At 36.8% G+C, this 72,089-nt stretch overlaps 5 protein-coding genes and 2 pseudogenes across 5 annotated transcripts in view; 1 reads left to right on the top strand and 6 right to left on the bottom strand.

Annotated features, from left to right (window-relative positions):
- LOC131198175 (dual specificity mitogen-activated protein kinase kinase 7-like) overlaps positions 1–1,008 on the bottom strand; it is a 35,644-nt pseudogene extending 34,636 nt beyond the window's left edge.
- A 24,096-nt stretch (positions 1,009–25,104) lies between these two features.
- On the bottom strand, positions 25,105–26,028 carry LOC131198173 (olfactory receptor 14A16-like). The gene has a single exon (XM_058182673.1). The coding sequence runs from the start codon at positions 26,023–26,025 to the stop codon at positions 25,105–25,107; it is 921 nt and encodes a 306-aa protein (XP_058038656.1). The 5' UTR covers positions 26,026–26,028.
- Positions 26,029–36,561: 10,533 nt separating this feature from the next.
- LOC131198172 (olfactory receptor 14A2-like) lies at positions 36,562–37,485 on the bottom strand. Its single transcript, XM_058182672.1, has one exon. It carries the CDS (start codon positions 37,477–37,479, stop codon positions 36,562–36,564), a length of 918 nt encoding a protein of 305 aa, XP_058038655.1. The 5' UTR covers positions 37,480–37,485.
- Positions 37,486–43,334: 5,849 nt separating this feature from the next.
- Positions 43,335–44,728, bottom strand: LOC131198171 (olfactory receptor 14J1-like; annotated as a pseudogene).
- A 9,159-nt stretch (positions 44,729–53,887) lies between these two features.
- On the bottom strand, positions 53,888–54,820 carry LOC131198170 (olfactory receptor 14A16-like). The gene has a single exon (XM_058182671.1). It carries the CDS (start codon positions 54,818–54,820, stop codon positions 53,888–53,890), a length of 933 nt encoding a protein of 310 aa, XP_058038654.1.
- A 10,178-nt stretch (positions 54,821–64,998) lies between these two features.
- On the top strand, positions 64,999–65,916 carry LOC131198169 (olfactory receptor 14C36-like). The gene has a single exon (XM_058182670.1). It carries the CDS (start codon positions 64,999–65,001, stop codon positions 65,914–65,916), a length of 918 nt encoding a protein of 305 aa, XP_058038653.1.
- A 5,949-nt stretch (positions 65,917–71,865) lies between these two features.
- LOC131198168 (olfactory receptor 14A16-like) overlaps positions 71,866–72,089 on the bottom strand; it is a 963-nt gene continuing 739 nt past the window's right edge. Inside the window, exon 1 of the mRNA XM_058182669.1 lies at positions 71,866–72,089. This exon is cut by the window's right edge and continues 739 nt beyond it. Within this exon, the coding sequence (XP_058038652.1) occupies positions 71,866–72,089 (224 nt within the window).

The following is a 72,089-nucleotide window of genomic DNA, read 5'->3' as shown; positions in this document are numbered from 1 at the left end:
GCCATGAACTCCCGAGCCGCTGAAGATGCTGTGCCGGTGGATGGCAAGTTGAAATCCCCCATGACCATCAGTCTGGGGGTCTCAACCACCAACCCGGCAAGCACCTCCAGCAACTTGGGCAGGGCTGTTGTCATGCAGCAAGGAGCCTGCAAAACCCCGGGTGGGAATAAACATTTTCTTCTTTCTTCTTAGTTTTTTTTTTTTTCAGAGTTTTCTGGCTTTTTTGATAATGGTAAATTCTCAAGATCTTTATAACACTGCAGTATCTCTTTTCTTTTCTACTACTTCCTACTGCACATAAAACATAAACTAAACATATCTTCTTTGGTCAGCCCCAGCTTCTAAATCATCTTACTGTATGGAGGGGCTTCCCCAACCTTTAAGTATTTTTCCCTAAAGGACTAGTCAGATCTATTTACAATTTGGTTCTTCTTCATTGTTTTATTGAACTTCTCACTTTTACTCAAAGTTATATCCATTGTTCTATCTCCTCAAGCACTGGATTGTTACTAACTGTCTTTGCCCTGAGGATGTTTTGTTCCTTCTGATTCTAGCGTGAATCTCCCAGCCAGCGCTGGCTTATTTTTAAAGATCCAGACTATGGCTATTCTATTCTATTCTATTCTATTCTATTCTATTCTATTCTATTCTATTCTATTCTATTCTATTCTATTCTATTCTATTAATTGGCATTTCCTTTAATGTGTGTGCCCCCGCACATGCACACACACACCAAGGAATATTTTAAATTCCAAAAGAAAATGCATGGGGATCATTAGGAGGCATAAAACAGTTTTAACAATTTAAAATCTAGAGAGAGATTTGTAAATATTTTTCCCCCAAACCCTTGCACTTATGTTTGCAAGCAACATACATTTTTATGTGGGGTCCACTTTACCAGAGGTTAACAACATTCACTGCCACAGTCATCTTTACCAAGATTCTCTCAGGGATGGGTCCTTGAATGCGTTTCTTCAGTTTCTCTGCACACATGCCCATTAGCTCCATGGCTATAAAACATCAGTCTATGGGGAAAAAAGAGGAGAAATGAAGGGAGATATTGACCAAGTTAATCATATTGCATTTTAAAAATAGAGTAGACAGAAGCACTGGGTTCACTTACCTTTGTGATGAAAGTCACAAAGAATTGAACAATATATCATGACTCCTCAACACCATATCCAGATCCATTAGGATCCTTCTGTTCTCTTCTTTGTTACTAGAACTACACATTTGCTAAGGAGAGGAAAAAAGGATGGGGCATACCTGAGAATGGAGGGTAGATAAAACATTTTTAAAAAAATATGTGCTGTACATGCCTTTCCTCATGGTGAGCACTTCCATTATCTGTCCAATGATCATCACTATTTTCTATCTAAAAAAGACACATTGTAAATCTCTTCAATCTATCTCTCCTGTCTCAAAAATAAGTAAATCATACAAGCTATATTCAAAGTGAGTAAATTCCTGCCATTTCAACCCTGACTTTTTATTCTTTTAAGAGTTTTGTGTTTCAAGAGTTTTGAGTTTCCAAACTCAAGTATATCTACCTCACTTTCACAGCTATGATGTGTCCTGTCTTTTTGAAGTGCATTTTCCAAATTTGTCCACATGTTCCACTACCAATCTCACCAAGGTTTTCTAGGTCATGGATTTCAACTTGATATCTCTGTGGGAAATGAGGATATATAAATTAGACACAAGCAAATATTAATATAATGAAGATTGAAAAAGGAAATACTGTTTTATGGCAACTTTTAGTGCAGTCAACTGTTATGTCGTCAGGCTGCAAAGTATTTTAATCTATTATATCTCTTATCTCTTCCTATAAAATATCCTTTATAAAGCCACATTAACTTGCCAATCTAAAGTGGAAATTCACAGCAGAACTTTGAAATGCCTGTCTGAAAGTTAAATATTAATTTGAAAAATATACTGTATGAAATGCAACAAAAAGAATAAGCTGGACAACCCACAAATCCTATATCCAAGAATGCAGGTTGTGCCACATTAAATCAGACTATGAAGTTCCGTATCACAATTTTCCGGCCTCAAATGTGATTCATTTTTAATCAGATACTGGGCTGGAATACTTTGTCTAGAGCAGGGTAGATGAAATCACCCTACCTGGCCTCCAGTGGTCAAATAACCGGTTTGCTTCATGATCTCCTGCAGTTTTTGATCAATTTCTATGCTAGGAAGGAAAAGAAAGAAAAGCTAAAGAGTTTATGGCAGTTTGTATCCTTGTATCCTTGACAGGGGACTTATCAATATACATTCTCTGTGGGAACATATACTATGAAGAAGAATATAGACAACCCTATTATCAAGCTCCCATGCTCAGCAACAGTACCTGAATAATTATCTAAAGAAGGAAAATTCTACAAAGAATAAGAAGTAGTTCTGCATTCAACCCTCTTGACAAAATCAGCCAGTCCTACAACAAGCCCTCTAAATCTTTCCCAGCTGTAAAGAAGAATTGTCATGAATATTTACTTAACTGGGGAATGCAAAATAAGCAGCGGGCCCAGTTAATAAACCGGCACACCCTTTCATGGACAGATACTTTTAAACTTCTTGGGGCCTAATACAAATATCACACCAAATAAATAAGCTGCATTCCAATACATAGGAAAAATACTACATTTACTGAAAATATCTTAACATGAATTTGAAAGTTCTGCTTTTTACATTCTGCCAAACATAAGTCCTTACAGTACACATTGCCTACTATGATGGCATTCTTACTATAGCAAGAAATCATGTCTTGTAATGACTTGTTTGGTTCTAATCTCATTTATGAGTGGTGAGTATGTAAGACACAGGGATTCAGCAATGACTGCAGCAAATTACTTTCAACCCTAGGAAGAGGACAACAGTAAAACATTTCCCAAAAAAATATTACCAAAGGAACATGGATTTGTCCACATACAGTAGTTACCAGGAGTCAAGAGTGACTCAGAGGCAATCAAATCAAGCAATTAAATAAGCAACAATGCTAAAGTATATAATGAATGGTCAGCCTCCACACCAACATGCTGTCACTGAACATCATAATAGCACATTATTGCAAGTTCTTCTTTTATGGTATAGATTAGACCATATGTATACTGCCATACTTGTTACATATATTTCCATTTCATTAGACATTAAAGCAGTAGTGGGATTTGTAATGTATTTTGAACTTTGAGAGGGAATTTTGGGCGGGAAAATTGCACGTTGCTGATTGGTTGAAGCCTCAACCAAAAGAGTATTTAAAGGGGTTTTTGCCGTTTGTGTTTGCTGGGGTCACAATAAACTAAAGAGCTGTTGTCACTCACTGGTCTCCTGCCTCTTCATTGCCCGAACTTAACATTGGTGACAAGGATGGGATGTTGAGGCAGTGAGATCATGAAAGAGTTGACGGAACCAGGAATTCGCAAACCCAGCCAGTTCTCGAAGGCGGAAAATAGCGATGTCCAGCTACACGCCGCCAGCGCCATTTGACCCAGCAAAGGAGAAATGGGGGTCGTACATGGCTCGTTTCGAGTGTTTCCTCGAAGCAAACGAACTACAGGGAGTCTCGGATAATCGGAAGCGAGCATACTTCCTGAGCCACTGCAGTCCAGAGGTCTTCGATACGGCGGAGTCACTCTCAGAGCCAACGCCGGTACAATCGGTACCGTGGCAGACACTACAAACAACACTTCGAGCGCACTACGCACCGGTACCCTCAAAGTTCGTCCAACGGTTCGAGTTGAGGCAACGGGTACAGCGAGAGGGCGAATCAATAAGTGTGTACATGGCCGCGTTGAGGAAAGCCACAAACCACTGTGAGTACAGAGATTTGGAGGATTCCCTACTCGAACAACTCATTTGTGGGGTCAGGGACATCAGACTACAAAGGCGGCTGCTGTCTAAAAGCAACCTGACTTTAGCGATAGCCCTGGACGAAGCCAGAGCTCATGAGATGTCCACCAAGGCGGCGGAGACCTTGCAAAAGCCAAACGCGCAGGGTGCCAGGACAAAGACTACACTGGTCCACAGCGAGGAAGTCCAGGCTGAATTGGAAGGTGAGGAAGAGGAAGAGGTGTTCCACACCAGGAGGCTGGAGAGAGGTGACCGGGACGAATGTGTGAGTTGTGGGGGGCAGCACCAATGGCAAAACTGCAGATTCAAGGACGCGGTTTGTCGGCGGTGTGAAAAAAAAGGACACATAGCTCGGGCCTGCTGAGCCCCCCAGCCTTCCCACCAAAAATTCAAACCGACCAATCAGAGCGCGGGAGCAGCGAAGCGGCCCGGGATTGGTCCATTTAAAAAGGGCGCGAAGTTAAACCAGACCACTGTGAGATTGGGCCACGCATCGACACGACTAGAGAAGAAAATATTTACCCAAGTCTACATTGAAGGGGTGCAGTGCCCAATGGAAGTAGACACTGGGTCGTCAATCACAATTATGTCCTGAGACACCATCGTGAGAGACTTGCCAGCCATCGCAAAACGTCAGCTACAAACCCAGAAGCTGAGAGTGCAGGACTACCAAGGGAATCGGATCCCTGTTCGAGGAGTCACATCCGTCCAAGTCAAATATGGACAATTCAAAAAGACCCTGCCAATCACCATAGTAAACGGAACTCTACCGAGCTTGCTAGGGTTGGACTGGCTCTGAGCTTTGGGCATGGGAGTGACCGGGGTCCACAGGAGCGACGTCATCCTCAGAGACGAACTACTGAAGGAGTTCGAGGATGTTTTCAAGGATTGCCTGGGCAAGTACGTGGGGACCCCTATTTCGTTCAACCTTGACCCCCAAGTCGCCCCCATCTGGTTAAAGGCTAGGAGGGTTCCATTCACCCTAAAGCCCAAAATTGACTGAGAATTAGACAAGCTAGTAAGCCAGGGAATACTAGTCCCCGTCGATCATGCAAAATGGGAGATACCCATAGTAACCCCAGTCAAACCGGACGGATCGGTCCGGATTTGAGCTGACTACAAAGCAACGCTTAACAAAGCATTGCAGAAAAGTGCATACCCCGTTCCAGTGGTGCAACATTTGCTGCACTCATTAGGGCAAGGGCAGGTCTTCGCCAAACTCAATTTGGCCCAAGCCTACCAGCAGCTACCTGTAGATAGCAGCACAGCAGAGGCGCAGACAATTGTCACGCACCGCGGGGCTTTCAAATGTACGCAACTCCAGTTTGGAGTTAGCGTGGCCCCAGGGCTCTTCCAGAACCTAATGGAGCGATTATTACAGGGCCTACCAGGAGTGGTACCATACTTCGACGATTTATTGGTATCAGCCGAAAACTTAGAGGAACTCGGGGTAAAACTAAGGAAGGTGTTGGGCATTTTTAGGTCTGCTGGGCTTAAAGTTAAGCTCAACAAATGCCACATTGGGGTGAAATCTGTAGAATTCCTAGGATACCGAATAGACAGGGAAGGGATCCACCCCACGGAGAGCAAGGTACGGGCTATTAGAAAGGCCCCAGCCCCCAAAAATAAAACAGAATTACAGGCATTCTTGGGGCTTGTTAATTTCTATGCGGTATTCTTGAAGAATAAAGCAACAGTAGCCGAACCGCTACATAAGTTGCTAGCAAAGAAAGCTGTGTGGTCCTGGGGGAGAGAAGAGGCTAGGGCATTTGAGGGGGTAAAAAACCTTTTGTCCAGCGATAGCCTCCTCATCCAGTACAATGGCACGTTGCCACTAGTGCTAGTTTGCGATGCTTCACCATATGGGGTGGGGGCGGTGCTCAGCCATAGGTTACCGAATGGAACAGAAGCCCCTATAGCGTATTATTCCCAGACGATGTCCTCTGCGGAAAGGAACTACAGCCAGCTAGATAGGGAAGCGTTGGCCATAGTCTCCGGGGTTAAGAAATTCCACGAATACTTGTTTGGGCGAGATTTCGAGATAGTCACGGACCACAGACCCCTTCTAGGACTCTTAGCGGGTGACCGCCCAACACCCGTGGCATTTTCTCCCAGGCTGACCCGATGGACTATTTTCCTAGCGGCATACTCCTACAAATTGCTCCACCGCCCAGGAAAAGATTTAGGGCATGCGGATGCTCTGAGCAGATGCCCTTTACCAGAGACAATTGAAGACCCCACCCCGGGGACTCCCGTCTTGCTAATTGACTCTTTGGACTCTGGCCCAGTCACATCCAAGCAGGTGGCTAGGGCATCTTACAGGGACATTACAATATGGACTGTAATCGGTTGGGTGCAAAGGGGTTGGCCCGCTGCGCCGGGCGAGCATTTCAAAGACTTTGCGAAAAAACGATCAGAACTGTCGGTTCAAGGGGGGTGTCTGTTATGGGGGGATAGGGTAGTTATCCCAGAAAAATTACGCGAAAATGTGTTGGAACTGTTGCATGTGGGCCACTCAGGGATTGTGAGGATGAAGAGTTTAGTGAGGAGTTATGTATGGTGGCCCTTAATGGATAAGGACATCAGCGACAGGGTAGGGAAATGCCAATCCTGCCAAGAGTCAAGGTCGCTACCCCCTACAGCCCCAGTTAGAGAGTGGGAGAAACCCCAGGGGCCATGGTCCAGGATTCACATAGATTTTGCGGGGCTGTTCCATGGGCAGACCTTTTTAATTGTAGTAGATGCCTACTCAAAATGGTTAGAAATCATCCTCATGAAAAGCACAATGGCCGAAGCAGTAATCACAGTCCTAAGGCATCTATTCGTGACACACGGCCTGCCCGACACCCTAGTCTCTGACAATGGCCCGCAATTCACGGCAAACCAGTTTGAGGGGTATTTAGCGGGAGAGGGCATCAGATATGTCCTCTTGGCGCCTTTCCACCCAGTGACGAACGGACTTGCAGAACGTTTCGTTCGGAGCACCAAGGAAGCACTATCTAGGATAAGTCCAGGCGACTGGCAAACGAAAATAGACACTTTCCTGGCCTTCCAACATAGGACCCCTTGTGTAACAACTGGCCGCAGCCCAGCAGAACTTTTAATGGGCAGGAAACTCAGGTGCCCACTAGACCGACTAAACCCAACTTATACCCCAGACGGGTACAAGGGTATTCAAGGAAAAACCAGGGAAATGACAGTGGGTGACCCAGTATGGGCACACAACTATAGCGAGGGCCCAACATGGTTAAAGGGGGAAATTCTGGGCATAACCGGACCCAAATCATACGTAGTAGACATGGAGGACAGCCGGGTATGGAAACGCCACATAGACCAGTTAAGAAAACGTATACCAAACAAACTAGAAACCAAACAACCAGGCCCTGACTACCAATTGTTTGAATCTGCAGCTGACTCAAACCCGAGGCGAGCGGAGGACTTATCTGATTCCGATGAAGTCCAGCGATGCCAACCGGTTCCTCCTGAAGGCAACAGGAACGACTCAGCCAATAATCCAGGGCCGGACGGCCTAGAGGAGGAGCTGGGAGGAACAAACAGTCCCTCCGACCAGCTCGACTCTCTCCCAGAGAATGAACTGCGCAGATCAGAGTTAGGAGACGCCCTGTCTACCTGCGTGACTATGTAGAGAAATAGCATGCAAATATTATGTAAATAGAGGTACAAAGCGTTCTGGGAGGGAAGGAGTGTAATGTATTTTGAACTTTGAGAGGGAATTTTGGGCGGGAAAATTGCACGTTGCTGATTGGTTGAAGCCTCAACCAAAAGAGTATTTAAAGAGGGGTTTTTGCCGTTTGTGTTTGCTGGGGTCACAATAAACTAAAGAGCTGTTGTCACTCACTGGTCTCCTGCCTCTTCATTGCCCGAACTTAACAGGATTCAAATAATTTAACAACCAGTTCTGTGCCTTAATGATTTCTTCCAACAACCAGTTGCTCAGAAAGTTAACAACCGGTTCTCCCGAAGTGGTGCGAACTGGCTGAATCCCACCACTGCATTAAAGCAATTAAAAGCTGTGCTATAAACAGCTTCCCCCCACTTTCTTTTTAAATTGCCCTCCCCTAGTTTGAATATAAGCCTAGAAACTGTAACAAAAGTTCTTAAAAACATGAGAAAAATTAAACAAGCATTCTACTATTATTTGGCTACTTTTCTCCAACTGTGCTTACCTCTCCATGCTCCTGTGCATGAAGAATAATGGCTGAGGAGGAAGGCCCAGGATATTTCGAAGGTGTGTTGGATGTGTGTGATGTTGGGGTGAGTTTTCCAAAGAGGAGGAATGGCTGCAACCATCGTTGGCTAAGGAAAGTTGCAATGCTGAGAAAAAAGAGGAAAGTTAGGCAAAGGGTTAGTAGCTCACTAGGAATTCCTAGGTTGAATCATTTTGCCATGTTAAGATGCAATGGGTGTGAATTCCTTTTCACTTTTCAGATTAACATTGCCCTTTCTAAATGTCAAATACTATTGTTCCTTCTGCACAGTAAATCCCCTATGTACAAGCTGGAGCTTTCTACTACGTCATCGTGAAAATGGCTCTATCTTCGTCAAGAACTAAGGTGTGTTTCTTCTGTGCTGCTGTACGAATCAGGCAGACCAAATATTAATTGCAAAGAATTGTAAACAATTAATGTATTCCCATTTGCTTCCAGATTTTGTTTTTCCTTTGAAGCAAACAGATGATTGTTCAAAATTTAATTCTGAAAACTTCTGTTTAAGTCTTCGCATGTTGGGATATTGTAGTGGTTGGGGGTGTATGGCATTTTCTTTTCTATACTGTATGCTGTACCAAGTCTCACTGGTTGAATTAGGCAGCTTAATAATAATAGATGTGGTAAGTGTTTAATGATATGTTTTTACACACTCATGCACACACATACACACTAACACACAAACTGTATTTGTTTGTGTATAAAGCTGTCAATTCAATATTCTGGGAGGAGAGAAAAAACCAACAACCAATAAATATGTAACCACCAGCCATGGTAAAAAATCATCTGAACCATTCACATAATCATTCAACCGATTCTGTCTCAAATTCTGACTCCATGTGCAGTGACATAATCTAGTTTTCAAAATTGTATGAAAGCCAACCACATTTGGAACTAATCTAATCCACAGGAAATGATGTTCCAAACAATGAGTACAATGACCGAAAAAGGTCTCTTCTGAATTCCACCAAATGACATTCTTTAATAATGTCTTGCTGGATCTGATGGGATGGATAGAAACAATCAGGGAGAGAAAAATCCCTTAAATTACCCAAACTCATCACATTCAGGGCTTTATAAGTAACTACAACCACTCAAAATGAACTCAGAAGCACACTTGTAACAAATGCATTGAGTAGAGATGAAATAAACATCAATCAAGAAGCTGACAAAATGAGCTCACATGACCTGCCTTGTGGAAAGATGGACAAACAAATGTAATAAATAAATAACTGCCAAGACCAGGGGTATCAAACTGGTGGCCCGAGGTCCAGATATGTCCCGCACAGCTACCCCAGCTCCACGAAGGGAAGAAATATTGTGAAACATCATGTGACAGCAACGTGACACTGCAAGTTTGACACCCATGGCCCAGATCCGTGATGGCGAACCTGTGGCACATGTGCCAGAAGTGGCATGCAGAGCAGGGGTGAAATGTAAAATTTATCACTACTGGTTCTGTCGGCGTGGCTTGGTGGTGATGGGTAATGTGACTGGGTGGGCGTGGTCAACTTTTTTTTTTAACTTTTAAAAGCATTTTTTCTACAACCTCTTCGGCTGAAAAAATGCTTTCAAAAGCCTCTGATGATCAGGCAACTCAAATGGGATCACCAGAGGAACCTTTTAAAAGCATTTTTTTACAGCTTCTTCGATGAAGAGGTTGTAGAAAAAATGCTTTTATAGTGTTCTGACAATCCCAGCTGAGTTGCCTGATTGCCAGAACCCTTTAAAAGCATTTTTTGTGTAACCTCTTCGGCTGAAGAGGCTGTAAAAAAATGCTTTTAAAAGGTTCAGACGATCCCAGTTGAGCTGCCGAATCATGAGAGGCTTTTTTTTTTGACTTTTAAAAGCATTTTTTTGGCCAAAGAAAAAATGCTTTTAAAAGTAAAAAAAAAAAACAATCTCTGATGATCGTGTGGCTCAGCTGGGTATTGGAGGGGGGCAGGGATTTTTGCTACTGGTTCTCTGAACCACCCGCCGCCATTGCTACCGGATCGGGCAATTTGGTTCAAACTGGGAGCATTTCAACCCTGATGCATTGCTATCTCCCCGGGCATGCCAGCCGTCATCTGTTGCTCTTTCAGTTTTCAGTGTGCACATACACACCAGCCAGCTGCTCTTCGTGCGCACATATGTACCAGAAACCAGAAGACCAGGTGACCGGCTTGAATGTGCATGCCAGAAACAGGAAGCTCAGCTTCCTGGCGTGCGTGTGTGTGCTGGGGAGCTACTCTTCCAGTTTCTGGCGCTCCCCTGTGTGTTCATGCGCACTCCCATTTCGGCACTTGGTGCTGAAAAGGTTCGCCAACACTGGCCTAGCCTATTGTACCTTGCACCTGCTTCAGCTTCCAGATGCTTTTCAAGGACAGGACAGGACTATGAAAAGCACCTTGCAGTATTCATTCAGAAGGTGATTAGGACATAAGTGTGAATAGAGTCTTTTGGCTCAGAACAGTATAATTAGCACATACAGCAACTATAAAATCTCTCCTGGCCATGGCTCCAAACTGCTCCTTAAACAAGAGCTCAACAACAAAAGCGAAGGCAAATAAATGGCTTTCAAACAAGAATATAACTATTAAAAAGAACAAGTTTGATCAGCAGCATTAATCAATGCCATTTATTTTCTTTTTAATAAAATCTCTGTTTGATAAAAACATTCTATTAACCAACTGAAGGTTATAGTTTTTATAAGTACACTAGGCCTCTAGTAAAAAGGACGTGTATTACTAAAATATTTCCAGATATATTATGTCCTTAAACTTTACACCGTTCTGTAAAGTATTATCCCTATATTACAGATTAAGAAATAAATTCTGAGGCTGAGATATCTTCATATTCAGATTAATGCTGCCCAGTCACTGCTGAATGGGGTAGTCTCAGAAATCTAAATTATAAATAATTTTTCATTATAACATGAATTGACCCACAAAATACATGGAGTAAATCTGAAAAGAAAATTGGAATGAATGTAACAGAGACCTAATTTAAGAGTACCTAATTTTCAAATGCTCAGGGAAGCCATCTATTTCATGACTTTAAAAAAACAAAACAGTAAATGTGAAATAGATGGCTGTGGCTATTATGCAAGAAGTTGTTGCGTAAGTGTTTTAAAAAGCTAATAAATTAGGACAAAATAACTGATGAATTAACATTCAATTTAAATTAACTCCAGAAAGAAGTCTTCTCTGGCTAAAATAGCTAAAACATTTAGAGCAGGGCTGTCAAACTCCAGGTCCACGGGCTGGATGCGTCTTGCTCTGGCCATGCCCATGCCCGGTTTAGTGAAGTGGAAAAAAGTCCCGCTACATCACGTGATGCCACTCTGACGATATGAGTTTGACACCCCTAATTTAGAGAGAGTTCCTTATATCTGGAAAACAAATAAATACATCTACTCTCAATATCACAGCCAGTTTGATATACAAATTAAGACGTTGTCCTAGATACCAGAAGACTGTGACTTATAGTCCTGACTTAGTCACAAGGCTAGTTGGGAGGTCAGTCACTCCCTCTCAGCCCTAGGAAGAAAGCAATCTTGTCAAGAAAACTGCAGGAACTTGTCCATTGATTCAATATATTTATTTTATTTATTTATTTATTTATTTTATTTGTCATAACAATATAACAATATATATATACAAGGATAAATAAAGGGTTTTATAATATATGAACGTATATATGAGGAGAAACGAGGTACTAAAAACATATATATACATAGGGGAGAAACAGTAGGACAGGAACAGTAGGCACGTTTGTGCTCTTATGCATGCCCCTTAGAGTCCTCTTAGGAAAGTGGTGAGGTCAACCGTGGACAGTTTTTGAGTAAAGCCTTTGGGGTTATGAGAAGAAACCACAGAGTCAGGTAATGCATTCCAAGTATATACAATTCTGTTACAGAAATCGTGTTTTCTGCAATCTAAACTTATATGTTTTTATACATATAAAAACTCTTAACAGACCTAAATGTATACCTATCAATGAAGAAGAGGAACTGATACAATCTGACGTCTAAAAAGCCAGTATAAAGGAAATAAATGAATGGAACAGAATGCTACTAAGATTAAAGACACAGCTTTTTATTTTATTTAACAGTACTTATAGCCTCTATATTACTGAACTATAAACCACAGCATACTGTATAAAATTTTACAGAGATTATTTTTGTTTTCTTTTTTGCAATCTATATTTTGTGAGGTTTATTGAAATAAATTGAAAAATCCTGTTGAAAACCTAAAAAAAATGTGGTGGAGACAATATTCCCCACTCTGCCCACTCAAAAAGATCAATGCTTTGGAAAGTCATCTTTTCCTTGATTCTCTTTCACATACTTTCAATAACTTCAGGAATTGGTAACTTGGCTGGTACCTATAATTAAGAAGCAACAATTTGCTTCTTAAGCAATTATTTGTTGTCTATGAATGTCTAACATGGTGGTAAAAACCACTGACCAATTAGATGGTGTAACTACACTAAAAATGATATTACTGTAGAAATGTAACTGACCTTCACTATTTCTATCTTTTTAACATGAAAAAATGTTTAACAGAGCCAAGATTGGACTTTGAGATGGAAAAGAATATACTATAAGTAGCAATTTGTAATTTAGCCTTTCCATTTAAAAGACAATTACCGGTAAATGTTTCTACAAGTTCAGGATATATTTATTTATTTATTTATTTATTTATTTAATCAAATTTTTATACCGCCCTATCTCCCGAAGGACTCAGGGTGGTTTACAGCCAGATAAAATACAGAAATCATACACAATAAAAACTAATTAAAAAACTTATTTAAATAGGCCAGAATTTAAAATTACAGTTAAAATGATAAAACCCCATTACCTAAAAATTAATAATTAACCCCAGTTAAAATTAAGTAAAACTTTTAATCCAGTCCCGCTTGGATAAATAAATGCGTTTTCAGCTCACGGCGAAAAGTCCGAAGATCAGGCACTTGGTGTAAACCAGGGGGAAGTTCGTTCCAAAGCGTAGGAGCTCCCACAGAGAAGGCCCTACCCCTGGGGGCCGCCAGCTGACATTGTTTGGCAGACGGCACCCTGAGAAGACCCTCTCTGTGTGAGCGTACGGGTCGGTGGTAGGCATGAGGTAACAGTAGGCGGTCCCGTAAGTACCCGGGCCCTAAGCCATGGAGCGCTTTAAAGGTGGTAACCAAAATCTTAAAGCGCACCCAAAAGACCACAGGAAGCCAGTGCAGACTGCGTAGTAGTGGTGTTACATGGGAGCAACGAGTGGCTCCCGTTACTACTCGCGCAGCTGCATTCTGGACTAGCTGCAGCCTCCGGGTGCACTTCAAGGGCAGCCCCATGTAGAGAGCATTGCAATAGTCCAAACAAGATGTAACCAGAGCGTGAGTGACCGTGCATAAGGCATCCCGGTCAAGGAAGGGGCGCAACTGGCGGACCAAGCGTACTTGATAAAAGGCCCACCTGGAGACGGCCGCCAGATGATCATCGAACGACAGCCGCCCATCCAGGAGGACATCCAAGTTGCGCACCCTTTCCATTGGGGCCAATAACTCGCCCCCAACAGTCAGCTGCGGTTGCAGCTGACTGTACCGGGGTGCCGGCATCTACAGCCACTCTGTCTTGGAGGGATTGAGCTTGAGTTTGTTTCTCCCCATCCAGACCCGTACGGCTTCCAAGCACCGGGACAGCACTTCGACAGCTTTGTTGGGGTGGTCCGGGGTGGAGAAGTACAGCTGAGTGTCATCAGCGTACAGATGGTAACTCACCCCGAATCCACTGATGACCTCACCCAGCGGCTTCATATAGATGTTGAACAGGAGAGGTGAGAGAATCGACCCCTGAGGCACCCCACACGTAAGGCACCTCGCGGACGATCTCTGCCCCCCTGTCAACACCGTCTGCGACCGGTCGTAGAGATAGGAGGAGAACCACCAATAAACGGTGCCTCCCACTCCCAACCCCTCCAACCGGTGCAGCAAGATACCATGGTCGATGGTATCGAAAGCCGCTGAGAGATCTAATAGGACCAGGGCAGAGGAACAACCCCTATCCCTGGCCCTCCAGAGGTCATCCACCAACGCAACCAAAGCTGTCTCCATACTGTGACCGGACCAGAAGCCGGATTGGAATGGGTCTAGATAGACAGCTTCATCCAGGTACCGGGGAAGCTGCCATGCAACCACACTCTCTACAACCTTCGCCAGAAAGCGAAGGTTGGAGACTGGACGATAATTTCCCAAAATAGCTGGGTCTAGGGAAGGCTTCTTGAGGAGGGGTCTCACCACCGCCTCTTTCAAGGCGGCGGGGAAAACCCCTTCCAACAATGAAGCATTTATAATTCCCTGGAGCCAGCCTCGTGTCACTTCCTGAGTAGCCAGCACCAGCCAGGAAGGACACGGGTCCAGTAAACATGTGGTCGCATGTAGCCTCCCCAGTAACCTGTCCACATCCTCGAGAGCCACAGTCTCAAACTCATCCCAAATAACCTCAACAAGACATCCTACTTGGATCATCGCAATTTTGGTCTAAACTGTCCCGAAGCTGAACGATTTTATCGTATAGATAACGGTTAAACTCCTCGGCACGTCCCTGTAGGGGGTCATCCCGCCCCCCCTGTTGAAGGAGGGAGCGAGTCACCCGAAACAGGGCGGCCGGGCGGTTATCTGCCGATGCAATGAGGGTGGAAACGTAGGAACGTTTCGCCTCCCTCATTGCCAGTAGGTAGGTCTTAGTAAAAGAACTCACTAGTGTCCGATCAACCTCGGAACGGCTAGACCTCCAGGTACTCTCTAGGCGTCTTCTCCGGCGTTTCATCTCCCTCAGCTCCTCAGAGAACCAGGGAGCCAAGTGAGATCTACGCCGGGTCAGAGGCTGCAAAGGCACGACGCGGTCCAAAGCCCCAGCCGCGGCCTGCTCCCAGGCCGCAACTAGTTCTTCAGTCGTGCCGTGGGCAAGATCCTCAGGAAACGGCCCAAGCTCTGTCCGGAACCTCTCAGGGTCCATCAGGCGCCTGGGACAGAACCAATGCATTGGCTCCGTCTCCCTGCGGTGGTGAGCGGCGGTCTGAAAGTCCAGGCGAAGGAGAAAATGATCCGACCATGACACCGGTTCCGTCACTAAATCTCCTAATACCAGATCATTAATCCACTGTCCAGAGATAAAAATCAGATCTAGTGTGCCTCCCCCATGTGTGTAGGGCCATCAATTACTTGAATCAGGTCCATGGCCGTCATGGAAGCCTGGAACTCCTGAGCTACCGTCGATGACAAGCCGGCCGATGGCAAGTTGAAATCCCCCATGACCAGAAGTCTGGGAGTCTCAACTGCCACCCCGGCAAGCACCTCCAGCAGCTCAGGCAGGGCTGTAGTCACGCATCAAGGAGCCAGGTACGTGATCAACAGACCCATCTGATTCCTATGACCCCACTTCACAAGGAGGGATTCACAACCAGATATCTGAGGCACAGTGGACTCCCTCGGCTCTAGACTTTCTTTAATCACAACTGCCACCCCCCCCACCCCTACCTGGGCCCTCGGCTGATGAAATGCGCGAAAACCCGGAGGGCACAGTTCAACCAGGGGAACTCCCCCTCTGTGCCCAACCAGGTCTCTGTAATGCCCGTATTACAGAATGCCTGTAATTTTGGCTCTTATAGTTTCATTATCATTCAAATACGGGGCTATTTTTCATATTGCACCTTTATTCAGATGCTACTTCATTTTTGTCTGCTTAGAGAGACATTTAGATCATGACACTAATAGTTCAATAATTTAAAATAATCTATAACATTAGAGTCATAAGATGCTTCCAAAATTGCCTTTGAAAAATGTTGTGCTAGCTATTAACATATAATTTCTATATAATTCAGCTCATATAAATCCATACAAAAGTGATAGCAGAGTAAATTCCAAGTTCAACATCATTCTAAGATACTGGATGCTTTCCATTTCTATGTTTGTTTGTTGTTGTTGTTGTTGTTTTTTGTATATTGATTTCTTAAAAATTTTCATATTTTATCAAGATTTTATAGCAGTTGCAATGTCCTGTGATTAGGTGATCACCAGCCTCCAATAAGCAAAGTCATTGGAGAAGCCAGCAGAGAAGGTCACAAACTGTTCGCAAATGTAGGTGGTGTCTCACTTAACAACCATGGTGATTTGCTTAACAACTATGGCAAAAAAGATTGTAAAATTGGATGCAGTCACATGATACTTCACTTAACAACTACACTGTTTAACAACAAATTTACCAATCCCAATTGTGATCATAAATTAAGAACTATTTTTATTTCATCACTAATTTATAACATTGACAGCACCACCAGAACATGGGCAATGCCACCAGAAAAGCTTGGACCCAATATCTTATCTTGGACTGTTAAGAACCAGTATTTAAAAGAATGACTACTGAGAAAAAAATCCTAACATCAACTGATAAGGTGTATCAGAAATAGAGAAACTGCACATTTTTAATCCACAAAAAACGGCTATTCATCACTGTACTTATTGATTCCTTTGGGATTCAAGCAACAATATTCTGCATAAATAAACTTAAAACCTCCTTTGAATCAAACTCAGCTCTTGGTGAGACTACACATTTCTCAATATATAATTTTCTCAGCAATAAAGTGCAGCAGTTAAATCTTGTCCTTTTTCAGCTTTCCAGTCTAGCTTACTGCCATTTCCAAATGATCTTCCATCTGAGTACTAACTAGGTGTAATCCTGTCTAACTTTTTCATAGTTGGCCAGATTTGCCCCAAATGAATTTCTATAAAAGTAGGGATGGAACAGGATAATAAAAGGAGCCAAAGAAATGTTTTCTTGTACCTGTTTCATTAAGATTTATTTATCCAAAGCAGAAGTAATCCAATCAAGCCTCAAAGAGCTAATACCTTTATAAATAAGAAATACAGTTTGCTTCATTGAAGCCTCTATTAAAGAAGGCTAATTTTTAGAACTATGCTATTTCAAGTACGATTTCCTATATATGATAATCCAAGTTCGAATGTAAAAATAATGACTAGCAATATACCTGAGATAAAGTGAATGTGATTCTGCTAGTTCCACCTAGTGGTATAATTAAGATTTCCTTCCCTACCAATCTGCTTGCAAACTAATTCACTGACAATATACTCTTTTGCCTTTACTTTGGGGAAGAGAACAGCATACTACAGTTCCAATGTTTTTCTGCAACTATAAGTTGTTGTTGTTGTTGTTTTTTAAAAAAACTGAAATCTTTCCACCCACCCATCTTCACTCCTCCGAAAACAACAAAATACCTTATACCGACAGACTTGAAATCCTGGGATTAGAAAACTTACAACTCCGTCGACTTCGACATTACCTGTGTTTAACACAAAATCATCTATTGCAATATCCTTCCTGTAAAAGACTACTTCAGCTTCAATCGCAATATTACAAGAGCAAAAAATAGATTCAAGCTAAATGTCAATCGCTTCAAACTTGATTGCAGAAAATATGACTTCTGTAACAGAGTTGTTAATGCTTGGAACTCATTATCTGACTCCATAGTCTCTACTCATAATCCCAAAATCTTCAACCAAAAACTGTCTACTATTGACCTCACCCCATTCCTGAGAGGACTATAAGGGGCGTGCATAAGAGCACAGATGTGCCTGCCGTTCCTGTCTTATTGTTCCCTTCATTATATCCAATTACTATAGTTGATGCATAATTTTAATTATATATATATTATTGCTCCCAGAAGCACAAAGCTGAAGCCTGAAGATGACGAATGAGACTTCATACAAACACCCGTGAAAACCTCAGAAAACATATATATAACCAAGCCCCCACCAACACAGGACACACCCCCAGCCAATCAGAGCACAGAAAAAACCCCATCCAATCAGAGCACAGCCAAGCTTCCACCCAATCAGTTCAAACCCCCACTAGCAGTTAAAAGGAAGAAACAGCTGCGATCACACATTGCTCCCAGAAGCACGAAGCTGAAGCCTGAAGATGACGAATGAGACTTCGAAACGTTGCCAAGACACTTCAATTTTACGGAGAAAACCCGAACAACCAAAGACATATATATATATATATATATATATATATATATATATATATATATATATATATATATATATATATATATATATATATATATATATATATATATATATATATATATTTGTTTTCTGAGGTTTTCAATCAAGGAGTATATGAAATCCCATGCCCCACCTGCCCCACCACATACATCGGACAAACCAACAGAAGAATAAGTGCACGCATTGAAGAACACAAGAACTCAGTCAAAAAAGAAGAACCAACTTCTTCCTGGTCCAACACTTTAAAGTCACAGGACATGATATTGACTTTAAAAGACCAGAACTATCGCCAAAACTGAACACTTTAACAACAGAATAATCAGAGAAGCCATTGAGATAGAAAACGCCCACACAGCATGAACAAACGAGATGATACCTCCCGCCTACCAGCCATTTGGAAACCCGCCCTTATTGACAAACGAGTCCCTAACACGAGGAATGACACCAGACCCACACTCACGAGGTCCACACAGGATGTCACCACTGCACATCCACCCAGAAAGCAGACCCAAACCCACACTGATCATGAAGCATGACCAAGGACCAGATGCCAGACCGCAGCTGCAACATTAGCCATTTCAAACCCCTCCAATCCATACATGCAGCAGACTGACACCCACTATGAAGATGTAGCACCACCACAAAGCCAAACAACAGCTATGCAGCTCACCAGCTCAAATCCCCCTGCAACACAGACTAAATTGAGCACAACCAAGCCCCCACCCAAACAGGACACACCCCCAGCCAATCAGAGCACAAAAAAACCTCCATCCAATCAGAACACAGCCAAGCTCCCACCCAATCAGTTCAAACCCCCACTAGCAGTTAAAAGGAAGAAACAGCTGCCATCACACATTGCTCCCAGAAGCACGAAGCTGAAGCCTGAAGATGACGAATGAGACTTCGTCGAAACGTTGCCAAGACATTTCCAATTTTACACGGGAGAAAACCCGAACAACCAAAGACCTACATATATATATATATATATATTCTTCAAGATATGCTGTTTTATCTATGACATTTGTTTGTTTTGTTGTGACAAAAATAAATTTTAAAAAATGGAAATCAAGTATTTCAATAAATAAAATAAATAAATGATTAAAATAAAAGGAGTTAAAAACCTGAAACTAACAAGGAATTTGGGTTTTATCTCACCTGAGGTGAAGCTTCAAGTTAGAAGAACCTACCTTGCTACAACTACTCAACTAGCACGATTAGGATTAGGGAGAACTTAATCATCCAAGTACATCTATTTTGGATAACTACAATGTCTCTAAGCCAATCAGGTACACATGTAAACTTATATACATATAGAGAGGGTCAAAGGGTGAAAAGTGTTTGGTTCATGAACATACATTCATATCACATTTCTACAGATTTAAAAACACAATTCAACAAAACCATATTTTATGGACAGTGAACTTGTATAGTTAGGAAGAATTTGGATTCAACTAATTGCTGGATGATGATTAAAAGATGCATTTCACACTCACATAGGCTGCTTGGAAAGAAGGTGATTACCTCTAAATTTTAATATTAAAGCATGGAAAAGCATGGGAAATGTGTGTATGCTTGTGTGTGTGTGTGTGTGTGTGTGCGCGTGCGCGTGTGCGCACGCACATGGGCTTACTCTGGATAGCAGTGGGATATCACCTCTCTGACTGATCCCCAGCTGCACCTCTGCCTGTTGCTAGTTCCCCTGAGCAGCGACTGACAGAACTGAGAAAGCAAGGAGGGATCGCCAGATGTGAAGTCTGTTGAAGGAAAGGAGCTGAGTGAGGCACGATTGCAAATACTAAGAAATTGGAAGGAACCCTGTGTCTATCACAAAAAGCAAAGCCCTGAACTCTAGGAAATCTGGAAAAATTAGATTAAATTAAAAGGAGCGCCAGTACTTGCCTGCAAACAGCAGCAAGTCCTCCCGGATTTGAACTCTTCCAAATCCGAAAACCTAGGCCTATGGAAGGAACTCCAGTACTTGTCTGCTGGGGGCAGCAAGTCCTCCTGGACTGTCTTTTTTCCCCAGTCCGAAAATGATGGCCTGAGAGTTCCCCCTGAGAGGAGTGCACATACTTTGTAAGGGAACCAAAGTCTCCCCCAAATACTTTTGAGGATCCTGAATGGAAACACCCTGGGAGAATTGTTAGAGGCTTGGGATGGATGGCAGATACCGGCCGTAGCTGGTATGGAAAAGAAAAAGAGAAAAAAAGAATATGTAAGAAATGGGTTTTGCTGAGAGATGATACAGGAAAACTAATTTGGCTAAATAAAGGTACTTGAAAGAAAAGGGAAAATGTTGGGGTTTTTGTCTGTTTGTCTCTTTCTCTGTCTTCTATGCAACCACATGGTATATTTGTTAAGATTTGTGCCTTCCCTTATTTAACTGAGATTTATGGCAGGAATGACTAGTGTGTGTGTAAACCTCAGTTCTGTTATCCCCTGTGTCCTAGTTTTTGTTTATGTGTATGTCTAAGTCTTTGTGAGCCCTCGAGGTAATTGTAACTGTAAAATGTATCTGATCCTTAGAGAGAAGGATTTTAAATTGTTAAAGAAAAGGGGAAAAAAAGGTTGAAGCAATGAAAAAATGGGAGAGGGGGAGAGAGAGAAAAAAAAAAGAGAGAAGGAGCCTTTACCTTATGTTTGTCTGGACAACAGGAACAGAGTAAAGAGAACTTTTCATTTTATTTCTATTTTTCCCCTCTCCTTCCCGCTCTATATCTTAAAGTAACAACCCAAGTTTATCAGGAAATGTTTTAAATTCACTTACATGGAAAAAAATTCATTCCTGCATTTACTCTATGTTTAAATGATTTTACCTGTTAATCCTCTTCCATGTAAACCAATTTTTCTTTCTCATCAATTGTGTCTCCATTTTGTTGAAACTGCATTATCTGTTCAGTAACTGCAATAATGATATGTTGTTTTTTCAAACTCTGCCTGCAAGATATCTATCCCACCACCATCTCTAATCCTGTTACAATGCCTTTCCTGGGAAGATTACCCACAAAAGGGGGGAGGGGACCCTGTTCTAATGTCTTTCAGCCCTGCAAAGATGACTCTGCAACTGCGGAAGCAGAGCACATGGATCCAGATACTGCCTCCAGAGGAGACCTTCCATCTATTTGAGCCAGGAATTGGGTTTCAATCCAGCCTCCACTGAAAGTCATCGCAGCAACCAGAGTGGAGCAGATGTTTTAAAGCCTGACTGACCAGCCATACCACCAAGCATGCCACCCAGCAGACATGAAAGAAAAGACCCTGAGATATACAAGTAAAGACTAAAAGACTGTTTTCAATCCCCAGAAGACAGCTGGAAAGACTATGGGGGAAGGTGGAAATTCATTGTAAGCTTTTCTTTCTTGTCTCATTTATATTGTAATAAGTCTAAACTACTTGTGTAAGGATTGTAATTGAGAGTGGCTACCACAGCAAGTTCTGAACACCTTAGATTTCTTTCTGCTGGTAGGGAAATTCATCTAGCATGTTTGTATTATTTGTATTGCCTGAATTGTAAAATTAGCTGCGTGCACATGCACACACAGAGAGACACACCATTCACAATTACCTGTAGACTGAAACTTCACTTACCTTCACCCAAAGCTTCTCCTAGGTTGGTTTTTGCTCTGTGGCACATTAAAGCCCAAGCAGTCATATCTCCCTGCTAATTCCATGGGGAGGGGTATTCCCCACAGGCAATTCCCCCACTTGAAAGAGATAGTAGAAAAAGTGATATCCAAAACCCAAGCCCTGACTGTGACTCACAAATGATGCTGCCCAGTTGCCCAGTAAAGCAAGATATGTTGTGCTGGTGGTCTCATGAGTAGAAGTCCCAGGACTCATTGCGTGTAATTTAAAAAAGAAAGAAAGAAAGAAAAAGCCTGGATTGCACACTGATTAACTTCAATTTGGACTCACAAATCTTGGATGGACTAAAGTAAGAGCTAGGGCAGGTTCAAGTAACCATCCCTTGGAAATGGGCAGCCTGTAATTTAAAGGAAAATCATGGCTGTGAAAATTTTTGCGACATGTGCTTGCTTAAAACCTGACTGGAAGGTCACAGAAAGTAATATCTGACATCTGAAATTAATTGGCATAGAAATTGGATACTGTAAATTTCTTTCCAGAATTTTTGCCCTGGCTGCTAGACCTTCGTGGTTGAAAGCTCTCCTTTTGGGACCCACTGAAGGAATCCTGCTGCCTCTATCAATGCCTTCCCTTTGCACCAGAAAAAAATAAAAGCACCCATCAAGACTCCATGATCTGGTCAATTTTAATCTTTTGCCAACAACACGTTTCAAAACTCAAATGTTTTTTGGGGGGAAAAGGAGGGATTGTAGGACTCTACTCTTAGCACTCACCCCTCTCTTAGAAGAATGAAATATTTTGGAGGATATTGAAGAGGACAGAGTATTGCATTTCCCTGGATGAGAAATGGAGAAATCTGTTTTAAAGACAAAGCAGCTTCCTGCCTGCTCACACCTTTGTCAATGGGCCATTAAGGCCTCAGCCAAGCTCACTCATTCCCCCCACCTTTGTTAATGGAACATCATTTGCAACACAATAGGACCCATTTAACAACAGATACTCACCAGATGGCAAGGCTCAAGCAAGCTTGAGAGACAATCTACAAAGTTAGCTAAGACCCCTAGATCACCTAGGAGTTTGACAACCAGTCAGGGTACATTTCTTATACAGGTACAGGAAACACCAAGGTGGGACCCCACAGAGTATAAACTCAGGCACTCAGCATCTTATTTTCCTTCTTCACCTTTCCTCTCTGGTTCTTCATCCAACACTTTGAAGCATGTGATCACCTTTTCTGTTGTTGGAAAAAATATCCATCTGGGTTCAGTTCCAAGTGGGGACAAAGACACTGGAAACATGGAGGCTACTTGGAAAGATGGTTTAATGGTGGTCACATGTTCAAGGCATTGGGTGAAGAACCAGAGAGGAGAGGAGAAGAAGAGAAGAAGAGGGTAGAAGGGTAGAAGGGATGCTGAATGCCTGAGTTTATACTCTCTGTGGGGCCCCACCTTGGTGTTTCCTGTTCCTGTATAAGAAATGTACCCTGATTGGTTGTCAAACTCTCAGGTGGTCTAGGGGTCTTAGCTAACGTTTTAGGTTGTCTCTCAAGCTTGCTTGAGCCTTGCCATGTGGTGAGTTTCTGTTGCTAGATGAGTCCTATTGTGTTGCAAATGATGATCCATTGACAAAGGTGGGGGGATTGAAAAAAAGTAGGAATTGTAGGAATTTAGCACCCACCCCTGCTCCTAGAAGAATGAAATATTTTAGAAAATATTTAAAAAGGCAGAATATATTTCCCTGGATGAGAAATGGAGAAACATGTTTTAAAGACAAAGCAGCTTCCTGACTCCCCCCCCACCTTTGTCAATGGGCCATTAAAGCCTCAGCCAAGCTCACTCACTCCCCCCATCTTTGTCAATGGACCATCATTTGCAACACAATAGGACTCATCTAGCAACAGAAACTCACCACATGGCAAGGCTCAAGCAAGCTTGAGAGACAACCTACAATGTTAGCTAAGACCCCTAGATCACCTGGGAGTTTGACAACCAATCAGGATACTCTTCCTGTGCCCCAGAAAGTTCAAAGCTCAGAAAAAGCATAAAGCTAGGGAGCGCACAGGATCTCATCCCTTTTTTTCTGTTCAGGAACTCAAGCCATGTGATCCTGACCACCATTAAACCATCTTTCCAAGCAGCCTCCATGTTTCCAGTGTCTTTGTCCCCACTTGGAACTGAACCCAGATGGATATTTCTTCCAACACTACTCAGGAATGCAAGCCATGTGCTCCTGTTCAGGAACTCAAGCTATGTGATTCTTGTCCACCATTAAACCATCTTTCCAAGCAGTCTCCATGTTTCCAGTATCTTTTTCCCAGTTGGAACCCAGATTGCCATTTCTTCCAACAGTGGGAAAGAAGCAGGATTAGACACACATTTGGAACAGAAGCAGAAAAGTGGCAATTCTATGTAGTTGAGAGAAGCATTAGATAAATGATGCAAGAAATCCAAGCTGCAATGATAAAAAGTTCTGGTACCTGCACATTGGGATGGAGTAGGAGCAGGGCTTAGAGTGATCATAATAACTGGATTGGGAAAAGAAAGAAAAAAAACACGATAAATCACAACAGAAACAGTCAAATCATCAAAATGAAAATAATTCATGTTCAAATCAATTTCAGGACAAAGAATTCAAGAAATTCAGGTAGCGAGAAATCAACAAAGGGGACGGAAAGATGAAAATGAGATGTATCAAATAGATGAGGAATCTGCGCTACAAGATAACAAATGAAGTAATTGTTTATTATTATATAAACTTAGCACAAAGTGTATTCATGAGACTTTACATATGCAAATGTTTCTATACATCAATTAGCATTTGTATCTCTTCCTCTCTCTTCCTCCCTCCCTCTCACCCTCCGTGTGTGTGTGTGTGTGTGTGTGTGTGTGTGTGTGTTATATAAACATAAATATGTACACCAATATCAAACAATATAAAACTTAGAATTTAATTAAACCACTTAAAATCTGACTACTTTGTTTATAATAATAATAATAAGCTTCATTGCTTGTTTCTTCCTTCCTCCATATTTACTTGTCAACAAATTTAGGAATGCTCAAAGCTTCTCTGCTTAATATTCACTGGACCAGTTATCCAGCACCAGACCCATGTGAAACCAGTTCTCCCATCATCTAGAATCCAAGGCTACATATCATTCTTCTAGCTGTTTTCTGCAGACTCTTCTTTTGCTTCAGTGGCCTTAGGAACATTCATCCTTCTTCTCATGTCCATGGATCTTTTGGATTCTGGAACTCCAGCTATGCTTCCACTGTCTTGGCAATTGCATGTAACAATCTTTCAGTTTCAGGACAATTCAATCCACCCTCAATGAGAAAGTATAAAATAGGCTTCACATTATACCTTATTCTTTATATGTCTTCTCCTAATTCTTGCCAATTGAAATGAAAGTCCTCAGAGCAAAAAGCTTTGAAAGAGCAATTTTGAAGTCTTTGTTTCTCAAGCTGTATATTAATGGATTTAACATAGGTGGGACAATAGAATACATGACAGTAATTGCAAAATCAAAGTGTGATGGGGTATCAGATGGAGTCTTCAGGTAAGCAAATGAAGAAGTAAACAAAAATAAGGAGAAAACTGTGAGATGTGGGAAGCAAGTGGAGAAGACCTTTTTCCTTCCCTGAACAGAAGGAATTTTTGAAACAGCAATAAAGATTTGTATGTAAGAAATAATGAGGAAGGCAAAACAACCAATTGTTAAGATAAAATTAAATATTACAACTCCAGTTTCAATTAAATATAAATCTGAGCAGGCAAGTTTAAGTAACTGTGGGATATCACAGAAAAACTGATTGATCATATTGGAACAGAAATGAGTAGTAAAAGTTCCAATTGTGTTTAATACAGCATTGAGAAAGCTAGCAATCCACACACTGCCAAGCATTTTGATGCAAGCCTTCCTGTTCATTATCATCTCATATCGTAAAGGATTGCAAATGGCAACAAATCTATCATATGCCATGACAGTAAGAAGAGAAATATCACAATTTACAAAGAAGACAAACAAGAAGACTTGAGCAACACATCCAGAATAAGAAATAATGGAACTGATAGCAGATTTAGGGACAATGAGTGAAACAGAACCAATGTCTTGTAGGGCTAAGTTCATCAGAAAGAAGTACATGGGGGTGTGAAGGCGGGAGTCAAAAGCAACTGCAGAGATAATGAGAACATTCCCTATTAGGGTCATTAAATACAGGATCAGAAATATAGCTATGTATATAGCCTGTAGTTCCCGAATTGTTGAGAATTCCAGTAGAAGAAATACAGATGTGTCATTATCCATTGTTTTGTCACAAATATCAGAAACCTAAAGAATGGTAATTAGGTAAAAATGTTTAAAAAGCAAATTCTATGTGTTTATGTGAAGATTAAACTAAAATTGGTATTTCCAAATGCTAATAAACAGTTTCAAATGTAAGTATTGTTTTCTTGTGACTTAATTGTCTGAGATTAATTTACATTAAGAGGTGTTGAGCCAATTGCTTTTATTTAAGAGTAATTATGTCTCATATCAGCATTTACAATTCTCAATTCAAAGACAGTGGAGAATCTCATTTTTAATTCTTTTAAATAGCAAGTAAGATTACTGCAAGCATATCCACCTAAAGCTTGGAAATAAAGGTGAAATTTCAGAGAAGAAACTAAAAATAAGAATCTTGCATCTTTAGCTAATGATAATTTACATTGGAATACTAACTGTGTAATCCTATCTGTGTTACCTGAATGAGGCCCTCTCCTCCACTGTGTCCTTCTCAACAGCCACCTTGAAAAGAGATATAATGTGTTCCCCTTCAGTTCCATTTGGATTATATCTTGAAAAGAATTTGCACCAAAATCTATATTTTTTTTCAGAAATGGAAGAGCAAGAATTGGTGAAAAAATGGAAAGAGAAATTTTCAAATGTATCCCAAATGGAACATTTAGATTTGAAGAAACATGGCTTGAATGTTTATAAATTCTGTCATATTCAGAATTTTATATATATATATATATATATATATATATATATATATATATATATATATATATATATATATATATATATATATATTGTTTTCTTGTGACTTAATTGTCTGAGATTAATTTACATTGGAATACTAACTGTGTAATCCTATCTGTGTTACCTGAATGAGGCCCTCTCCTCCACTGTGTCCTTCTCAACAGCCACCTTGAAAAGAGATATAATGTGTTCTTCAGTTCCATTTGGATTATATCTTGAAAAGAATTTGCACCAAAATCTATATTTTTTTCAGAAATGGAAGAGCAAGAATTGGTGAAAAATGGAAGAGCAAGAATTGGTGAAAAAATGGAAAGAGAAATTTTCAAATGTATCCCAAATGGAACATTTAGATTTGAAGAAACATGGCTTGAATGTTTATAAATTCTGTCATATTCAGAATTTTATATATATATATATATATGTTTTCTGATCAGATATATATATATATAAATAAATATTCTTTCTTTAATAGCTATAGGAACAATTTATTTTCCCCAGGTTGTGGATAACTGCATGAAATTAATTAATCACATCATCTTAATCAATAATTAAACAGATTTATAAAAATCTGTAAAACTCAGGTTTGACATAATCCATACACCACTGGAGTTCCTACTGTAAAGAACAGAAAATAGCTCTAAAGCAGGGGTGAAATCCAGCAGGTTCTGACAGGTTCTGGAGAACCAGTAGTGGAAATTTTGAGTAGTTCAGAGAACCGGAAAATACCTCTGGCTGGTCTCAGAGTGGGGTGGGAATGGAGATTTTGCAATATCCTTCCCCCAGGAGTGAGGAGGGAATGGAGATTTTGCAGTATACTTCTGCTGCCATGCCCACCAAGCCATGCCCACCAAGGCACACCCACAGAACCGGTAATAAAAAAAAAATTGAATTTCACCACTGCTCTAAAGAGAATAAAGATATAAACTTATTTAAATGAATTTGACTTTTCTTCAATTTGAGCACCATAATTCATTTTACAGTTGAAAGAGATGTTGAAATATATTGAAATCGGAATAGGTCCCGATCCCAGCAACTTCCAAATTGGAAGAAAAGTGGAAAGATCTGAACTGAGTGTGGGAAAAGGGGAGCCTTCACAAACCCAAAATATGGAGCTCTCTCATCCCATTCCAAGAGTTTCTTCCAGTTGTCACATCAAAAATTTAAATATGTAGATTTCTTTAGCAGGAGTAAGAGAAAAAATGTGGGGAATTTATAAAGAAAATGCTGAATGAATAGATTTATAGATAGCAGTAGAATATGAATAACTGTAGAATATGAATGTATGAAGATAAAGGAAAGGAGGTAAAAGTAGAAAAGAAATCAGCTTACTTTCCTCTTTTAATCTGATTCTCACATATTAGATATTCATTTTCCTGTTCCTGGAAGATTCCTCCTTTGAAACTGATCATTGTATGTCTACTTTGCATTCTAAATATTGGTTTTAAATAGTTTTCTGCATTAGTATAGTTTTATCAAATCTTTTATTGCCTATTCAGAGACTCATTTAGTTCCCGTGGGTCCTGAACAGTTGATTAGAACAACCTCAAGGGTCATTTTTCCCTCCTTTACATTTCTTTTTGCTTTGCTTTGCCTAATTAACATAATAAGCTCTAGAATCAATGTATTTCAGAAGTTTGTTATTCAAGAAAATAAGCCTAGCATTTAGCCAATAGTTCAGGAGACTACTGTATCTTTTTCTATTTTCTTTCTAGGGAATATATTTCCTGAAGGGCTACTAGATATTGACTAGGACATAGATTTATGTTGAAGATGGAATCAGTCACATTTGAACAGCTCAATCATCAAAAACTATTTCCACCCCCTTCTGTTGGAATCAAACTGGACTTCAATGTATTTATATTGCCTTACATACACCAAAGACAACCACTGTTGGACATAAAGTCACACCTTCGAAGTTCCACTAGATGGCAACAAAAAGAGCTGGAATATACTCACTGTACCTAACACAATGGAATTGAGAGAAAACTTCAAGGAAAGGTAGCCCCTCAGATAGCCTGGCCATTTATTTATTTATTTATTTATTTATTTATTTATTTATTTATTTATTTATTTATTTAATTTAATTTATTTATTTTGTCAAACACAACAATATATATATATATGTATGTATAAGCATGAAATAACCACACAAATTGAATACAACCAAAGGGAACATTAGGACAGGAACAATAAGCACGCTGGTACTCTTATGCATGCCCCTTACAGACCTCTTAGGAATGGGGTGAGGTCAACAGTAGACAGTCTTTGGTTAAAGTTTTGGGGATTTTGGGATGAGACCACGGAGTCAGGTAGTGCATTCCAGGCATTAAAAACTCTGTTACTGAAGTCATATTTTCTACAATCAAGATTGGAGCGGTTCACTTTATGTTTAAATCTATTGTGTGTTCGTGTATTATTGTGGTTGAAGCTGAAGTAGTCTTCGACAGGAAGGACATTGTAGCAGATGATTTTATGAGTTATGCTCAGGTCATGCCGAAGGTGGTATAGTTCTAAATTTTCTAAATCCAGAATTTTAAGTCTGGTGGCATAAGGTATTTTGTTGTGATTAGAGGAGTGGATGACTCTTCTTGTAAAACATTTCTGGACACGCTCAATTGTATTAATGTCCGAAATGAAGTGTGGGTTCCAGACAGGCTAGCTGTAATCAAGAATTGGTCTAGCAAATGTTTTGTATGCTCTGGTTAGTTTAATGACTTTGAAATGACCATCTTTATAAGTAAACCCTGAATTGCACCCAGAAAAAAAGATGGTGCAATTCACACAACAACACTGTAATATTGACAATATTGATCAGAACTGCACACAATACTGCATTCCTGCAGACCAGCTATAATTTCCAGATCTCTTCAAGGGAAGCTCTATGTAGAGCATATTGCAGCAGTCAATGTGGAAGAAAATCACTAAGGCACAATTGAGAGGAAGCAAGTCTTATAGGTCCAGGAATATGAGCAATCTGCAAAAAAATACACACACACACACACATACAAAGATGAATCTGTGAAAAGGCCTTTCTAGCCACAATTGTCTTCCAAGTCCAGGGGAACTCCACATTTTCTGCAACCCAACAAGACAGACACAGACTTCAGAGGATAATTTAAACTGCAGAAAAAACAATTGCTACCAACCTACCTTCCATTGAGAACCTGTATATTGCATGAGTCAAAAAGAGGGCTGTGAAAATATTTACAGACCTCTCACATCCTGGACATAAACTGTTTCAACTCTTACCCTCAAAACGACGCTATAGAGCACTGCACAACAGAACAACTAGACACAAGAACAGATTTTTCCCAAAAGCCATCACTCTGCTAAACAAATAATTCCCTCAACACTGTCAAGCTATTTACTAAGTCTGCACTACTATTAATCTTCCCATCGTTCCCATCACCCATCTCCTTCCACTTATGACTGTATGACTGTAACTTTGTTGCTTGTATCCTTATGATTTATGTTGATATTGATTGTTTCTGATTCCTTATTTGTACCCTATGACTATCAAGTGTTGTACCTTATGATTCTTGATGAAGTTATCTTTTCCTTTATGTACACTGAGAGCATATGCACCAAGACAAATTCCTTATGTGTCCAATCACTCTTGGCCAATAAAAAATTCTATTCTATTCTATTCTATTCTATTCTATTCTATTCTATTCTATTCTATTCTATTCTATTCTATTCTATTCTATTAAGAAAACTAAACACAGTTCTGTAAAGATCCTAGATTAAATGTTAACAAAATGTTAATCAATCATTTTCTCTAGCTCTAAGGTTTGATAAAAATATTATGACAAAGTAAGATCACTTTCAAAACCATTTAATAAAACATCTATATGTTACATATGAAAACTATCACATATTTTAAAATATCCACAAAGCAATTGAAACTCTTTTGTTTCTCGTGCTATCAGTATAGTGATTCAGTACCGGAGGAATAATAATGTATTCTGTGGCCAAGTTACCTATTGAGGAAATATTATTAGAGAGGGTGCAAAGCATTGTGAAGTGGTATAGAAATCTAACTGCTTTGCTATTACATTGACTTGCATAAATAAAAAAATTAACAAACAACAATGAAGAGAGGAAGGCAAGTGGGTAAACTCTTTATGGTTTTTGTTCACCACAAGGTATTTTGAGCAAAGCAGTAAAGGTATTCATACTGTATAAGTTGCAACAGTGAAGATGAAATTTTAAAATATTATTGGACAACTAATGACAGGGAGTAAAACTTGAACAAGGTATAAATCCATGACAAAGAATGTAAATAATGTTGCCAGTTTACAGAACAATTTATTGACTTTATTGGAATAGAAATTCGGGGAGGAGGAGGAGGTGGAAGAGGAGGAGGAGAAGTTGTTTCCCAATGGCCAACATGTGAATACAAAATCCTTTCTTCATAATTCCTTTCTGATGTAAAGTTTACAGTTAGCAAAATGAAAATCATAAAAATTATTGCTAAGAGGAACTACTTAGAGATTTTAGAGAAGAAGAAACCCTTGAGCAACAAATCAGACAAAGAATCTGGATCTTTCATTAAGATAATACCAATGATCCTGAATTTATTACTTGTTTGGCTTTTTGAGTCCCATGCCTCTTAAAATAAGAATTTTGAATACTCTTGGAACTGACTTTGAAAATTGTGTTGTTCCATATTATTAATCTGTAATGAAGGGCAGTTAAACTTCTCTACTTGACAACAACAAAGAAGGAGACTTCTAGAAAAGGGGTCTCCAACCTTGGCAACTTTAAGACTTGTGGACTTCAACTCCCAGAATTCCGCAGCCAGCTTTGGAGACCCCTGTTCAACAATACTCTTTTTTATGGCTATTGTCTTATAGAAGCATTTCTTTCTTTCTTTGTTTATTGTATGCCTTTTAAGGACTATCACAAATATTTGAATTACTTTCCTATGTTCAACAATATCTGACTATGAACTGTATCCGTTCAAAGAAATCTTAGAAAAAGAAGCAAGGTTATCTTCCCTTTTTCTAGTTGTCAAATACATATTGGTTTTGGAACAAAAACAAAAACCACTTTGGCTTTGTGCATTGAATATAGGTTTCTGAAACAGCTGATCCTTGGAATACACATGAGTGTATGAATGAGTGTGTTCTTCAGTAGGTTATTTGTTCCCATCCTCTGAAATCTGTCCCCTGAAGCTCTTTTCAGCTTTCTCAAAAATGAATTTAAATGGCAGACTTTAAAAAATGTGTTATGTAAATAATATCAACATCTGTCTTTATATTCCTCAAATTGCCTCTTCTTAGTATTATGATATATAACAAATATGTTTTAACCTTGATCAAGTAAATTAACTTTATATTTTTTTTCTTTTACTTCTAACAATTTTAACCATTAGTGCATTCAATAAATGTTGTAGAACTTGATTTATTTTCTTTCTTTTTTTGTGTCCACTTTCAGGAGTTTCTTTAAAACAGGCCTTTTTTGTAAATCCAAAATAGGAAAAATATCCATGTCACTCTTTTGGTTTATTGTTCGTATTTTCATTTTAGTTATTATATCAGTCAGTTTCTATAGTATATCTAGTGTGATGTCTTTTTTCCCATTTCATTCTTCTAGTCTACTATTTTTAATCCATTTTCAATCCATTTAATCCATTCTTGTCTGGTAAATCTTTCCTCTTCCACAATCTTTGGTAGACAGTCTTTCTCCAAAGAGGCAGAAGACTGTTGATATTGTTAACGCTAATGTCTGAGCCCATTTTTTTTTTAAAAGGCTTTTAAAATGATCAGTGTCAGAATATTTTGTCCCATTCTGTAAATGTAAATTGAGTTCATGTGTTCTCCTTTAATTGTAACCTTTAGTTTGTCCATTATCCATTTTTTAAAATCTCATTATTATTTTAAAAAAATAAAACTAAATCATTTTTCTGTGGAAAGGATTCTTTAAAATTAATTCAAAAATCTTACTTCAACTTTATCTGTACTCTTAAATCATTTGTAAATTTCTAAAATAAAAGTCTTGATAGCTGTTTATTCAAAAAAAAAAGTTTTTAACCTCTTAAACTTATAGTTGGAACTTTCCTTTGCTAAGTATTCAAGGGAAACTCACCCTATGCTGTCAGTCCAAAGTTGTCTAATAGCTGAAAGCAGTTAATAAGCAATTTTTAAAAGCGATGAGAAGAGGAAGTATGCAAACTTAGTGTCTTCAAAGATACTGACAGTGATTTGAGCAAGATGGATATTTCCTTGTCTCCCAGGGGTTCTAAATCTGCTGGAACCACCGCCTTGCAGACTGTTCATGAGGGACAGCTTGTGGGTAATCTCAAATCTTTTCCTTTTCCACAGAGATTCAAAGAGCTACATACTAGCACTGATGATGTTTCCTAGTTTGGGTAGTTGAACATTTACAACCAAGCTCAGAGAACACCAAAAACTCTTTATTTCAACCCTGAACGACAAATATTCTTTATTATTTCTTCTGTAAATCCATTTATTAGGTTCCTTTTAAAAATTAATGACTCTCATCCCTGCCCTGTACTTATAAATACTGAAACTTTTATGGTAACAGCTATAGTATGTCTTGTAAGTTTCAACTTGTTTCCCCTCACTTCCTTTATCTTGAGGTAAACTAGTGAGGATCTTCTCTGAGATGTTTTCCTGGCCTTGAATTAAACACCATGTATCTGACAGTTCCCTTGACATTCACAGTTCCCGTGACTTTTCATCGTGTTCTTCCAGGCCATTCCCTATGCTCTCTCTCTATACATGGTTTCTACTTCAGTATCAAACATGTTTTTCACAAAGTATAAGTTTGTATATTATTTATTTAAACAAACAAACAGACAGATACTTTTGTTCCATTTTTTTAATTAATAAAGAAAATTCTATTATTTTATAATGACTTGTAAAATATGATCATTTGAACCAAATAAATAACCAAAATTCATTTAGAACAAGTTTCTTTAGTTTATAAACAAAATTAGACTAGATTTAATTCTATCCATTACTTTAACATATAAATGACAATCTTCTTTAGAAAAAAGCAATAGATATGGATTAACTTTGCCAATACATACTGTGCAAGGTTGGAAGATGCAGTATTCAAATGACAGGCATTGTGTATCCCTTTCTCTATATTTATCAAGTTAGTTATCATAAGCCATCATTGAATAACTATCTATTAAAGAAATTATTATATGAGCACTTTTGGAGAAACATTCTTCAAATCCTACAAAACAAATTTTAAATTTAAATTTAAATTTTAAATTTAAATTTAAATTTTAAATTTAAATTTTAAACTACAATTTTAAAAAAGCCAACTATGACCTTATAAACAATGATCTCTCATTTCTTGACTGGCATAATCTATTCTCATCCTGTATCACTACAGAAGACCACTATAAAGTATTCCTACTTGAAATTAATAAAATCATCAAACTATATGTACCACAAATCATCACCAAAATCAATAGGAAAAGCAAATTTCCCATATCAATAAAAAAGCTGCAATCCAAAAAAAAAAATCCCTCTGGAAAAAAAACAAAAAAGGTTATGTAGCAAACTTCAAAAACCGGTACAAAAATATTTGCAACCAAATAAAAATAGAATGAACACTTACCACACTAAACAAGAAGAAAATCTTCTACGCACCAATTCCAGTCGTGCTTTTTATAATTTTGTAAACAGTAAACTAAAAGAAAAAAGAACCATTCCACCACTAAAAGAATCTAACGGTAAAGAATATACTGACAAAACAATTAAAGCAAACCTCTTTAACACATTCTTCGGCTCAGTCTTTGTAAACAGTGATGGCTCATATCCAACATTCCTTAATTGTATCAAAAATGTTAACAACAACTCAACACATATAGACTCCACAGAAGAAAACAACGGCCCAACACACATAGACTTTACAGAAGATAATGTTGAAAAAGCCCTTCGCAACCTGAAACCATCATTATCTATTGGACCAGATGGACTATGTGCATACTTTTTAAAAAAACTTTCAATTAATATAGCTGAACCCCTAAGCATTATCTTTAATAAAGCCTTCAAAACTAGTTCCCTTCCAAAACTCTGGTCTCTAGCCACAGTCATCCCTATCTTCAAAAAAGGAGATCCATGCCTTGTTGAAAATTACAGACCTATCTCTCTATGTTGTGTCTCATGCAAAGTAATGGAATCCATCATAAACCAATCCATTACACTCCATCTCGAAACAAACAACCTTCTCTCTAATAAACAATTTGGTTTCAGAAAAAAAATGTCTTGTAATCTACAACTTCTTCACTGCAAAAACATATGGACTACCAACCTTGACCAAGGAAAAGCAATAGATGCAATCTACATAGACTTCTGCAAAGCTTTTGATTCAGTAGTACATGATAAACTACTCCTCAAACTAAAATCCTACAGCATTTCGGGACCTCTTCACAATTGGATAAATGCCTTCCTGTCAAACAGACAACAAGTGGTCAAAATTGGCAACGCTATATCTAATCCTGTTCCTGTCAAAAGTGGCATTCCCCAAGGTAGTGTTCTTGGACCAACACTCTTCATACTATACATAAATGATCTCTGTGACCTCATCTCAAGTTATTGTGTTCTCTTTGCTGACGATGTCAAACTATTTAATACCACTAATAATACTTCTACCCTTCAAGAAGACCTCGACTTAATTTCCGATTGGTCTAAAACATGGCAACTCCAAATCTCAACCAGCAAATGCTCAGTCTTACATATTGGAAAAAAGAACCCCAACATCAAGTACAAACTTGATGGACATTACCTAACTGATGACCCCCATCCTGTCAAAGATCTTGGAGTTCTTATATCAAATGACCTTAATGCCAAAGCCCACTGCAACTACATAGCAAAAAAGGCTCTAAGAGTTGTAAACCTAATTTTACGCAGCTTCTTTTCCAAAAACTCTACACTACTAACTAGAGCATACAAAACATTTGCCAGACCTATTCTTGAATACAGCTCATCCGTCTGGAACCCATACCACATCTCTGACATAAATACAACAGAAAGAGCCCAGAAATATTTTACTAGAAGAGTTCTTCACTCCTCCGAAAACAACAAAATACCTTATACCAACAGACTTGAAATCCTGGGATTAGAAAACTTACAACTCCGTCAACTTCGACATGACCTGTGTTTAACACACAAAATCATCTATTGCAATATCCTTCCTATAAAAGACTACTTCAGTTTCAATCGCAATATTACAAGAGCAAAAAATAGATTCAAGCTAAATGTCAACCGCTTCAAACTTGATTGCAGAAAATATGACTTCTGCAACAGAGTTGTTAATGCTTGGAACTCATTACCTGACTCCATAGTCTCTACTCAAAATCCCAAAATCTTCAACCAAAAACTGCCTACTATTGACCTCACCCCATTCCTAAGAGGGTTATAAGGGGCATGCATAAGAGCACAAAAGTGCCTACCATTCCTGTCCTATTGTTCCCTTCATCATATCAAATTGATATAGTTGATGCATATTTTTTTACATATATGTATATATTTTCTTCAAAATATATTGCTTTATCTATGACAATTGTTTGTGTATACTGTTGTGACAAAAAGAAATCAAATCAAATCAAATCAAAATTTCTAATATATACTGCATTTTCCATTTTAAACACAAGAAATAAAACTTGCTTGGAAGCTAAACATCTTGAGTCCAGGAGTCAAAATATCTAAAATAAGCCTTTTAATATAAAACAAAAAAGTGTGAAAAAGAGTGTGAAAAGTATGTGATAAAGTATGTGAAAAAGAGGGTAGAAATTTTTGTTAACCATAAAATTTATATTCAATATTTCTAATTACATCATAAATGTCTTTTCACCAGAATTCTTGATAAAGCAATCTTAATATCCTTGTTTCTCATGCTATAGATTACTGGATTCAACATTGGTGGAATAATGCAGTATATTATTGTAATAATGATATCAATGTTCGATGGTTTGTCAGTTTGAGGCCTCAGGTAAGCAAGTGAGGCTGTAAATAAAAATAAAGAAAAAATTGTAAGGTGAGGGAAGCAAGTGGAAAAGGCCTTTTTTCTTCCCTGATCAGAAGGGATTTTTGAAACAGCAGTAAATATCTGTACATAAGTAATAATGATAAAAGCAAAACAACCAAATGTTATTGTAAAAATAAATACTACAATTCCAGTTTCAATTATATATAAATCTGAGCAGGTAAGTTTAAGTAAAGGTGGGATTTCACAGTAAAACTGATTGATAATATTAGAGCAAAACGGAGTTATGAAAGTTCCTATTGTATTTAGTACAGCGTTGAGAAAGCTGACAATCCAGACACTACTAACTATTTTGGTGCAAACCTTCCTATTCATTATCATTTCATATCGTAATGGATTGCAAATGGCAACATACCGATCATATGCCATGACAGTAAGAAGAGAAATATCAGAGTCTACAAAGAATACAAACAAAAACACTTGGGTTATACATTCAGGATAAGAAATACTATTTATGTTCATAACTGAATTGAAAACAGCTTTGGGGACAATGACTGAAACAGAACCAATGTCCTGAAAGGCTAAATTTGTCAGAAAGAAGTACATGGGGATGTGAAGACAGGAGTCCAAAACAACTGCAGAAATAATGAGTAAATTTCCTGCTAATGTAATTAAATATATGAACAAAAGTATCATTGCATACAGAAGCTGTAGTTCCCATATATTTGAAAATTCCAAGAGAAAAAACACTGTAGTATCATTAACCATTTCTGCCCACAGATTTGAGAACCTAGAAGTAAAGGGAGAACTGTTAATATATTTCCTATATATTATATATATTTATATCCATTTCCATTTGAATTGATATAAAAAAACTATGTATAGGATGGATAAATTATGTAATTATGTAATTGATTATGTAATGTATGTAATGTATCAAATATCCGCATCTTTTCTTATACTAGTCAGGCAATCCCATCTAGGGGCATGAACCTAGTATGTGAAACTAGGGATGATAATAATTGTAACCACAACAATATACTTCTGCATTGTTCAGCACTCTTTATTATTATTATTATTATTTATTAGATTTTTATACCGCCCTTCTCCCGAAGGACTCAGGGCGGTGTACAGCCAAGAATAAAACTCAATATATATACAATTAAAACCAGAAGTTAAAACAAAGCAAATTACAGAAAAAAGGCCGACCTTAAAATTTAAAAATTTAAAAACCCTAAAATAGTAAAAACCCAATTAAAAATAGTAAAACTATTATGCCAGTCCTGCTTGAATAAATAAGTGTGTTTTTAGCTCACGGCGAAAGGTCCGAAGATCAGGCACTTGGCGTAAGCCAGGGGGAAGTTCGTTCCAGAGCGTCGGAGCTCCAACAGAGAAGGCCCTGCTCCTGGGGGCCGCCAGCCGACACTGTTTGGCGGACGGCACCCTGAGAAGACCCTCTCTGTGAGAGCGTACGGGTCAGTGGGAGGCATAAGGTAATATCTTATAATATGACAATTTGTATTATATTAGTTACTATGTAAATGAACATTATAATGGGTTAATTTTGGAATTTGACAGATTCGGAGGTAGAATAGGTATTTGGATGAAAAAAAGGCAAAAGGTAAGAGCTAAGATAAGAGCTCAGATTAAGACCAAGAATGATGAAAAGAAAATGATAAACAATAAACTTACTTCCCAATAAATTTCACTCAGCAGCATTTTTAATTTCAGTGTTTCATGAAGAAATTAGCCATTTTGTTCACTAAGCATTAGTATTCTTTTTTTAAAAAAAATCTTGCATGTTATTATATACAACTTTTTCTAATCAATGAGGAATTTAAAGGATTTTCTATATATGAAGCAAATTTCATCAAGTCTGCTTTGGATTCTCGGAGACTTCTTCCATTCCCCAGAGTCCATCATAGCTAATTAGAAATAGATCCTCATTTTATTTTGTTTGGTTTTTTGTTTGATCTATACTTGCTGTGAGAAGATAGTGATAAGAAAGTTGGAACTAAACAATCTTGGTGATTTTTTTTCTTAATCTGTAATTGCTCACATGTTATCAGTGAATTTTGAAAAATAAAAAACACTGAAAAATAGTTTGGAGTAGAATTACATTTATTATTATTTATGAGCAAATCTCCATCCCTCCTTCCCTCCCTCCCTCCCTCCCCCCCCCTCTCTCTCTCTCTCACACACACACACACACACACACACACGAAATGTGTCCCATAGAATTGGTAGGAAGGAAAAAATAGGAAAACATCAATTTCTTACCAGCATAAAATATTTTGAAAGATTAGATTATATATCAAACCCTAATTCATGGTCAAATTATTATTATTATTATATTATAATCCTAGAACATAGAATCCAGAGCTAGCTATAGCAATCTTTAGTTTCAGGTGTTTAGAATATAAGTGTATAATGGTTAATTGAAGCAGCTATCTATCTGAAATGTCAATTCTGGCACTTCTCTGGATTGTGGAAAAAAATGTGGATCCCCTCACAAAAGGAAAGGAGATTCTTTCATTTATATTTATATGAATTTATATTTCCTGTCCCCAGTTCATTTATATGAACTTGGGACAGGAAAACCAAAGAAATGTGAACTATTTAAACTAGTAAAAAAGTACAACTGTAATGTTAAGCATTACTTCTCCAATGATTCACTGCCTTTGTAAACCTTGTAAAGGTAGTCCTTGACTTCCAATGGTTCATTAAGTGACTGTTTGAATTTACAATGGTACTGAAAAAAGTAACTTATGACCATTTTTAACACTTATGACTGTTGCAGCATTCCCATTAAATTCAGATGCTTGACAACTGGCTCACATTTATGATAATTGCAGTGTCCTGGAGTCATGTGATTCCTTGTTGCAATCTTCTGACAAGCAAAGTAAATGGGGAAATCAGATTTGCTTAACAACCATGTTACTAATTTAAGAATTGCAGTGATTCACTTAACAAATGTAGTGAGAAAAGTTGTAAAATGGGGCAAAACTCTCTTAACAAATTTCTCACTTAGCAACGTACATTTTATGCTCAACTGTGTTCATAAATTGAGGACTACCTATATAGCTTGCTATAAAGGATGTTGCTTTATCCTTGCTCTGATCTTAAACACATAAACAAATAAGTCATCTCCCAAAAAAAATAGGAACTAAAGACTGTTATGTCCATAATGGATTGCCCATTACGTTTGTAAGTCATAACAGCCATTATGTCACTAAACTTGCAACCTTTTTACAGTGATATTTAAGCAAGCTGATGGGTTATTATGGGTGCAGTTTTGCTAAAAATTGGGAAAAAATGCCAGTTTGGGGCAAAATTGTCCAAAATATAGTCACTTGATTGCTGGACGCTGTAAATGTCCATTTAGGCAACTGTGTTTCCAATGCCAGAGTACAGTCATGTGATCACAGGGGGTGACCATTAGAACATTGGATCCAGATAATAATTGCCCTTTTTTGCCTCTGGTCATAGGTTGAGGAGTAGTTTATATGCATGGGATTTACTCAAAAATAAAGAGATAGCCTTTTGTCACAAAATTTTGAGGCTGCCACCTTTGTACTCAGGTGACCCCAAAGACATAGATAAACCTCCAAGTAGCCTCAACAACTCTCTAAAAGAATGCAATTGACCAGAAGCCTGCAAGGGATATAAATCCATCCATTCCTCACCATCCAGCCAGAGCTGAAGAAGCTTCTTGGATGAGAACGTTTTTAATGAAAAACAAGAAAATCCAGTTGCCTCTTTGAGACTGCCACCTTGACATTTTGCACACGTAGAAAAGCACACCATGGGTGAGATCCATTTGTTTGAGAATTGATATGTACATGAAATTGACTTTAGAGAAGCAAACAATTCACTGAACAGCTTTAACACAGATGTTTAATTTAGATCAGTGTTGCTCAAGCTTGGCAATTTAAGATTATTATTATTATTATTTATTTGATTTTTATACCGCCCTTCTCCCGAAGGACTCAGGGCGGTGTACAGGCAAGATAAAACCAATATACAGGTTAAAATGCAGTTTAAAAAACTTATTTAAATTAGCCCAAAAATTAAAATTTGCCATAAACTAAAAAACCCCGTTTAAAAATTAATAAAATTTAACATTAAAATTCCAATTTAAGCCAGCCCCACACAGATAAAGAGATGTGTCTTCAGTTCACGACGGAATGTCCGAAGATGCCAGAATTCCTCAGCCATTCAGGAACACTGATTTAGATAATCACATTGACAAGACAGTTCTTCTGCAGTTTAGGGAAATAATGGGAGCATAATCCCTAAAATCCCTAAAACCCCTACAAAATAAACAAATTTATGCAATTGAAAAATACCTTTTCTATCTCCTAAATTAAAAAACCCCCGACTATCTCCTACTTTGATGTTCACTAATATTTCATTAGAATTGTGTGTTATGTTGTAAAAATGATGATTTAAACATTTTTTTTTTAAATGTTATTATCTTTTCTTTTCTTTTTCCATTTCTGTTTCATTAATTAAAAATAAACCTAATTCATTAAAAAAAATAATGGCAATTTTTAAAAAAAGACATATGGATGTAAGACCTGAGATACAGAATTAGGGAAGATCAAAAATTTCAACCTTAATTCTAGGTGGAGGTATATTAAATTTGCTTTTAATTCAGGGAATCAGAAGAAGAAAAAAGTATATAAAAATTGGGCATTTGCCTAGTTCTATATTTTATAGAAGATAAATAAAATTCTAGAATTCTTTCCAATTGCTTTGGAATTCATCAGTGATAACACGCTTGTGTCTATGTGTATTCTGAATAACATCATGTGAATTGTGTACATTTTGCTTTTATTTACGTATCTCTGACAAAGTGAGATAGTGATGCTATTCATCTATGAGCTATTCTGCTGCTATTCAACTGCCTCATCCCAGGGTTACACCTGGAAAATTGGAAGGAATATTTCAGTTTATTGTTCTAACCTATTATTGAGAATTCTCCCTCAATAACAGTTATAATTGTTTTTTGCACAGTTTTTGAAAATCATCCTATTAAAGAGAGACATATTTGTACATACAAGAACCAGACTTCTTTTGAATTTAAAGGCCACCATCTCCTTCTCAATGCACATAGTCAGGTAAATATTTATTTATTTATTTGTCAAACACAACAGTATATATAAGTATAAGCATGAAATAACCATACGAATTGGATACAATCAAGGGGAACATTAGGACAGGAATGGTAGGCACACTGGTGCTCTTATGCACCCCCCTTACAGACCTCTCAGGAATGGGGTGAGGTCAATAGTAGACAGTCTTTGGATAAAGCTTTGGGGGTTTTGGGAAGAGACGACAGAGTCAAGTAGTGCATTCCAGGCATTAACGACTCTGTTACTGAAGTCATATTTTCTACAATCGAGATTGGAACGGTTCACATTAAGTTTAAATCTATTGTGTGCTCGTGTATTGTTGCGATTGAAGCTGAAGTAGTCTTCGACAGGAAGGACATTCTAGCAGATGATTCTATGAGTTAAACTCAGGTCATGTTGAAGGCGGCGGAGTTCTAAATTTTCTAAACCCAGAATTTCAAGTCTGGTGGCATAAGGTATTTTGTTGTGATCAGAGGAGTGGAGAACTCTTCTTGTAAAATATTTCTGGACACGCTCAATTGTATTAATGTCTGAAATGAGGTGTGAGTTCCAGTGAGCTATATTCAAGAATTGGTCTAGCAAATATTTTCTATGCTCTGGGTAGTAGTGTAATCTTTCTGGAGAAGAAGCTACGCAAAATTAAGTTGAAACTTTTACAGACTTTTTGGTGATGTAGTTGCAGTGGGTTTTGGCACTTAGATTGTTTGATATGAAAACTCCAAGGTCTTTGACGGGGTGAGGGTCATCTACAAGGTAATGGCCATCAAGCTTGTATTTAGTGTTCTGATTCTTTTTTCCAAGGTGTAAGACAGAGCATTTGCTGGTTGATATTTGGAGTTGCCAAATTTTTGACCATTCCAACACAAAGTCAAGGTCTTTTTTAAGGGTAGCCACATTGTTGGTCTCTTCCCCAAATCCCCAAAGCTTTAACCAAAGACTATCTACTATTGACATCACCCCGTTCCTAATAGGTCTGTGAAGGGCGTGCATAAGAGCACCAGCGTGCCTACCGTTCCTGTCCTAATGTTCCCTTTGGTTGTATCCAATTCGTATGGTTATTTCATGCTTATACTTATATATATTGTTGTGTTTGACAAATAAATAAATAAATTAAAAAAAAATAAAGATTTTCTTTTGACAAGAGTTTATTCTATGATTGATACTATAAGAGACATATCCCCAAGTTTTCATTTCAAATGGAAATTCTTTTGCAAAATTTTGCATCTTTACATTTTCTGTGTAGCTGACAGCTGGCTTTAAACTTTTTTCAGATTCAATGAACATAATGCAAGCAACATAGAAAGAATATTTATTAGAATATGACTAATTATACAGGAGCTAGACATTGAAAATTTAGTATAATACATTTTATTATTTAGACACAGAGAGATAAACACACACACACGGTTTGGTAGCATATTCTGATAAAGCAAGGAAATCATTCTCCAAAACAATTAAGCACAAATCAGCAAGTTGTATTTGAAACTACCAAAGTTTGTATAAATTCCAGAAGGCATTTTGAAACTCTTTATTTCTCATGCTGTAAACAAATGGATTCAGGACTGGAGGAAGAATTGCATATAGCACCACAAAAATTAATTCCAGATCAGATGAAATAGGTGGTCTTATATAAACAAAGAGACTAGTGGACAACATCAACGAGAAAACACTGAGGTGAGGGAGGCAAGTGCCGATGGCCTTTTTCTGTCCATGTACAGAAGGAATTTTGAGCACTGCAGTGAAAATCTACACATATGTTGCAACAGCAAAAATAAAACATCCAAATATTATGATACCACAAAAGGCGATTAATCTAACTTCAACAAGATATGAATCAGAGCAAGAGATTTTAAGCAATTTTGGAATTTCACAGAAAAACTGATTAACCTTATTGGAACAAAACATTATTGAAAAAGTGCCACTTGTGTGCAACACTGCATAAAGCAGGCTAACAACCCACACAATGGCTATCATCTGGCTTCTTTGTTCATGATTGTCTCATATTGCAGAGGATTACAAATTGCAACATTTTATTTATTTATTTATTTATAATTTAATTTCTATACCGCCCTTCTCCCGAAGGACTCAGGGCGGTTTATAGCCATATTTAAAAACACAAAATACAAGCAGCAAGTCAAAAACAGAATTAAAAACAAATATTTAATAGGCTGAATCAAACTAAAACGGTCATAGACCGACATAAAACCCATTTAAAATTGCAATTTAAAATTACGCTTAGACCAGTCCCGCACGATGAAATAATAAAGTCTTAAATTCACGTTTGAAGGTACGGAGGTCTGGGAGTTGGCGCAACCCCAGAGGCAGCTCATTCCAAAGGGCCGGTGCCGCCGGCACCCTGAGAAGGCCCACCCTGTGGGAGCGCACAGGTCGTTGGGAGGCTATCGGTAGCAGAAGGCGGTCTCGTAAATAGCCCGGTCCAAAGCCATGGAGCGCTTTAAAGGTGATAACCAGCACCTTGAATTGCACCCGGAAGGCTACCGGCAGCCAGTGCAGGCCGCGCATGGCGATTATGAGCCATTACTGTTAAAAGGAAGTATTCAGAGGCTTCAAAAAACAGAAAGGAAAAAACTTGAGCAACACATTCAGAATAAGAAATAAACCTGCTATTCATAAGTGAATTAGTCATAGATTTGGGTACAATGACTGAAATGGAACAAATATCCATCATATTGGAGAATTCTTCAATACATTGGAGAATGCAAACAATCGTTCATGATGACTACAATGATAATGAAAAGATTGCCAGCAAAGGATATTACGTATATTGTTAGAAATAGGAAAAAGTGAAAAATCTGTAATTTATAGACTTGAGAAAACTCCAGGAGCAGGAATTCAGTAGGTCTGGTAAGATTTGGCATGATGTGTAGAAATTTAAAGTGTATAATTATCTGTGGGAGAAAAAAAACACCAATTATTTGCAAATAATTAATATGTTAGACAATTTCCATCGTTGGAAAATATATGCAAATATGTTCAGCTCAAATTGATATTTGAAAACTAAAGAATAGCAAAGTATAAGGATCATAATTTCATATACTTTCTTCATTTTTATAGGTCAGCAGTCATATTTTTAAGTCCGATAAAATTTTAGAAAGCAGAAGTTTAACTACAATAAACCATTAAAATGTTGCTATAATTGGCATTATTATCCAGTCCTTTTTGCTGTCCCTGTACAGAAGGGATCTGAAATACAGCTCTGTAGAGCCATACATAACTTATAATGATGAAGATAAAGCACCCTACCCCTAGACTAGAACTCACTACAAGAAGAACAACTTCCACTAAGTATAGGTCAGAGCAAGAAAGTTTCAGTAGTTTTGGGATTTCACAGAAAAATTGTTCAACTTTATTTGAACAGAAAGTTATTAGAAATGTACTGTTTGTGTGTAATTTGGCATAAAGGAAACCAGATATCCACACAAAGGCTACCATTTTAATACAGGTTCCGCTATTCATTATTGTTGCATATTGTAATGGATTGTAAATAGCAACATGATGATCATGTGCCATTACAGTTAAGAGAGAGATCTCAGATGCATCAAAGAAAAAGAAAACCTGAATGGCACATTCAAAATAAGAAATGAAATTGTTGTTCATGAGTGAGTTGAACATGGATTTGGGTACAATGGATGATATGGAACCAATATCAATAACTGCCAAGTTCATTAAGAAGAAATATATTGGTGTATGCAGGTGATGATCAACAGCAATTGAAATGATGGTGAAAAGATTCCCCAGCAAGGTGATCAGGTATACTGCTAGAAACAGGAAGAAATATAAGATCTGCAACTCTCGACCTTCAGAAAATTTCAGAAGGAGGAACCCAGAATTGGAAGTAAGGTTTAACATTCTGTTCTCTCTGTGGGAAGAAGAGGAAAAAGGATTAATTTAAAAAACAACAACATTGCTCTAATAATACAGTGTTCTTAAATTGAATCATTTAATTTATATTAACTAATGAGCTAAAAAAAATCAAGTTAGGACAACAGTTGATGTTTAAATCAGTTTTAGCTTTTGGTAAAGTTTTTCAGACACTGTAAATGTATACAGATATAATATTTGCATATGGGAGATTTCTGAACAAGTTGACAATTGATTAATGTGTCTTCAAAAACAAATTTAAAAATCATCCTTAAAACCTCAATATTCTTTAAAGGGATTTGAAACATTAATTCATTTGGTGAGTGGTTTCAAGATTAATAAAGAGAAGACTGGATATTAATAAAATATGAAAATAGAAGATGAAACACAATTGATGAATAAAATGGATTTTAAGATTGAGAAGAAGGTAAAATATTTGGATATCATATAATAGTTCTGAATTGTATGTTATTTCAAAATAAGTATATTAAAACACAGTAGAAAATCTAAAACTGTCATTACTAGGAAGAATTTTCATGCAATCAGTCAGCATTTAATTTTCAGCATGGTTTAATTTTTGTCCAACATAGTTTATGGCAATGGTAGACAACCTGGTCCCTACCGCCCACTAGTGGGTGTTCCAGCTTTCATGGTGGGTTTTGTCCGATACTGAAGCACTTTCCTTTTTTTTAATTTAATTGACTTTTTAAAAAAATTTCATAGCATTATTTAAAAATATTTTCATTAGATTTTCATAGAATTCCCCATGACAATTTAAATTTCTGAAAATATACTATTTGTATCGCCCATGCATAAGTTTAGTTTATGTTACATAAGTGAAATTAAATGGTGCTATAGTATGACCACAAACAAAAAACCTCTACCCAGAATAGGTCGCACATCTCCCCCCACACCATCCAGCTGTAACAGACAAGCAGAGCTGGTAGCCGGCGCCCTCCCCAAACCTACTTTATAAATCCAATTACTGTGGAACTGGTGGGCGGTTAGAAAATTTTACTACTAACAGAGATACAAAAGTGGGCGGTAGGTACAAAAAGTTTGATTACCCCTGGTTTACGGGTAGTAACCTTAGTTTTATCACAACAACAACTTACAAAAATACATTTTAATCATTCAACTTATTTGAATTTATATGTATCATGCCAAGTATCATACAGTACACATAAATTGATATTCTTAGTTTAGAAACAATATGGTCAAGAGCTGCCAAATTATTCAATTTATCAAATACAGAGTTATTTCTTAAACCAATAAGTGGCCATGTCTGGATCTATAAATCTGATATCCAATTCAAACATAAGATCTGATAGAAAGGCAACAATATTCTTGTATTTTACTTTGACTGTTATATTGTGATGTGATGACATGTAAAAACAAACAAACAAGCAACATTTTGCAAGCTCCGAGATATTAAAAAATGAACTATCAAAGCCTCAGGTTTAGGGAATGGGATGAAGAAAAATGATAACAAAGATAATAAATTATAAATGTATCTATTGACCTTATTTGTAAATTTCACTTAGATTTATTTACAATTCTAGGATATTGTTAGTTTTTGTAATTCAGCTATGCCTTTCTGTCCATTGAAACATTTTTATGCTTCCTTTGAAAACTGCCACATTATTAAGTATGGCTTCTTCTAATCAATATGGGATTTAAAGGATTTGCTGCATCTGCAGCAGCATCATATTTGTTTCAGCTTCTTTGATTCAACTTCAGTACCCAAGAGTCTAGCACAGCTAATTAGAAATAGTTCCTCATTAAAAACAACAAAAAACAAAACAAAACTTGGTCTATGCTTAGTTTTTGTTACTGATAAATTGATTGGATTAAAATATTCAGCGGTCCTTTTGCCTCATCCCTTAATTGTTTTCAGTATGTTTTTCACATTTATGGTCAGAGTTAAAAAAAACACCTAAAGTTAATGTCAGCTATGTAGTTTTTACACAGTACAATCTATACTATAAAGATATAATTGGTCATGACAATCATATCATTTTCTTGTTGACTTTTATCATGCTCATTTAATTCCCTATTAAATTTTAGTGAACACTACAGCAGAAAATTTCTCAATTGCAGAAATTTCTTTTGATTTATATATTAGAAGTGATTATGCTTTCAATGTTTTTTTTTAAATAGCAGAAAAATCTTCACAATTATTTATCTAAATTGAATGTGTGATCTAATTTTATGGTACAGATGTTCAATGAAGTGTTTGCCTCTTTAAACATTTTATTGAACAGCTGTACCATAAATTTAGATCACACATTCAATTTAATGTTTCTGAGTTTAGGCCACAGGGGGTGGGGAGAACTATATTTGCTCATGATTCATGTGAAATATAGGTCTGGTTTTGTTGGTAGAATCATAAACAAAGCCTAAACTCAAAGCATTGTCCTATCTTTTTTATTTAATTTGTTATTGAGAATTCATTCTAAAATGAATGTGTCTCACCCAGGATGTGTGTGTGTGTGTGTGTGTGTGTGTGTGTGTGTGTGTGTGTGTGTGTAATGTGCATATGTGTGTGTGTGTTCATGCATGCATGCAAAAAGCCAAGATCACAAACTCAAATCACAGGCCATCTCTTTGTATATGTGTACTGTCTTTATTTTAGACTTTCCTCATTTTTCAGGTATGCCTTATTTGTTTAATGACAATGATAAAGCAATATCAAGCTCAACAAGGTTTAGAAAGTCAGGAAATCATTGGGAAGTAAAGCTGAACAGTAGCAGTAGCTTTCATATATTTCATATCACTTTGGTTTTCCTGCCCCAAATCCACATAAGCAATGTCATTCCACTCACAAGCAAGAATACACTGCATTTTTCTGCTCCTGCCCTGCTTCAGAGACTCCAGTTTGTTTCTACAGTGTTCCTTTTATGCCCCAGTGGTATCAGTGTTGACACCTAAACAACAAGATTCTTAAATTAACCATAGGACACTGCACTGTTGTACACACTTCAGAGCAAAGAGCACTATAACTTAGCTGAATCTAATATCAGTCCATTTATAAGGTCCTATGCCATGTAAGGCTTTAACAACTAGCACCATGAATCATACCTAGAACTAAACTGGTAACCAGTGCAGCTCACTGATGGACCAGTTGAAGCTTGTGGATTGTTTTCCAAGGCAGACTCATGTAGATTACAATACAAAACAAATATAATTTTTCTGGTGCTTGATTCATAAACTGCACAGACCAAAATAGAGTTTGGAGACAGTTTAACATATTTAACAGATTAACAGAGTTCGAAGAGACATTGTAGGTCTTCTAGTCCAAACCCCCACCCAAGCAGGAGACCCTACACCAGGGGTATCAAACTCACATTGTCACAGCAGCATCATGTGATATATTGGGACTTTTTCCCTCTTCACTAAACTGGGTGTGGGTGTGGTCAGTGTGTGATGCATTCAGTCTGCAGGTCGGGAGTTTGACAGTCCTGCCCTACACCATATCTGACAAATAGCAATCCAATCTCTTTTTGAAAGCTTCCAGTGATGAAGCTCCTACAACTTCTGAAGGCAAGCTGTTCCATTGGTTGATTGTTCTCACTGTCAGAAATTTCTCCTTATTTCTAGCTTGAATCTTTTTTTTATTTTGTCACAACAGTATATACAATCATCAACATAAACAATAATTCATAATGAGAGAAAAAGTATATATAAGTAAAAGTAAGCATATAGTACTATAATGAAGAGAACAATAGGACAGGAACGGTAGGCACTTTTCTCTCCTTGATCTCTCCTTGATCAGTTTCCATCCATTATTCCTTGTCTGGCCTTCAGGTGCTTTGTAAAATAGCTTGACCCCCTCCTCTCTGTGGCAGCCCCTCAAATATTGGAATAGTGCTATCATGTCATTTTATTCACTAGACTAGCCATGGTGACTTGCAATCATTCATTGTATGTTTTAGACTTTGATACCTCTATCATTACATTATATTCTGGAGTAGCATATACATTACAAAAAAGATATAATATATAATATAACAACAGAGTTGGAAAGGACCTTGGAGGTCTTCTAGTCCAACCCCCTGCCCAGGCAGGAAACCCTACACCATCTCAGTCAGATGGTTATCCAACATTTTCTTAAAAATTTCCAGTGTTGGAGCATTCACAACTTCTGCAGGCAAGTCGTTCCACTTATTAATTGTTCTAACTGTCAGGAAATTTCTCCTTAGTTCTAAGTTGCTTCTTTCTTTGATCAGTTTCCACCCATTGCTTCTTGTTCTACCCTCAGGTGCTTTGGAGAATAGTTTGACTCCCTCTTCTTTGTGGCAACCCCTGAGATATTGGAACACTGCTATCATGTCTCCCCTAGTCCTTCTTTTTATTAAACTAGACATACCGAGTTCCTGCAACCGTTCTTCATATGTTTTAGCCTCCTGTCCCCTAATCATCTTTGTTGCTCTTCTTTGCACTTTTTCTAGAGTCTCAACATCTTTTTTACATCGTGGCAACCAAAACTGGATGCAATATTCCAAGTGTGGCCTTACCAAGGCATTATAAAGTGGCAGTAACACTTTACGTGATCTTGATTCTATCCCTCTGTTTATGCAGCCCAGAACTATGTTGGCTTTTTTAGCAGCTGCTGCACACTGCTGGCTCATATCTAAATGGTTATCCACTAGGATGGATAACCATTTAGATGGAAACATCACTTTAATTAAAGCTAGTCAAGTAAAGGGAACCACAAAAGAAATGATCAAATAGAGAGGAATAGAAATGACTAACCCCAAATACAATATTAAAAACATCCTGTTTATGCTTTCAAATGTAACAAATGCTTTCCTGTGCAAGCATTCATTAGTATATCTCCTCCACAGATATATTAAATTGTTCCTTATTTTAAAAAAAACACATTTCTATAGGATAAGTGTATGTCCCTCATATGACCTATTGTATTGTATCATGTATGGTACATCATTATGCTTTTTCTTGAGAAATAAGAGGGGTTGGATTTCCCAATGTCAAGCAATGGAATATACCATTCATGTTTATGTTTGAATGTTCTTAGACCCATAGAAATATTGTGGGAGAGGTAATCAAATTTCTTAACAAAACCAGTAACTTCTAAATATTAAATCTTCAGATTAATTCCTAATATACATTATCTTTCTGCGGCAATCAAGCAGTACTGAGATATCATTCAATATGCACAAAGTCTGACATTGCCTTTATTTTCCAAATTTAATAACTTTGAAGGAAAACATAAAGCAAATTCTGTTTCATCACACATTCAGTGATCACATTATAATTTTAGCCCCAATATTAATTGGAAAAGGCATATTTTAATATTCTTCTAGAAAATCATTAATGTAGAGGCTTGCCTCCCTTTTTTGGGAAAGATGCCACAAAGGATGGGGACAATAGCAGAATAAGCTTTCCTCCTAGATCCTACTAATCAAAATTCTTTGACTAATCGGATTCACAGCATGCTGTCCTGCTTGATTCAGTGGGACAAATCAATGTAATTGGGATGAGACAGCTCCTGAGTTTCCTTTCCTTTCCTTTCCTTTCCTTTCCTTTCCTTTCCTTTCCTTTCCTTTCCTTTCCTTTCCCCTCTCCTTTCCTCTCCTTTTTTTCCATTTTGCAAATTAAGTAGGATTCATATTGAGTTTAATTTGTTTGCAAAATACACTAGCTATGCCTACAAATGATTTGTATTATATATCAGAATAAATCAGATCTTTTGGAAAAGAAAACTTTACATTCCCAATAATTTTTGAATAAACATTGAAAGAGCATTAAATAGTTATCTAACTTTTAAGAACTTACATGAGACAAATTAAAAAAATTTATTTCTAATCTTGTAAGTGAGTGACTTCCTCATAGGAGAAATAATCACATATTATGACAAAAGCTAAGTCTAAATAAGATGAACTATTGCTGGGAGATCTAACATAGCCAAAAAAGCAATACAAATATATCATGAAACAACAGTGAGATGTCAGAGGCAGGTAGAAAAGGCCTGTTGCTGCCCCTGTACAGAAGGGATTTGAAGTACAATTCTGAAGATCCATACATAACTTGTAGAGATAAAGAAAAAAGTACCTCACGCCCTAGGCTAGAACTCACTACAAGAAGAGTAACTTCAACTAGGCATAGATCAGAACAATAAAGTTTCAGTAGCTTAGGTATTTCATAGAAAAATTGGTCAACTTTATTTTAACAGAAAGTCATTGAAAATGTACTGCTTCTGTGCAATATGGCATAAAGAAAACCAGATACCCACACTAAGGCTACCATTTTAATATAGTCTCCACTGTTTATTATTGCTTCATAGTATAATCGATTGCAAATAGCAACATGATGATAATGTACCATTACTGTTAGGAGGCAGGTCTCAGATTCATTGAAAAACAAAACCCTGAATGACATATATACAATGGAAAATGAAATGTCTGCTTATGGATGAATTCAACGTAGATTTGGGTTCCATTCCTAAGAGGTCTATAAGGGGTCTATAAGGGGCGTGCATAAGAGCACCAACGTACCTACTGTTCCTGTCCTAATGTTCCCTTTGATTGTATCCAAATTTCGTATATAATATAATATAACAACAGAGTTGGAAAAGACCTTGGAGGCCTTCTAGTCCAACCCCCTGCCCAGTCAGGAAACCCTACACCATCTCAGTCAGATGGTTATCCAACATTTTCTTAAAAATTTCCAGTGTTGGAGCATTCACAACTTCTGCAGGCAAGTCGTTCCACTTATTAATTGTTCTAACTGTCAGGAAATTTCTCCTTAGTTGCTTCTTTCCTTGATCAGTTTCCACCCATTGCTTCTTGTTCTACCCTCAGGTGCTTTGGAGAACAGCCCGATTCCCTCTTCTTTGTGGCAACCCCTGAGATATTGGAACTATCATGTCTCCCCTAGTCCTTCTTTTTATTAAACTAGACATACCGAGTTCCTGCAACCATTCTTCATATGTTTTAGCCTCCAGTCCCCTAGTCATCTTTGTTGCTCTTCTCTGCACTTTTTCTAGAGTCTCAACATCTTTTTTACATCATGGCAACCAAAACTGGATGCAATATTCCAAGCGTGGCCTTACCAAGGCATTATAAAGTGGTATTAACACTTCACATGATCTTGATTCTATCCCTCTGTTTATGCAGCCCAGAACTGTGTTGGCTTTTTTAGCAGCTGCTGCACACTGCTGGCTCATATCTAAATGGTTGTCCACTAGGACTCCAAGATCCCTCTCACAGGTACTACTATTGAGCAAGGTACCACATATATGGTACTTGTGCATTTTGTTGTTTTTTTTGTCTAAATGTAGAACCTTACTTTTTTCACAGTTGAATTTAATTTTGTTAGATAGCGCCCAATGTATAGTTATTACATACTTATGCTTATATATGTGCTTATATATCTTATAGTTATTTCATGCTTATGCTTATATATACTGTTGTGACAAAATAAATAAAAAAAAATGGATGAAATGGAAGTTACATCAATAATTCCTAATTTAGGTTAATTAATGAGTTGAAAAAATCTGATGAAAAAAATGGTGTAAAATGGTGTAAAAGTAATAGATGGAAACTTATCAAGGAGACATCCAACTTAGAACTAAGAAGACATTTCCTGGCAATGAGAACAATTCATCAGTGGAACAGCTTGCCTCCAGAGGTTGTAAGTGTTCCTTCACTGGAGATTTTTAAGATGAGATTGGACAGCTGTTTGATTGGAATAGTATAGGGTCTCCTGCCTAAGCAGGGGGTTGGACTATAAGACCTCCAAGATCCCTTCAGATTCTGTTATTCTATTTTTTGTGTTCTGTGAACCAACTATAGCCCTCCAAACTATCCTAAGCAAGCAAAATATCCAGCAGTCTCCCAACACCCTCCCAAAAAAAAAAAGCACCAAGAGTCATATAAAACATAATGTAAGAACATTAACAGCAACTAATGTAGGATAAAATAGCAGAAGATCAGAAGAGTTCATCCATTAACAACTAGCACTCAGAATAGTTCCAAACTTACATATGTTAAAGATTCAGCTTAATTCCTGATATATCTTCCTGTTGCAATCATACAGGACTAAAATGTCATTCAATATGCACATTCAACATTTGACTTTGCTTTACTTGGCAATAAATAGTGCCTCCAACATATTAAGCAGAAAAATTGACATTATTTATTTTCTGAAGAAGGATTGAGAGCTAGTAGTTTTACTAAGGCCAGTCCAATCTCTTTGTTTCTCAGTCCATAAATTATTGGGTTCAATAAGGGGGGCATTAAAGAATATATAACAGTAAATAATAAATTCAGATGTAACTCAAGGTTAGAGTTGGGCTTCAAATAAGCAAACATTGTAGTTGACACAAATATGGAAAATACAACGAGGTGTGGAAGGCAGGTTGAGAGCACTTTTTGTTTCCCATGAACTGATGGAATTCTCAACACTATAATCAAAATCTTTGTATAAGAGAGAATGACAAAAGTAAAGCAAACTAAAGCTAAACTACAACTTAATAAAATAATTAAAATTTCATAAAAATACCACTCTGAGCAGGAGAGAATAAGCAAGTGTGGTATTTCACAGAAAAATTGATTGACAATGTTAGAGCAGAAAGAGTTTTCAAATGTGCCTGCAGTGTGTACTAATCCGTAAAGAAGACCGCTTATCCATGTACTAGCAATGATTTGCTTGCAGACTGTCCTGGTCATCACCATCTCATAATGTAAAGGTTTGCAAATGGCAATATAACGATCATATGCCATGACTGTGAGAAGAGAAAAATCAGACCCCATGAAAGAGATAAGGAAAAAAACCTGAGCAACACATCCAGAATAAGAAATGTATCTAGTATTCTTGAGAGAATTGATCATGGATTTGGGAATAATGACTGAAACTTGACCAATGTCTTGTATGGCCAAGTTCTTCAGAAAGAAGTACATGGGGTGATGCAGGTGAGTGTCAAAAATTACTGCAGAGATTATAAGAACATTTGCTATAACTATTCCCAAGTATAGTATCAAGAACATAACAAAATACAATATCTGAAGTTCTGAATTTGTTGTAAATTCAAGAAGGAGAAATCCAGAGACTGTTTGATTACTCATTGCTTCATGATATATTTTCTGTCCCTGGGAAGAAACAAAATGAAACTTTTTGAAATATAATTTTAATTATGACTATAATTTGAATTAAATTAGTCTTGTGGAGTTTAAAAAATAATTTATACTACGTTCAAACTTCTTCCCTTTTCAATGTCCAAGCCAAGTTATTCTAATACTTAAAAAAGAAAAAAAGTGTTTTTATTGAGTCACACAGCGGAGCATCTAGAGTAATATGGTTGCTCTTGACCAGAAATCTTTTCCTGGATTTGAAATTAGAGTATTTTCTATTACTTGAATAGTTGTAATTTTTGCCTACCATGATTTTGATACTTTGATAAATCATTTAAAATCTAAAAGTGTTCGGATTTCTAATAGTGTTCATTAAATAAATTAAGATATAACTATTGTTTTTATAGGTGTATTTATTTATTATTAAATATTGTGAAAAAGGTCAATACATTTGAGATGTAGTGGGAGAAAGCTGTTCTTCCTTGTTCATACTCCCTTTTCAATATTCAATATCCACAAACCGGAAGATATGAACCAGAGACAAAGGAACTAGAATAGCTCAATTCTAGTGGTGTGGCAACCCCTTATGATTCTTTATTTGTCTTTAATTTCTTTATTTATTACATTTGTTTGCACCCCATCTTCCCACAAGGTTACAAGGTGAAGTATTAATTATGCCTTTTTAATTAAAGTTTTTTGGAAACATTGGTGAAAATTATGATTAATTGGATTTAGATATATTAGATCTCAAATTTGGTGATGTATCATGTAAACCAAATTAATTTATATATGATTGGATTTAATGATATTTAAATGATCTACAGATAAAATTAGTCTTGCAAAAAATATATGTAAGAATGACTTTGTTAGAAATTTCCACCTCCAAATCTTGATTATTTTTATTCACTTAGTCTACTAATGAAAAAAACATTTTTATTGATTTGACTTTTTAAAATTTCTCACAGAAATTAGTAATCAAGTACCTACTCAATTTTGTATTCAAATTATTTTCTAAATCATATCTCATTATGTATTAAACCAGTCTGGTATTAGAACAGCATGCTATCCAATTCAGTGAGTTATATCATTTTTTAAAAAATCAATATTGAATCATGATTATATATGCTTTGCAAACATCTTATAAGATAGCTAAATTTGTTTAAAATATGTCAGCTGCTTAAAAATAATCTGTTTATCAATGGAAGAATTAAAAGAGTTTTCTCAAAGAAATAGTAATGATGCTGTTTCTATGCTAATCACTACTATTAAACTCATCAAAATGTTATACACATCAAACCAGATAGAATTAGTATGGTAGATATATTTTTCTAATAGATATATCACGATAATTCACAAAGTGATGAAGAGATTATTTAATCAATCTGCAAAATACCTTCCAAGATATCTTACTGAAATTGAATTGTGCTCAATTAATTTCAGTACTATTGCAGAATAGTTCAATTTAGCATAAAATGTAAAAAAGCAGGAAAAAATATTTTAGCAATTTTCGGTATAAATTCATGGTTATTAAAGATGAAACTCACCTCTTTGCGATCTCAAATGAAGATCCACTGTATCTATGATTCTGATAGATGCCTTTTCTAACTTTCTGCAATGGGCCGAGAGTAATTCCTTAAGTTAACACATTGAGTATAGTCTGTAATGTGAAGGTCTATGAGGTCATTTCCCCATAAAGGATTGGAATCCAAGGAACAGCAACAATGCTGAAGAATCCAAAATAATATGAAAACATTCATGTACTCTCTTCCATGATCATTACAGGAGAAATTCAGTGGTTCACAATTCCTTCTATTGTTGAAGCCCTCTAGAAATATATATTTCCCTTTGATAATATCCCAACGGCAATAGGTTTCAAAGTGTTGGAACTGAAACTTCAAGAACTCACTTCTTTTTCTGGAATGCACTAGATGGTGAAAGGCTATTACATAGTATAATTAATTAATAGGGGCCTCTGTGGCTCAGACTGGTAAGACAGTCTGTTATTAACACAGCTGCTTGCAATTACTGCTGGTTCTAGTCCCACCAGGCCCAAGGTTGACTCAGCCTTCCATCCTTTATAAGGTAAATAAAATGAGGACCCAGATTGTTGGGGGCAATAAGTTGACTTTGTATATATATATATACAAATAGGATGAAGACTATTGCTAACATAGTGTAAGCCGCCCTGAGTCTTCGGAGAAGAGCGGGATATAAATGTAAATAAAAAAAAATTAATTCATATACCACAGTCACTTCAAGCAAAAGACACTGATCCATTTCCTATGTATACTGAAAGTTTTTATTTTTCAAATACCACATATATCAAGGGAATTTCTAATAAATGTAACACAACATAACAGAGAGAAAAAGAGGGAATGGAATAAAACTGCCAAAGTTATGGCAATGCTGGGAAACTATCAAATAATCTGAATTGCAATACAAGATGGGCCCATAGTGGAGATATGAACCATATGGACTAATGAAATAACAGAAGAAAAATGAGGACATAGGTATACAGGGTACCAATAGTAATGGAATGTTCATAACATGATCAATTGTGATATTATTATAAATAAATATAATAGTTAAATGAAAAATCATTTAAAATTGCCTATTCTGCTGCATGTTCCATCTTAGTTAGAGGCTACTTATAATGCTGTAGTAGCCTCTGTAGTATCATTATCATCATTATCATCATAGCCATTATCTATCCATTGCAGAATGAAGGACTCTTCCATATATTTCCAATCTATTCAGTTCTTTCTTTTGCCAATTGGCACTGCAATACTTGATCATTGATCCATCTTGTTTTAGGTCTCTTTCATGGATGTTTTTTTTATCAAGTGAGATCCATTTTATGACTGCCTTGATCCACCTGCCATCAGTTCTTCTTCCTATGCGCCCATTTCCATTTCAATTATTTTACTCTCTTGATGATATCGTACACTTTCATTTGTTTTCTAATCCATGGGCAGGTCTTTCAATCCTATCTTATAAGATGGGATCTTATAAGATGTATCTTTCCATGGCTCTTTGCGTCACTTGTGAGACTACTGTCCATGTTTCATGGGCATACATTAGAGAAGGTAGCACACACTGACTGAAAATTTTTCTCTTCAGTTATAGGGGGAGGTTGCTCCTGAAAATTATCCTTAGCTTGGCAAATGCCCGTCAACTACATTTAAGATGCTATTCAACTTCCTTTATTGTATCACCTTCCATTGAGATCTGTTGGCCAAAGTATATGTAATGGTCTGTGGTTTAAATAGTTGTCACTGATTTTTATATACCTGTGTGTGTGTGTGTGTGTGTGTGTGTGTGTGTGTGTGTGTAGACATATACAGTACATATACTTATAGACTGAACCATCATTACTCTTGGATTAATGAGTGGCAAAATAGTTTTTAAAATACAATATATATATTTTCTATTTTCTTTTTTATACTAGATGGTTAAATTTCAAAAGAAAAAGAGAACTTTTTTTATAGCAAAGAATAATGCTTAGGGATTTATTGGTTAAAGGCTGAACAATAACCACCATGTTTCTGTCCTGCTTTACTTCTTCAAGTGGACCCTCAGGTTGATGGTTCTCCTTGCAGCTCCAAACCAAACCAGCTCATTAACACATGTTTAGTAATCTTACTATAGATTGAAGCATCAGGAGAACAATCTTATTCTTTGTATAAATAACACTCTCTCCCAACATGTAGACTGCAAAGTAATATAACTTCCCATATTTATTTTAAAAGTACAGGTAATCTCTGGGATATAAGTGTTCATTTAGTGCCCATTTGAAGTTACAAGATAAGCCCCACCTGGTGTTTAAGAAAATTATGGCAGCACCATGGCAGTTGTTTGCCCTTATGAATGATTGTAGAGGTCTGCAACATTCATCCTATTTGCCCCACGCTCCCCATAATTCCCTCTCCCTTCCTTCCTACTGTGTTGGACTCAGTTTACAATATCTATCTCCTCTGTGCCACCATTTCTGTGCCTTTGAAGGAAAGGAGAGCGAATGGAAGCTCCGTAGTACTGTAACCTAATCTTTTGGTTAGTACTCTAGGTTAGTACTGTAACCTAATTTTTTGCAGAGACTGGTGCCTGAACTCTCACAAGATCACAGACCCCAGAAACTCCATAAACTTTACTTCTGAGTATGAAAAGTGTTTGTGGTGCCTTTCTCCCTCTCCTCCTTCTTTTTGTCACCACCGGAACACTTTTCACGCAGAAAAGTGAAAAGCCATCTGCTCCATTTCTAAGCATCCCATAGGTGCCCAAACACTTTTCACCCAAGCAGAGAACTGATGTGGACGGGAAGCTTCATTTCCTTGTAAAATAGTCAGTTAAAAACAGAGCTTCCACTGACTCTCCACTCCCTCAAAGCAACAAACCATGGCACAGAGGAGATAGCTCTTGTAAGATAAGCGGAAGGGAGAGGGAAACATGAGGTATCTTAGTGGGTTGGGAAGGTCTTGGGGACCTATTCTATCACTAGGCCCTCATGGCTTTCCCCACCCTGAGATACCTCATGTGCACTTAACGAACCATGCATTTGATTAGCAAATGCAAGAGTAGAAAGCAGGGAGTGAGCTCATTCAAGGGACGAGATTCACTTCTACGAATCCTCAATGTATGAATGGAATGAACAGGCTCCATTTCATTCATAACTCGAAGACTCCTTGTAGTTTCTAAATTAACTGAGCCACATATTCCATAATTGTATGACATGGAGGAATTACCAACGGAAACGTAATATGAAGAATAAAATTATAGGCTCTTAGCTGTGGAATTTAATCAGTTTAAACATTTTATGCTAACAATAATTAATTTTTATGTAACTAAATTATCCAAATCTCCTGAAGCATGGAGTCTTATATGGGAGCTTCTATTACCAGAGTTTTGCAAAATAGAAAATATTGTTAGCCATATGGGAATCCTATATTTATTCTAAGTACACTAAGCAACAAAGATCTTGCTCTATAAACACTTTTGGGTGTATGTGGTGGCACAGTGGTTAGAATGCAGTATTGCAGGCTTATTCTGCTGACTATCATCTGCCAGTTGTTTGGCAGTTCGAGTCCCACTGGCTCAAGGTTGACTTAGCTTTCCATCCTTCTGAGGTCAGTAAAATGAGGACCTAATTTGTTGGGGGCAATATGGTGTCTCTGTAAACCACTTAAAGAGAGCTGTAAAGCACTGTGAAGTAATATATAAATCAAAGTGCTATTGCTATTTTATAGATTTTTGGATGCAAGGTTGCGACCATGTCAGCCCTTAACCTATCATGTTTTATAATATCTTCTGTTTTTAAACAATAAAATATAGGTGCTTTAATACCTGTTATAGTACAAAATTTAACATACGAAAGAAACATGAAAATGTGGAACTGTTGCGGCAGCTGTGCAAGATAGTCACATTACATTAAAAAGAAATGTTTCTTGGGAACATCTGTCTCAAATAATGAAAATCTTCACCTTCCTTATTTATCACTTTCACAAAATTTTTCACCAAAGTTTTATATGAAATAAAGGCAAAAATATCTTTGTCAAAGTCAGCAAGTGGTTTTACTTGCCATGTTTTTCTACCCTGGAACCAAATTACTTTGGAGTGGTAATTTCTTTTTAATGTAATGTGGGCTGTATTACTGAGTGTGTGTTAAGGGTTCCATTTCTTACAATTACTGTTTTTTTTTTGTATATATACTTTATTGAACTTTTTTACATTAAAAGCATAGAAAAAAAGGAAAAAGAAAAGATTATATCACTTAACAGCTAATTGTGGTGTTTTTCTTCTAACAATAATCCTTGCAATAATTACAAACATTAAATTGTACATATTTGTGTTCTTATTTTATCTATTGCTTATACTTAGTAACTAAATATCCCTGTCTATCTCCTTTCCATCCATCCATACCACCGTTCCCATCTACCATAAAATACTGATGTCTCTTTATCTTTCAAACTCAAAGTTAGTTTGTCCATTTCTGCGCAATTCATGATCTTTTTGTCGTGTCCCACTTCTCCTCTGACGGCTGGGTCGGGGAAGTCCGTATCAAGTGTGGCTGCAAAGCCTCTGCAACTTTGCCAAAGTTCTGTCAGAGTTCTCAGGGCAGGCAGGAGACCAGGATGTGACTTCAGCAATCCAAGTTAGACTTTGCCTGACTCAGAGAATGCCAGAAAGCAGATCCTTTATATAGGCCATGGGGTGTGGCTCCATGACTCAGCACTTATCCAGGCCTACCCCTCCCTTCCTTTTGGTGACGTCGCCTCTCCATTCTCTGGAAGCATGGATCTATCCATTGCATCGTTTCGTCTCCAGCTGTTGGTAATCTCAGCTCGTGGCTGGCTTCAGGCGCACATGCTATTGGAGGGAGGTTTGTTTGTTCGGCCTGTCTGGGCATGGTGCCAGGGCTGGGGGCTGGAGGCAAGCCAGGACATTCTTCAGCACTATCAGCATCTGGCAGGAGATAAGAGAGGCTCGGCTGCGTCAGGGGGAGCGAACGAGGCACAACACTTTTGTATAAGTCTCTCTGTGGGCACACATGGCTGTTTCCAACACTGAGCGAAGGCCATCCTAGCTGCAGGTAATATATGTAGTATTAAATATTTTATACTCTTCACATATATTTTTTTTTAAAAATCCCCAATAAAAAGAGTTCGGGTTCTAGATCCAATTGTTCATTCATGATTTCTTGTAGCCACTTTTTAATTTTTAACCAATATTTACGGGATTCAGGGCAGGACCACCACATATGGTAATATGTTCCCTCTTTATTTTTCCATTTCCAGCATATGGGAGACATTTTGGAATACATTTTCGCTAGTCTTGAAGGGGATAGGTGCTACCTGTAGAATATTTTATATGCATTTTCTTTGTATGCTGCTGATTTTGTTAGTTTATAATTTTCGTTCCATATTTTCTCCCAATCTGATAAATTTATATTATGTCCAATATTTTGACCCCATGCAATCATACATCCTTTCACTACTTCTTCTTCCAATTCTACTTCTAGCAAATATTTATAAATTTGGGTATTTTCTTTTTGTCTGGCCCTAGTAAAATTTTATTTAATTGTTGTAGTTTAAGATATATTCCATATTCTTTTATAATCTTGTTTGTATCGATTTTGTAACTGAAGATAGGCCCACCAGTCAACCCGTAGTCCTTGTTCTTGGAGGTCCTGTAGTGTTTTTAATTTTCCATGAATATCTAATAGATCTTTGTATTTCTTACAATTACTGTTAACTATCCTGGCCATTGTGTATATTTAATTTGGACATTTTTATTGTTTTTAAATTTCTTTTTATTGTTTTACTTGTTTTTACAGTTTTGGAATTGTAAGCCAACCAGGGTTGTTGATTAAAATAGGCAGCTATAAAAATCAAATAAAGAAATAAATTGTTGATAGGAAAAACAAAATATCTAGATAACGGAGGTTGTCAGAGCTAGAAGCAATAGAATAGACAAGAAACAATTAGAGCCAATCACAAAATACAAAGAACCACAAATAAAAGTAGAATGACTGGCAAAAGAAAACAAAGATAGTGCCAGTAATAATAAGTGTCTTGAATGCAATCCCAAACTAAATTGGAGCACCACTTGAACACCATCAGCATTGACAAAATCACCATCAGTCTATTGACAAAGACTGATTTAATTGGAACAGATTACATCCTGTGATAATATCTTTAACATCATCAGATAACATTTGACTATCCTAGGTTTTTTGCCTAATCCAGGATAAATATATGGCTGACTCTGTAACCAACCATAATAATACAATTTTGAAAGTTTGAAATACATTTTTTTCCTATTTTATTATTTTAGGGTTAAATTTTGCTTTCTTTTATATCTGTTAGCATAATGTCTATAGCTTTTTAAAAACAGTTCAAAATAGCATTTACCAGTTTTGTTCTTGTTATATTGTGAAAAGTTAGAACTTTTAATTAAAATCTAGACATTTTCCAGGACATTTTCAAACCAGATAGTAGTATACTGTGATTGTTTTATTAACTTCTTATTGTTATCATGAGGCCACACACAGAAATGAAAAAGAAAATTTCAGTCAGGAATATTTTCTTAAAAAGTTATATTTCCTTACAGAATCTTGTTTTGAACCTTCATACATGATTTAAATAAACTAATCCCCTGCTGGATGAGCAGAAATCACCCAAGAGAGAAGGTATATTAATAAATTCATTCTTTTAAAACTTTTTCTTTTTCTGAGACATTTTAGCAACAATATTTAAGATGAGATGAGTACTTAACGCTGGGAATTAAAAGGTAGGGAAGGGAAATATGTAAGTTTGGAAGGGAAATATGTAAGCTTTCTGTAAATTTATTGAATGAACAGTAGAACTATTACTGGATTCCTCAGAAAATAAACTTAAATATTAGAATTCTAAATGTATACTGAGGAATGTATTTATCTTTGTTACAATACATTCCCTTTGTTTATATGTGTTAATATTTATAAATATGGGAAAATACCTAAAATATTTTTTTAAAGTTTAAGTTTTCAATTTAGCATCAGAACTAACATGTCTGTCAGTTCTGTTAATTAATTAAGGTTGTCGATATAATATCCATTATAATCCCAGATTAATTTTATAATTTCTGTTTATACTGAAAATTATTCTCTTATTTATAAACATATAAATAGGTTTGTATATTAACACTTTATGTTGGGAGACCCCACAACTTTGGCTACTGGACAAGATCATTTGTGAAAATATAATTCAGGAATCTTGAAGTAAATATAACTGCTTTATGAATTTTGTTTGTTCAAATATGAAGCCAATTTTGGCACTGAAGCACAGTCCAACAACTGAATTTTCCATTCTTTGAAGATATTTATAATTTCATTATTCTGGTAAACTGTAACTATAGGGTTAGCCTGGGACAGAGTTCATTTAACTGTATATTTTATTGCTCCTCAGATCAAATAAATAAGTAAATATTTAGTCTAGTGACTGAATAGTTGATTTATTATAACTAATTAACTATAAGTTATTAGCATTTAATGAAGAATGGGTAATTGAAAACAAACCTGAATCAAATCCATTTCAAAATGGGAAATATGTGTATTAAATTAAGTTTTTTATTTAAAAAAATAAATAAATTTTCATGTATTTTACATTGAACTTACCTACCCCCTCTTACTACTGTATGAGGATCTGTGCTTTTGCCTTTTTTTAAAAAAAAACCTCAAACTTATTTATTGCTGTAACAATCCTTTGCAGGCTTCTTGTGAAAATTAATGGTTAAACAATCTGAGATAGCCAAAAATCTACCATTTTGAGGATTTTTCTTTCTATGTTTATTTAATCAAGTTCATTTATTGCTATGATATGTGATGTAGTATGAAAATGGTTGCAGTATGGGGAGCTTGTTGCTCATTTTAATTGAGGTGTGAATTGCTATTTGAGACTTTATCTTGATTACTAAAGTTTAATAATAACTCCAAAATTAAATCTGTGTAGAAATAAAACCACTTAGCTTTTTAAAAAGACTGTGTTGTTCTTGTGGGACAACAAAGAAATGAGTCCCAATATTTCTAGTTGTTCCCAACATTGCTTGGTAATTTTGCTTGGTATGAATAAGTTAAAAACATTAGTATATATTTCTCAGACAGTGTGATTCTCCTAACTTGAAAACCTACCTTCATAACAAAAAAGTTTCAAAATACATATTTAAAAAGCCACACATAATTAGATAATTATCTTAATTTAAACCTCAGAAAAGGATTTTGTTAGTGTTATAATTTACAGATTTCCAATGAAACACACTATTTCCATTGTTTTGGAATTTTAAATAATAATAATAATAGTAGTAGTAGTAGTAGTAGTAGTAGTAATAGTAGTAGTAGTAGTGATTGAAGAATCATAGTTACAAAGCAAATAGGTGGAGATATTTCATGCAACAAGATGGAGAAAATTCTGAAAAATTCATTGTTGAGATTTTCCAAAAATAACATCAAAAACTAGCATTAGGTTCTTAAACATTATTTTCCCTTATCTTTTCCTGAATATTTAAAGGGATAAAGATTAGTAAATCTATACAGATTAAATAAAAAATTTATCAGATAATTAAAATATTAGGATGAAATTCAAAATCCAATAACTCTCCTTCTATTCTTTTTTCTAGAAACATCATGTGCCATATTGTAAACCATGGATAATCAATCCATTATATCTGATTTTATGCTTTTTGACATCACAGAGATAGAAGAATTGAAGATGTTTTACTTCTTTGTTTTCACTGTGTTGTACTTGGCAGTTCTGACAGGGAATCTCCTCATCATCTCTGCAATACTTTGTGACCAACGTCTCCACAATCCCATGTACTTCTTCCTGATGAACTTGGCCATACAAGACCTTGGTGTTATTTCTGTCATTGTCCCTAAATCCATAGCCAATATACTCATGAACACGAGACATATTTCTTATTTTGGATGTGTTTGTCAAGTTTTCCTTTTTGCCTTTTTTATGGGTTCTGATTTTTGGATCCTCACAGTCATGGCTTATGATCGCTATGTTGCCATTTGCAATCCATTACACTATGAAACAATAATGAACAAACAAGCCTGCATTTACATGATTCTCGCTGTGTGGGTCAGCAGCCTTATTAATGCATTGTTGAATACTTGTTTTACCTTTGCAGCTCCTTTTTGTTCCAATACTATCAATCAGATTTTCTGTGAAATCCCACAGTTACTTAAACTCACCTGCATGGATTTAAATCAAAATGAAATCAAATTAATTGTTGTAATTTGTATCTTGGGCATAGGTTGCTTTGTCTATATTCTTATTACTTATGTGTCTGTTTTCGATGCCGTTCTCAAAATTCCCTCAAAGGAAGGAAGGAAAAAAGCTTTCTCCACTTGTTTACCCCATCTGTTTGTTGTTTCAATATTTCTTCTATCTGCATCAATTGCATATATGAAAGTACCCTCCGGTGTACAGGATTTAGCAACAACTGTACTATATTGTTTTATCCCTCCTTTATTGAATCCTCTCATTTATAGTATGAGAAACAAGGACATCAGGTTTGCCCTGTCAAAACTATTAAAAATGGGAAACCTTTCCTAGAAAATAACTGGTGGATATTTTTTTTTTGGTAAACCTATCTTTTTGTTTTGAGGAATGGCAATGTATCTAGATAACCCTATATGAAGTTGTACCAAACAAAGTAACATTTCTCATGACAATTTGGATGAGTAAAAAATATGATAGAATGATGTGTTTCTATAATTATTTAGTTTTATATTACAATCTTATTAATGTGTATTGTATATTCTATATTTTGATAGAATATCAAATATATTTTGATACTCAGCAATAATTGCTATTGCATCACCTACAAAAAGTAGCTGGTAGAGTCTCCTTGCTGTTATTATAGTATAGGAAGATTGCATGAAGCTTTTGTTAAATTTGTAATCAAAAGGTTACAGAATAATATTTTGGAGATGAAAAAGGTTATAGAAAGCATTGCAATGAGTCATTGGGGACTTTAGGTTACCTTGCAGACTGTGTAGTTGCAGCCAACTCTAGATATGCAACCCACAGTAGCCACTGTTGCCCATGAATGTTCTGCAAGCAATCCATAAAAACAAAATTATACTCAAGAACCTGAGTGCAGTTGTCCTCTACTTACAACCAGTCTTTATTAAGTATCAGCCTGCATTGGAATAAAGAGTTCTAAAATTTTAACAGTTACCACACACACTCCATGGCCATGTGACTTTACTTTGGATGCTTGACAATATGACATTATCTCAATTACAGCTGTTTGATGCATCCTTCAATTATATGACTGAGTTTTACAATGGTTTAACTGAAAAACCACAACTTAGCAATAATGGGTTAGTTTAATAGCCACAATAGTTACTTAACAAGTGCTACAAAAAAGATTGTGGATTTGAGTTGGTTACATGACTGATTTACAGTCATCATGACATACAACCATAATGAAAAACCATTACAATCATATGTCAAGGATTATCTGTCAGGCACAAGGAAACAGAATGACACTAAAAGTGGATCAGAGTGTTTTGTTTATTGCTTTCCTATTTATAACTCTCCTATTTACAAGAATCTAGCGAAACTACTGTACACATATTATAGAATAACTAGATAAGCAGTGCAAGGTTTAGAAAGTGTTTACTTTCCATCCCTTCCTCTTTTTCAGTGATTCCAAGCTACACAGTCTCTTAACTCCTTCCCCTACTTCAGATGCAGTCTCTACCACACTATCTTTAGTGAGGACACAATAGTTTTCTTTATACCTGACAATCCAGTTCTAACTTGAAGAAATGAAGCTCTGCCATGAGCCAATTGAAAGGATTGCAGTTTTATTTTAATCTCCTACTTCTTTACAAATGACTTGTTGGATGTGGTAAGAGGGGTGTCAACACATTGTGGAGCTTTGCTCACTTATTTTGGAGGGACTGCTTTCCTAATGATGTCTTCAATTTCAATTATTCAGTGCCTGAATAAACACTTGAAGCATGTGGAGAATTATTATAATCCTTGGGGATTTGGAATTTTCTATTCCACACTATTCATCTAAGTTTTCCACTATTCTTCTACAAATGACCTGATAAGAATGACTCTTGTTCAATCTGAGGAAGTATATAATTTTGTGTTCACGTTTATAACTCAGGGAAGCTGAGGGATACTATACATCAACTTGATGTGAGCTTCAATAAATAAAAAGATATTCAATTGAACAATTGAATTCAAAAGTAAGTCAGTACAGTACTTCACTAAGCATTCTCCAGAAATGAAAATCAATTTGTGTTCTTTTAAATGTGAACCAGAGTATCAGAAATTAACCTATTTTGCAACAATAATCTTACTTTTGTGGCTGATTTGTCAAATTTCCAGGAACTTCCATCCTACCTTAGTTTCTTGAAGTTTTGAATGCTCCATCACTGGAGGTTTTAAAGAAAAGATTGGACAGCCATTTTTTGGAAATGACATATGGGCCCCTGCTTAAGCAGGAGGTTGAGTTCAATACTTCCAAGGTACCTTCCAACTTTAATATTCTGTTATTCTTCTGTTCTAATATCATTGGATGAGCCAATTCACATTTCAATTTTTGTTCAAACATGGTAATAAATGGAGGAAAATCAGCTATAAAAGGTTCAAATCAGGGTGAAATGCTCTCAGTTCAGACCAGATCGTGTGATCCGGTAGCGATGGTGGCAGGTGGTTTGGAGAACTGATAGCAAAAATCCCTGCCCCCCTCCATGCCCAGCTGAGCCGCATGATCATCATACGGCCAAAAAAAATGCTTTTAATAGTAAAAAAAAAAGCCTCTGATGATTGCGCGGCTCAGCTGGGATCATCAGAGGAGCCTTTTAAAAGCATTTTTTGGCCAAAGAGGTTGTAGAAAAAATGTGTTTAAAAGTTAAAAAAAGCCACGGCCACTCAATCACATTAGCCCCCACCAAGTCACGCCCACAGAACCAGTAGTAATGAATTTCACATTTCACCATGGGTTCAAATTATCAACTAAATCCCTCCTCTTGTAATTTAATCTGTGTTATTTTTGATATTTTTCTCAGAACTTTATCTTTTTGTATAGAAACAACTTTATTATAATTCCTTTAGGAGAAATCAATTTTCATGTGAAAATTTCAAAAGTTCACCCACTTTTTAAAAATAAAATGCTGTTTTATCCTCATTTAGGATATAAAACAAAGTTTTAGCTCCCTGTAGACTAATTTCCACCCAGACATACCTGTCATAGTCGGTATAATTTTTAGAGGTAGTTGGGAATTTATATACAAAACAACCCTATTATTTTCCTTCAGATTTGCTAAAATAATTCATTTTCCAAACATACAACAACAATCTTTATTGCAGTCATAGATTATCACAAAAGTTAAATATTAAAATAAATACGTTCTCACAAAATTATTGGAAAATAACTAAACCAAGTAGCAACATGAATAAGGACTTTTAGTTCTTTAAATATTTTTTTTCCTTATTATCATTGCAGCAGCACAAAAAAGTGGTGGCTGGATTTGAATTCTGAAGGAGATGGTTCATGTAGAAATTATCTGATCTCCCTAGAAACTCTCTAATAGAAGGAGAATGTACATTGATCAGATGTCCCTGTAGAACTTGCAGTACAACAGGACATGTGAGATACCTTCAACTTCTCCACTGCCACATATAAACATTTATTAAGCTGTTGGTGTTTGATCATACCTGCCTTGCAAAGAGTGCTAATGGGAGGATAGTACATCTGGCTCTTTAAAAAATGCTATACTCTTCTTAGGAAAAGTCAGTTCTTTCAGATACCTTGCTGGTTCCCACACATCCCATTTAATCTGATTTCTGCTGTAGAGAAATATCCTGTAAAAGTCTAGCTGGAATGCCATCTCTCTTATTCTATCGATAAGCAATTGTTTGGCTTGATCACAGCCTAGTGGTATTAAAAACAATGAATAGAAATAGTCCAGAGAAAGTCATTTATTCTCTATCACCTGTTTCTAGGGAGAGGGGAAGTTGTCTATCAGGATTAAAGAGGTCAAGCCCTCTGGGAAGAATTGAATTTTTAAGTAAGTTATCTAAGATTACTAAGTAAGTTATCTTAGATTCCAGGATCTAAGTGAATACAAACAATATAATAAATCAATATAAATACACGACTAGAAGCATATTAAAAACAGGAATTGAATTTACATGTTAAATGTGAAAATCAAAATTAAAAATTTCAGCAGTTTAAAAAGTTAATAATGTGGAGGGAGAGCTCTCAAGCCATTCTCACTGTTGCATCATAGTCATAGGCTCCAGGCTAAGTGGCAGAGCCGGGTCTTAACATTCATCTGGAAAAATCAAAGTTTAGATTTGATGCACCACTGAGTCTTTTTCTGCTGTCACTTTTTAAAGTTTCTATATTAAAATCAAAGAGTGAGGGGTTTTGCCTCACCCCTGGGGCAAAATGTTTCAAAAGTGGGGGTCACAAAAGTGCTTTTTTCAAGAGGCAACTTGACTTTCTGGTTTTTCCTTTGAAGACATTTCACTTCTTATCCAAGAAGCTTCTTCATCTCTGACTGGATGGTGGAAATGGAAGGATTTATACTCCTTGCAGACAGATGGACATTTGCATTCTTTTAGAGGGTTGTTAAGGTCACCTGGTGGGTTATCTGTGTCATCAGGGTCACCTCAGTGGTGCAAATGGGTGTGGAGCCTTCTTGGAACTGTTGAAAGGCCTGTATAGTAGATTGGCAATAGATAAGATGAAAAGTCTTCAAAGAAAAAACAGAAAGTTCAGTTGCCTCTTGAAAAAAGCACATTTGGGACAACTATGACCTGGATGACTGAGAATCTCCATAGACAAAAGGTGGGGACAACAGCAGAAAAGGATGTCCTTCTCGATCCCACCAAAATTCTTTGACTAATGTGATTCACAGCATGTTGTCTCTACTTAACTGGATGGCATGGGTTATGTAATTAGGATGATGGCTGCTGATGGCCCCTCAATTATCCTAGTCCAATCCAAGGGGAGCTTTAAAGATGATAACCAACACCTTGAATTGGGCTTGGCTTCTATACAGAATTTAACCTAAATTTCTATTGTCTAAAAGTAAAAATCATCCCTTCCAGCTGTTTGCCAGGAAAAAAATAAGCCCTTTTCCATCTCTCTATTTATAACCTCTGACTTATTTTCCAAATTTTTCACTTTGTAATTTATTTTAAATCTGCAGCCAATTGCCCTACAGAACCTTCATTTTTCTTCACTTGTTCTTCTATATATTTTTTCATCCCTACAAATCCTTCTTCCATTTCTTTTTTTAACTATTGCAGACATTTTTAAAGCAAATTCTTCAAGTAATATCTGCAATACATCTTTTAAAAATGCCATTATCAGAAAATTAGTTCTAGTAAAACTTTGTATTCGCCAGGTTTATTACTTTTCTTGTGGTTGCCTGGTGAAAAAGTGAAAGTTTGTCAGTTATTTTCTTGCTTCATTTTTTTTTTTTACTTTTATCTATTTTGAGCCTTTTAGTCTCACTTAGCTTTCTTTAGTCACAAACAGTCTACCTGTTTATTATTATTTTTTATCTTCTAATTCACAAAGAGTTCTGATCTTTTACTCTAATTAAATTTACTATTTTTAAATACTCTTTCATCAAAGAAAAAGAATCCAGTTTTTTTAAAAAAAGTTATATTTTCCCATTTAAAAATTTCCAATATCATAATCTTATCAAGCTATTTGCCTTCAAAATATTTTAAAGATATTTCCCTCTCTTCTTAAATTCAAAAACAAATGCTCACTGAGATTTTTTTTAACCTTTGGGGTGGTTTGGACTATTTCCTTAAATAATAAAGCAATTGAATCATAAAATGATTTTTTATGGTCAGCCAAATGTCTTTAAAAAGCTGCATAGCAATTTAGATCACCTTTTAAACCCTTGACTATCAAGCTCCTCATAATCAACCACAAGAAACTAAAATTCCTGCAGGAATTTTTGCAGGGAGCAGCTCTTCCAGACCACAAATAGATAACCCCAATTTCTCCTTCATTTGTAGAAATTTTCTATCAGCAGAACAAACTACTGACTGGCAAGTTCACTGCTATACTGTTTCTGCCACTCACAGAGGCATCTAACTACAGATCCAGAAACCAGGCTTGAATGACATGGATATTTACACTATGATAAAATTAAAGTTAATGTGGACTTTAAAAATCATTTTATTACATATTGATATTATGGAATAAACATAAACCCAGATTCTGTCAAAAATTTATTTAAGGATCGCGATTCAGGAGTATATTATTAAAAGAAAAATGTCAGATAAGGATAAACTGATGTACTGGGACCTATTGGAAATTATCAAGACAAATTTAAAATCAGAACAATTATAACAATTAATAGCAGGATATACTTGTTAATGGTTTTCACAATTACAATTGAAAGTTTATAAACTTAAAGATTAAAATGGATAAAAAGTCTTATATTATGGAAAAAGTAAGTCAGAATTTGAAATACATTTTTCTCTACCCACTGGAAATCAATTAAACTAGGTCCCAAATCCATTAAAAGCAGAAGTAGGGAAAGAATGCTTAGAACCAAATTTTGGATCTAATAGTTTGAACAGGGCTGTCTTTATGTCTTTGTTTCTCATGCTGTAAACCAGTGGATTTAGAATGGGTGGGACAAGGGAATATGCAATGGTCAGCATTATATCTAGATTAGATGGGGAATTTGAGGGAAGCTTCATGTATGTGAGTGTTCCTGTAAACA

The sequence above is a fragment of the Ahaetulla prasina genome, chromosome 4, assembly GCF_028640845.1.
Source record: "Ahaetulla prasina isolate Xishuangbanna chromosome 4, ASM2864084v1, whole genome shotgun sequence".
Taxonomy (NCBI): Eukaryota; Metazoa; Chordata; class Lepidosauria; order Squamata; family Colubridae; genus Ahaetulla; species Ahaetulla prasina.
Note: the sequence above shows the minus strand (reverse complement) of the source record. Positions and strands in the feature narration are given on the sequence as shown.

What these genes read in the sequence shown, in the direction of transcription:
- LOC131198173 (XM_058182673.1), bottom strand. Translation starts at nt 26,025, where the DNA reads ATGGATAATGACACATCTGTATTTCTTCTACTGGAATTCTCAACAATT.
- LOC131198172 (XM_058182672.1), bottom strand. Translation starts at nt 37,479, where the DNA reads ATGGTTAATGATACTACAGTGTTTTTTCTCTTGGAATTTTCAAATATA.
- LOC131198170 (XM_058182671.1), bottom strand. Translation starts at nt 54,820, where the DNA reads ATGAGTAATCAAACAGTCTCTGGATTTCTCCTTCTTGAATTTACAACA.
- LOC131198169 (XM_058182670.1), top strand. Translation starts at nt 64,999, where the DNA reads ATGGATAATCAATCCATTATATCTGATTTTATGCTTTTTGACATCACA.